The 71,012-nt window shown below is 45.6% G+C and overlaps 3 protein-coding genes across 4 annotated transcripts; 2 read left to right on the forward strand and 1 right to left on the reverse strand.

The window, feature by feature from the left end:
* Positions 1-1,132: 1,132 nt before the first annotated feature.
* Positions 1,133-10,343, forward strand: slc6a3 (solute carrier family 6 member 3). The gene is made up of 16 exons (XM_029838910.1): positions 1,133-1,424; positions 1,940-2,038; positions 2,291-2,501; positions 2,750-2,881; positions 4,111-4,327; positions 4,727-4,865; positions 5,006-5,140; positions 5,806-5,909; positions 6,312-6,436; positions 6,717-6,829; positions 6,953-7,081; positions 7,190-7,289; positions 8,620-8,720; positions 8,801-8,968; positions 9,059-9,130; positions 9,219-10,343. Exons 2-16 carry the CDS (start codon positions 1,982-1,984, stop codon positions 9,240-9,242), a joined length of 1,827 nt encoding a protein of 608 aa, XP_029694770.1. The 5' UTR covers positions 1,133-1,424; positions 1,940-1,981; the 3' UTR covers positions 9,243-10,343.
* A 2,274-nt stretch (positions 10,344-12,617) lies between these two features.
* On the forward strand, positions 12,618-28,081 carry LOC101078760 (doublecortin domain-containing protein 2). The gene is made up of 9 exons (XM_011605470.2): positions 12,618-13,185; positions 13,694-13,742; positions 15,335-15,411; positions 15,681-15,815; positions 15,924-16,073; positions 16,778-16,832; positions 16,914-17,100; positions 25,697-25,767; positions 26,618-28,081. The coding sequence occupies exons 1-9, from the start codon at positions 12,899-12,901 to the stop codon at positions 27,593-27,595; spliced, it is 1,989 nt and encodes a 662-aa protein (XP_011603772.2). The 5' UTR covers positions 12,618-12,898; the 3' UTR covers positions 27,596-28,081.
* Positions 28,082-29,263: 1,182 nt separating this feature from the next.
* Positions 29,264-34,684, reverse strand: nrsn1 (neurensin 1). 2 transcript variants are annotated; one of them, XM_003965990.2, is made up of 6 exons: positions 34,557-34,684; positions 32,365-32,471; positions 32,178-32,270; positions 31,965-32,083; positions 31,692-31,879; positions 29,264-30,914 (listed from the first exon to the last, which is right to left on the reverse strand). In XM_003965990.2, exons 2-6 carry the CDS (start codon positions 32,452-32,454, stop codon positions 30,811-30,813), a joined length of 594 nt encoding a protein of 197 aa, XP_003966039.1. In that variant the 5' UTR covers positions 32,455-32,471; positions 34,557-34,684; the 3' UTR covers positions 29,264-30,810. The 2 variants fall into 2 exon arrangements, with proteins under 2 accessions (XP_003966039.1, XP_029695235.1); XM_029839375.1 differs by having other exon boundaries at positions 32,365-32,474; positions 34,557-34,655.
* Between the last annotated feature and the right edge of the window lie 36,328 nt (positions 34,685-71,012).

Raw genomic sequence — 71,012 nt, forward strand, 5'->3', positions numbered from 1 at the left:
TAAAAGCATCAATGGCATTTGAGCTTCTATTCAAGTGTTTCCCAGTAAAGCTAAAGGTGTGTTTTAGGTGACCAGTTACTCCATTAGAACCATGAGCACCACCTGATGGGTGAAGACCAAAAAGGGCTGCTGGATAGAAGCGTAGAGAGGTGAACCTCTGAAGACCAACAGGCTAATGTCTAGTAAATAAGCTAACCTCATTTACCTTTGTGGAGCACATCCAGACCTCATCCTCCACCAGGTCCTTCCCCACCCCCTCCTCCTCTGCACCCGTTTCCCTTCTCCCCACTTCCTCCTCCTCCTCCTCCGGCCCCCTTCCTCTTCACCTGGTCTCAGCTGTGGCGTTCGTGAAAACGGGGCCCTCCATTATGCTCACCTCATCATTGTCAGGGCCCCATCACCGACCCAGCACCGACATCCAATGACCTAACAATTTCTGATAAGAAGCCAGAAGGCCTGACGGACGATTACGGCGCCACAGCGCCGGCGATGCTGCAGATTAGTGTCCGATTGATTGCTTCGACGTGGCTGCGCGGGACGTAAATCTGTCCGGGTTGTGGCCTTCCATTGCCCTGCTCCTGTTAGGGTAATTTCAAACGGGCTGATTGTGTTTAGTGTCAGATGTTACAGGTAATATGATTTTTCTGCCTGCATTGACAGGACGGGTGGGTGAACAGGGTGGGGGTGGGGGGGTCTGTTCAATGGTGAAGCAATAAAGAGGAAACTGACGGTTTGCTGGGAGTTTTTAAGTGTCCGTTTGACAAGTGGGGCTTTAGCAATATTCAAATGATGGTGGGACCATTACAAAGATGCATTTTGGTTCAACGACATGTGAGGAACTTCCGAAGGTGCTGCTTTGTTTGTGATCCAGTAAACAGTGATGGTAAAAATGGATTTCCAAAAACAAAATCTGTTTTTTTGGCCACTTCCAGAGCCTTCGCACAGCTTCAACCTTTTCCCAGTGTCACCAGCAAGGATGGATTTGAAGCCCCTCTGCTCAGGCGGGAGGGAGAGGAAGCCCGGGTGAGGAGGGAGGGGGAGGAGGAGGAGGAGAGAAGAGAGTCATGGGGGGGCTGGGGGGGTGTACTTGATTGTTTCTCATACAAGAGTGGTATCGCAGACGGATCTCCATAGCAGACCACAGGGTACTCTGGGCTCAGTGTGTCCATCACTGTGGCCAAAGAGGGTGGGAGGGCAAGAGACCCCAGCTGCAGCCTCTGGCACCTTCATCCCTTCACTCTCTGACTACATCTTCTGTCGTTTCTATATTTTTTTCACCGTCACCGGGAAAAACTTGTGAGGGACCAGCGGACAGCACTATGCTCGGCACCTGCTCGCTCTGCACCGAAGAACATCGACCAAACTGGGATTAAATCGTCCGAAGGGGCAGCCGGGGGAGTTTGCACCTGTCGTCCTTATCAAAGGTGAGTGCTTTTCTTCCTCTCTTTTCATCACAGGTCACATTCAATGCTCGTCTTTGGCGATCAGACCCACAAAATAATTGATTTCTTAGCTTTGAGCAAATCCAATCTGCCCTTTTGAAATGTCCTCCACGATGATTGAACACCAGCAGATCAGGAAGACATTTCAAATTTCTGGATGTGGTGGGGAAAATAGAAATGTTTTTGGAATTGCCAAAATACAGGTAGAGTTAAATTTGTAACCATAATCCAACCGTAACCCGAAGTTTTTAAGAAGAAATCTTCAAATCTTATGGAATAGTGGCTAGATAGCCCCCGGGGGCCAAATCTGCATGTGTAAAATGGCGATCAACAAGTGTGAAATGAGGCATATCGGACGCCGGGAGTCTCGGGGACACCGTCCTTCTCCGCACTTGAAACCCGGATCACTTAAATGTCATTTGTGTTTGAAACCACCTTGATCTTCCGATAGCAGAATTTTCCTCCTTCCTTGCGTCTCACTGCCCTCTCTCCCTCAGCCTCGACCGTCCTGACACCCGGACATCGTCCCTGTCAGCCTCATGTCCTCAACTGTGGCCCCAGAAAAATCCACCTCTAACACCATGGGTCCCAAAGAGGTCAGTGTCAGTGTCTTTTCTATTTTTCCTGTGTAAATATGACCTATCACCTCAATTTTGGGTCATTCTGGCTTTTATTTCCTCCCTTTTTACTATATTTTCTAACTATTGTGTCCAACCCACAGAGAGAAAAAGCATTAACATGTGTAATAACTGAATAATAAATCATTAGTTACAGTATAGCTGTTTTCCGTCCATGTGTGCATTACAATCTATCATTCATTGACCTCCTGGACCTCTCGCTCTCTTTAGGTGGAGCTGATTCTGGTGAAAGAGCAGAACGGGGTCCAGTTCACGTCCAGCGCCCTGGTGGCTCCGCCTCCGCCTCAGACCAACACGAGTGGCGAGGAGGACAGGGAGACCTGGGGGAAGAAGATCGACTTCCTGCTGTCCGTGATCGGCTTCGCTGTCGACCTGGCCAACGTCTGGAGGTTCCCCTACCTGTGCTACAAGAATGGAGGAGGTGAGGAGGGGGACTTCTGAAGGGTGGAGGGAGATGAAAATGAAGGATGAATAAATGTATTGGATCAAAATGGTGGAGGGGTGGGGGGGTGGGGGGTCCAGCTCCAACAATTACTGCTAATTGCAGCTGTTTAACATAAAACATTTAAAAGCTTTCAAAGATAATGAAGCCATACCCCAGCCTGAGCAGCCACGTTCACGGAAAGGCTCAATTTACCCACAATGCCGCTCTTCCTCTTGTGTGTACAGGTGCGTTCCTGGTGCCCTACCTCTTCTTCATGGTGATAGCGGGCATGCCTCTCTTCTACATGGAGCTGGCTCTGGGACAGTACAACAGGGAAGGGGCCGCGGGGGTCTGGAAGATCTGTCCCATATTCAAAGGTCAGCTCGCCCATAAATGTGCGCAACAGACCTGTCGCAGCGTGCCCACCCGTCCTCGGGCCTTCCTCCCTTAACATCCGCTTGTCCACCCGCCCCCCCCACACGTTGCGCTCTCCTCCCAGGCAGGGAGGGTCGCCAGGCGTCTGCCTGCACTCAGATGGAAGGCAAATGAAAATTGGGCTTTTAGGTTGCGATCGTCCGAATCCTCCAGTCAAACGTCAGTTTTCAACACATTGATGAGCGGAGCAGACACAGTCAGTGGGTGAAGATATAATTATACCTCGGCTCGGCTCTTTTCCCAGCTCCAGTGTGAGCACCAGCATCTTCTTCAGCTTATATGATGACATATCTGCAGACACATCAGGCTCTAAAGGTGAAGATGCTCCACCATCTGTTGTTCTACCTCATGTCCTTGTTGAAGGTGGCCCGGAGTGTGCATGCATGCGCGCGTGCGTGCGTGCGTGCACTCACTCATGCGTGTGTCTCCTGCACGCGGCCGTGCACGCCTGTCCGAGACCACACAGAGTAGGTTGACGCTCTAATCACACGCTTGGCGTGCTCTTTCTGGTGCAGGGGATAACAGTAATTATTCAAACACACACATACACGAGTCCTTATTGACAGTAATTATTCTGATCAGCGAGCTGGTTTCCTGTCGGGATCAATGCGTTTGGAGGGAGAGAGGTGGAACAACAGCCTGCACAGGGAGGATGGAGAGATAAGGCGGCAGCATGCGGCGCTAATAAGAGGCGCCGACGCCTGGACAAATATCACATCCACATCACAAAGGAATCGATAAGGTGCGGTCCTGCGTCTTAGCAAAGGTTGACAATTAAATTCTGCTTTAGAAGTGAAGATTAAGGCCTTATGGTGGGTTCTTTGAAAGTTTCTGAGAGACCGCAGTGAGTGTATCACAACTCCAAACTATTTCCTGTCAGATAGCTGGACTACTAACGGTGTTCTGACTTCGAGACAAAGCCGCACTCCTTAAGTTCCATTTCCACTGCTAATGTTGTCTGATTTGCACTCGGAAGGGTGGATAACACAGTTCAAAACATATTGTATAAGTCCAGATTCCCTCCAGGTCAAGAATCTTATGCAGAGTTTCCAAAAGTCCATGAAGGCTCAACAAAATTGGAGAGTTATCCCTTAAAGTCCAGAGTGAGCACAGGGGACATCTCGGAACGCCGTCCGCTCCGCCTTTAACTGCTTCTCTGAACGTCTGACAGGTGTGGGCTTTACAGTGATCCTCATTTCCCTCTACGTGGGCTTCTACTACAACGTCATCATCTCCTGGGCCCTGTTCTACCTCTTCTCCTCCTTCACCGGAGAGCTGCCGTGGGTCCACTGCAACAACACATGGAACAGTCCCAACTGCTCTGCCTGGGCTGACAACAGCTCCGTCAGTGACATTTATAAAGCCACCCCTGCCCAGGAGTACTTTGAGTAAGTAGACCTTCAGGGTTTATGAACATTTGTCCGATGACTGCCAGGAAGTAGAAATAGAAAAAGTCACGCCATGCTCTGGGATGATAAATGGTCTTCTCATATCGTATATTTACCTCTAAATGGCTGCTGCGTCTGGCTACATTTAGCCTGTAAAGTCGTCCAGGTGTCTCTTGTAAAGTGAGGGGGTTTGTTCTCTGGTGACAGTTGAGGCATTTCAGGTGTTCTGGATGAAAAGAACCACCTGGAGACAATTTGACCACATCAGAGACGTTCTATTACATAAAAAGAACCGTTCAACTTCTCTCTTGGCCTATTTCTGGAAGCCGAGTTGCTCAGTCTGAAGTGTGTTGTTCTTTGAGAGGACAGAACCCACACTCACGGTTCTGTTCTTCTCAGACGAGGGGTCCTGCACATTCAGGACAGCGGTGGCATCGGTGATCTCGGTAGGCCGCGCTGGCAGCTGACTTCCTGTCTCGGCGTGGTGATCGTTCTGCTCTACTTCAGCCTCTGGAAGGGAGTCAAGACATCTGGAAAGGTACGAGTGACGCGGCGGCGACGTGATCGGCCGACACTCATAGGCGTGAGGCGTTTAAGTGCAGCTTGGATGTAGGCAGCCTCGCGTGCAGGCACGCCTAATTCGAGCATGACTGCGTGAACCCCATGCCATCGTTTCAGGTTGTGTGGATCACAGCTACCATGCCCTACGTGGTCCTGACTGTGCTGCTGGTCCGCGGAGTCACTCTGCCCGGAGCCAGGGATGGCATTAAGGCTTACCTCTCCGTGGACTTCCTGAGACTCTGCGAGGCAAAGGTGAGTGAGGAGGGGGGCAATAAGGATAGCGATGGTGATGTGGCAGAAATAAAAGAAGAGCAACTAACAGTGGGCCTTCATCCTTTCCAGATCTGCTAAATCGCAGATCCGATTTAGCAGCGCCTTTAACACTTTGATACCTTTCCTCCACCCCTGACACCCTTCTTTTTTTTTTTTTTTTACAAGTATTGTGACCACAACTACAGCCCGAGAGTGTGTATTTGCTGATAAATGTAGTGTAACTAGGATACAAAACGCAGTTTTGGGAGACAAACATGGCACCCTGACGCATGTTTATAGTCTTGAGTCTCATCAGTTAAAGTGGAAGTATTTGAGTATTTGAGTTTTCTTTCTTTTTTTTTTTTTAGATCGAACCACTTGTAGCGGTACAATATTTATCTGAATAGTGTTCAAGCTGCTGCAGCAGTTATGGCGAGTTGAAGCAGCGGCAGCAGCCAGGAGACACAGGAGATGCAATTGCAGAATTAGATTAGATAGATGCATGGAGCCGTAATTTGCAAAATTACCCCCCGTATTCACTGGCCTCTTTCATCTACTGCCGTTGAATGAGTTTCCTGCAATTATCCCTAATAATGGCTTTTTTCCCCTCTCCTGTGCCTTTTGTTTGCCGCTTCACACAAGTATGGCTGCTCTGTCGCTCGCAGGTTTGGATCGAGGCGGCGACGCAGATCTGTTTCTCCCTGGGAGTCGGGTTCGGCGTGCTGATCGCATTTTCCAGCTACAACAAATTCTCCAACAACTGTTACAGGTAAAACTGAAGGCGAAGGACGAAGGGAAGTTGATTCAGCGCACACACACACACACACACACACACACACACTCACACACACACTCACACACACACTCACACATAACCTTTGAAGCTCCCTGAAACCCGTTACGCCGATGACACCCTGCTGTGCCACAGGCAGCTGTAGCACCAATCAAAACTGTCGCGCTCTTTGAAAATCATCAGCGTCCCACAGGCGTCTTTTATCTCCTGCTTTGGTTTTAAATGTTTCTGAGGAGCAAAAGGCGCCGCTGGGAGGATTTCGCCAAGAAGGAAAAAAAATTATTTGTCCTTTGAAGACCTGGGAGAGCTTCTGCTTTGGAGAGTTAAACTCTCACTTTCTCATTGCGAACATTTTGTGTTTTTTTTTTCTTGACCCAGAGATGCCATCATCACCAGCTCCATCAACTCCTTGACGAGCTTTTTCTCTGGCTTCGTGGTCTTCTCCTTCCTGGGGTATATGTCCCACAAGCACAACGTGGCTTTGGACAAAGTCGTCAGAGATGGTAAAGTGTAACTGATCCACACTTTGTACACCCTTTCTTCCTTTTTACGTTTAGAATGGAACAAAACTAGCAGCCTGTTCTTCTTGAACACATTTCTGATGTCCAGATTTTTTCATGTTGACCATTAGCACCTTCTAATACTGTTCGTTCTGCACATTTCAATGATTTGCTGAAATGAGAGCGAAGGCGGTTTTTTTTATCATTGCCTAATGAAGGCTGGCTGTTATTCCATGATCATTATGAAAATGTTTCTGCTTCTCTATGTTTAATCCTCATCCAGGTGCTGGATTGGTGTTTGTTATTTACCCAGAAGCCATTGCAACTCTTCCGGGTTCATCCGTGTGGGCGGTTATCTTCTTCATTATGTTGTTTACGTTGGGCATTGACAGTGCTGTGAGGCTATACACACACAAAGGCACACAAATGCACACACACATCCTTGTAGTCCTATATTTGTGAGAACTTCCAAAACCATAACCAGCCCCTTACCATTCCAATTCTGTCTCCTTCCTGTAGATGGGTGGGATGGAATCGGTGATCACGGGGCTCATCGATGAGTTCAAATTCCTCCATAAGCACAGAGAGCAGTTCACCCTCTTCATCGTCGTTTCCACCTTCCTCATATCGCTCTTTTGTGTAACAAATGTAAGTTCCATCCCAGACCCAGACTCTTAGCTGCATCGCTAACCGGACCATCACCTTCTTTAGCTTCTGTTTTTGCTGATTATTCTTTATTTTCCTGTGCTTCCTTAGGGGGGGATGTACGTGTTCATTCTGCTGGATCACTTTGCTGCAGGAACATCAATTCTCTTTGGAGTGCTTATTGAAGCCATCGGCATCGCTTGGTTCTATGGTGAGAGAACTAAAACGAGCGATTCAAGTTTTCATGGTCAGCAAAGCTGATATTATATTAGCTCCATGATGAGACATCTGTTGGTATAGATCTGCTGTGCCTCAACAAGTCACAGGTCTATTACACCGGGAGACGCAGCCGCTGGTGGGTCTGCAGCCACTAATGGTTTTGGCCTCTTCAGTTTTGTTGCATGTGTCTTCTGGGGACGGGAAAGTATGGCAGAGCCTGCCGGAGTCGACCCCGGCTTTGACCGCTGCGTGTGTCACCTCTGTGTTCGCTCAGCGGTGGTGTGACAGCCGCACGCAGAAAATTGCAGCTGAGGAACAGGCAATTCCCGTTTGACATGAACAGGATCAGCTGTCTAATAGCTGGGTTGTGGATTGTTGTGGGTGGCAAGTGAGGAGGGGCCCTCAAAGTCAATTTATCTCCAGATGTCTAAGTTCTACTCGCGTTCGGTTTAAAAAGAAAAAGAAAAACTGGCAGCACCTTGATGCTGAAGCTCTATGTAGAAGAAAAAAGCTCTGTTGATTTGTGATGTTTAATTTGTGAAATATGACCAGGTGAGCCCCCAGTGGCCAGGTTTTGGTTTACATTAGCAGGCAGACATAATTCAAGTGCAAACGTGTAGTCCAGACCCTGTTTTTTGGGGACTACAGTCAGAATCATTTCCCCTTATTTATTTGTCACATGATGACACATATTTTAGGAACAGAATGAACTACCACAAATAAGCTAGCAGATATTGCAAGCTTCATATTATTATTATTATCTACACTGTGTTTATTTCCTTTATTGTATAGTTCAAATTACCACCAGCTGCTTTTGTCATAGCTTGTGTGGAGTAAAAATATATATATATATATATATATTTTTTTTTTTTTCAAAAACACATAGATAAGTACGGTTGTTTAAAAACAAGGTTAAGGAGAGTCAAATGGCTACCATGAATGTTTTGATTTTCTGCTGAGCCTGATTATGGACAGATCGGCAAAGCGTTAAATACGAAGCAAGCCTCGGGCGTTGGGGTCAGCGTATTACCCCATTTTGGTGGGTCCTGACCTTGGCAAGTCGAATAAATCAAGCCTACGGCGTCTTTGGGCCTTTCCTCTCAGAACTCCCTCACAGAGACCCTCTGACCCCCGATCACTGTGGTTTTCCCCATAGCTGTCCACAGCATAAGTACATTTAGCTTCCCCGAATACCTGCTTGTCCGTCTGGGTAAATTCCTTTGCGCAGAGATGCCTCCCAGGCAAGGAGCTGTTGAGGTGGGTTGAATAAGGGGTGTCATTTTTGCAACTCAGTTTCAGGATTATGTTTCCCACTGTTTCAGGGGTGGACCGATTCAGCGATGACATCGAGGAGATGATTGGCCAGCGGCCAGGGACATACTGGAGGCTGTGCTGGAAGTTTGTCAGCCCCTGCTTCCTCCTGGTGAGCCCGAAATTGGAGAGAAAGGTTCTCGTAGTTGTTAGCATGAAGCCGATTCAGTGACCTGGAATTCTCTCTTGCAGTTTATGGTGGTGGTGAGTTTCGCCACCTTCAACCCCCCCGTCTACGGTTCCTACGTATTCCCTCCATGGGCAAACATGGTGGGGTGGTGTCTGGCAATGTCCTCCATGTCCATGGTACCCCTCTACGCCATCTACAAGATGTGCATCCTGCCCGGAAAGTTCTGCAACGTAAGCTCCGGCGCTGCCGTGGTTTTTCCCCATCCTGTTCTTACGAAATGTTGTCCGATAAATGCAAGTTCACCTTTTGTCCTGTAACAGAGACTGGCCTATGCCATCACCCCGGAGACAGAGCATCATTTGGTGGACAACGGGGAGGTTCGGCAGTTAACAGTAAGGGATGACATCACATAGCATAGCTTAATAATTATGGATAATTGATTTAGCCACTAAATCATCGGCAAATTTCACCCCCCCACAGCTGCATCACTGGTTGGTGGTCTAAAAACCACGAACGAGTGAGAGAACGAGGAGAAGGACTGAGTGCAAGAGGCATGAGGTGGACGAGTGGACGTACAGCGAATGTCTGACTAGCGAGGAAGAGGAGAGGGTTGATGACGGTGTTAACGAAGGGAGTCGTTTTTGTTCCAAAGCGCCGACGTGAACCGGTTGAAATCGTGTCGTCCTTGAATTCCCGCAGTGGATGTGTTGAAATCGATGTGATCGGGATTCGGTCAAATGTGTTCAGCCTTCTTCTTCCACGTAATATAGGAGGTGCTCCATTTCCAGTATGATCAACCTCTTTATGTATCTTTTCTCATTCTAAGTTGCAAAGGAAGGAATGCTGGTAGAGCAAAACAAGCAGAAGTTGATGTTTCTATGAATGTTTTGAGTAAAAAAAAAAACTCCTTCCTCATCATCGGTCGCGTAATGAGCATTTTCCTTGTTTAGGTTGATTTGTTTTTTCTTAAAGACTGTTATAAAACACATGATTCTAGCTGGGAAACACTGTGACTCTTATGGTCACATCAATATTAGCATCACTGGCTGTCTCCAAACACGCCGCCTATTGCCTACGTTGAACACTAACTAGGGTGTGTGTGAATTTGTAGGGGTATCTGAATGTGAAGTGAAGATCGCTGTTCCCTATTAAGTGCAGTCAATGTATCCCAGAATGCATTATTAAAAAAGGAGTGGACAACAGATGCTCCCTAACCAATTGAGGGAGTAGGGAGTAGGGAACAATTGTGTGATTTTGGACACAGCTACTGACTTGTCTTAGTTAAGGGGCTCCACCCCTCCTCCAGCACACACACTCACTCCCATTTTCCAGAAAGCTTTAAACTTTGCGTTTACATATTCAGTGTCCTAAGACTGTTTTAAAAGCTGCCGTTCAACCATAAATTAGTGATGTAAAATATGAAGTAATTCAGTTATCGGTGTGTAAATGTGCCGTATCGTTGCGTATTAAAGGTGCCCTGTGTCATGGCCTCGTGGTGCATGTGCCAAACCAGTGAGCTCATCCCATCCTCCATCATGCTTGTGCTGCTGTGCCGTGCCTCGTGGTGTCTCCGCCTGTATGACTTTATTTTGTACCGTCGAAATAAAACTGTCCAACTTTAACACAAAGTCCATACATCTGCTTTAGTCCACTCAGATCTGCACACATGCTGCTGAGGAACACTGGCCTTTTCCAAACACTTTATTCCTTTTGTAAATAAAGACGCAGAAGAGGAAGAGCGTAGAAAACCTGAAGGAAGGTGGAGGGTGGCGGCGTGAGCCTGAATCCCTGCTGGTCATTACGATTACAGCTCGGTTGCTGAGACATTACACTGCGTCTCTGGGACACCGATGACCGTCTGGAAAAACCCGCAGATATATCGACGTCTCTGCATATCGATCATCAATGTCAACTGACTAATTTCCATCATTATTGGCCTTTTGCTGAAGGATAAATTTGTCTTTATTTGGTGCAGGAGGCTAAAGATGTGGTGGGTTATTTACTGGGTGATTAATGAGCAAGAAAATGGCTGCAGATTGCGCGTTAGCATTAAGCTAACGAGACAGTAAATAAATCAGGCACTGCTGTTAGGCTTCAGATGTGTCTTGGCTGATTCCCCTGCCTGGCCACAAAGATAAAAAATTAAACTGCAAAGCTATTCTGACGACAGCGGCAGTTTTAAAAAGGGGCCACCATCAAATCACAACAGCAATTATGTGTCATTTCACAAGTAGCCACCAGAGAGGAAGCAGAGGTGTTCAGATGTGCGCTGCACTTTCTGCTGCAGGGCTGCAGGGTGGGGTTCCCCTGTATGATTCTGGCTAATAGTTCATTCTGGAATTTTTTTAATTTTTTTTTTACATTCAGTGGGCTCAGAAAATTGCTGTATCATTCTGCCACATGAGGTGATTGTGGCTGATTCATGGCACAACCATAGGTCTCAGCATGTCGCTACGCCGGCGCATTCAATGCGCCATCAATAAAATGCACCTGTGTTCGTTGTTCACGCCGTCTGCCATCTGCACAGAGAAAACTGGGCTTCATCCAAGAAGAGAGCACCTCTTCAAACTGCCAGACACCATGGGATGTGAGCATTGGCCCTCTCGAGTGAGGTACAACGACAAACTGGCTCATGATATAGAAATCAACATGTAGTGGACAGTTCTGGTGGATATTCCTGCAGTCAGCATGACGAATGACTGAACATTAGAAAATGGTCTTAGAAAGTCTTAGATCTGTGAATTCAGCTCATGCAAAACGGGAGCAGAAGCAAGAAGTAAGAGTCGCCTTTTTATTTTTGTTCAGTGAAAATTTGTCCTATTTCTGAGATTTTTTTCGTTCCAGAATCTTATTAAATGTATTTTCATGACTTGACAAGTCAAACAAGCCCCGCACCGCCCTCTGCTGGTAGAAAAGGGTCCCTACGTATGATGTCGTTTATACGTTAATGAAACACTAAAATCCACTTTAAAAGTCCAGGTCCCCAATTAATGAACAAATAAATAAACAAATAAATAAATCGGCTACAGCATAACCCCCCCCTCCCCCCCACACACACACAGACTTCATGAAGAATGTAAATGCAAAATGGAACCAAATTGAAACTTGCGTTCATCTTGCACATAACTCTTCTGTTTATTTTCCTTTTATTTAATTTTTTTTTTTTTTTTAATTCGCCATCAGCAGCAGAATGAACCGCACCTGATTACCTATTAGGCCAGTTGTGGCTCACCGCGGGGGGGGGATTCTGATTGCTCCCGCTGATGAAAGTTGAGGGCAGGTCGGTAATGAGGGGCTTTGAAGGGTCATGATTAGGGCTCCGTCGTTGCGTCTTGCTGCAATCTACCAAAGAGGGGACACATTTAAAACATCAGAACGCACAGATTGAATCACCTGCAGCAGGCGTAGGATATAACCTAAAAGCCTCCTTCTTCTGTCTTCCAGGCGCAGCAAAGGGAATCCTGTCCCTGAACACCAGTCAGCAAAAGGACCCGTGTAGCCGTTGTGGTGCAACGCAAATACAGAACATGAAACAAACATGTTTTGGTGCCACTTTCGAGGTTCCAATGGCGACGTTTCCAATTGGTCCCTAGATGCCCAATTAACGCCCTCACGTGGCAGTTTTCCACCTTTACGCATCGCTGGCGGATCTATATTTCTGTAATCTCTCCACGTCACCCCGCATCACGTTTAACCTCATTGTTATGCACTGACAGAGGTCCCTTTTCATTGTTTCGGATTTTTTTAAAAACCCAACTACCTCTTAATTAGTGGAGAGGGTCCTGGTGAGAGAGCAGCGGGGCGTTCCCATGACTACATCCCAACAGGGGAGTTCCCATGATGCCCAGCCTACATCCTGGAGCAGGCACATGAAACCCAGTTGCCTTTTGGCTACACTCTGAGTGCGGAGCTCTGTTCCGATGACAAGGTTTCTGGAGGAGTCACAGCTCTGTTGCTTTTAGATTCTTTAATCCGCTGTTTCCAAACGGCGAAGCTTTGCGCGCAACGTTAACTCACGAATTCATTAACCCCCAAACGGGGTCAGTTTTAATGCCTTTATAATGGCCTTTAAATCTTTGTTTCGCAACCGCGATCTATCCGCAGCCTGTCTTTTATAGCGAAGAGCGCGCTGCGCTGTCAGGCTACTTTTACGCGCGAACATGAGTTCGGAGAAGCCGAACTTTCTGTCGCAGCCCGTCGTGAAAAACATTTTCATGTTCCGCAACGGCGATCCATACTATGAGGCTCGGCGGATCGTGATTAACCAGCGGAGGGTGTCCAACTTTGACACGCTGCTGAGGGATGTGACCGGCGGGATACAGGCGCCGTTTGGAGCCGTGAGGTCCATCTACACGCCGAGAGGGGGACACAAGGTGAACTCCATAGAGAACCTGAAGAGCGGAGAGCAGTACGTGGCTGCAGGAAGGGAGAAGTTCAAGAAACTAGAGTAAGACCAAAGCATTTGATGCTATCCAGATTCTATTTATGCGTAAATGCGGGGTGAGTGGCCGAATTCATTCACATCCTGATGAGCAAAAGCGCACGCATGAAAGCAGCCGTGATCTTAGTTCATGGAGCAGTTGCGGGGACGTGTTAAGTCCGAAGAGCGTGAATTAGAGCAGCAGTTGAAGTGTGTGCCATCCCCCGACCTAAAAATAAGTGGATCTGTTCTGCAGGGATAATGAGCTTTGCACCATCCACTCTGGAACCGTGAAGCTGCTGAGTCAAAAGTGCCCTGAAGTTTGCAGCGCTGGTGACATTTGTGAACCCGCCACCGTGCTGACCGTGCACATTTACCCTCATTAGAATAAACCCTGTTTAAAGTTTCTCCTCCCTCTGAGGGCTTCTGTCACATTAGTATCTGAAAGATTCCCCAAATCGCAAAAAAAAAATCTGTACGCGCGTGTGATTGGTGCCACTGGATGTGTTCAAAGGAGCTTGTTTTTCCCCTGCAGTTACCTCGAGATCGGCTCCAGGAGGAAGAGGATGCTGCTTCCAGCTCAGGTGAGGAGCAGAATACACACACACACACACACACACACACACACACACACACACACACACACACACACACACACACACACACACACACACACACAAACAAATCCCAAATGTAAATCCCAGTTTAGAAGTTGCATTTGTGGAAGTTATGCCTTTGGAACGTCCGGCTGATTTACCAGCAAAGCACTGAAACGTGCCATCAGTCAGGATTCCCCTTCAGTGCTAAATTTACCTTCTCGACACCTGAAACAGCCCACAGAATTCACGATACACGAGGATTTGGGAGATGGCGTCAGCGTTACGTTGAGTCTCCCTCGCCGGTCCTCACATTGGAGCACAATTTGCTGGACTCTGTGGATTATTAGCTCAGGGGCTGAAATCATCCCTCAGGTTGATGCTTCTTTAATCTGTCAGCTTCTTTCGACCTTTCCTTGACCTTGTTCTTCGCACGGTCACCTATGAACCCTAACCTGGAGGGCTCCTTCTCCCCTGCTTGTTCTTGCTCTCCTCCTGATTGTTGTGATTAATGATGGTAACTCTTGGATCTAAAATTGTTTTCTCGGCCTCATTGATTGTGGTTCTGTTAAGGGCTCATTATTGAAAGGTTAGCGGCTCAGCCGTAGCCCAGGCGGAGGGCATGTGGTTGATTTTCAGCTTATTCTGGAAATAAGAGTCCTTCAGAGAAGCTTGTTGGCTTTTATTTCTCCAGAATGTCTGATGGATCATTAAGGATCCACTTCAGGGGGACCTCAGACCAGCTGCTTTTACTAAAGCACACCTGCAGATGGACTCAGATTCTGTTGACGAGCGCCGAAGCGCTCTAGTTTAGCAGGGACTTTTCTTCACTTGACAGGGACTTTTAGAAAACCTTGGCATGTTTCCACCAAAATCACCCCGAGAGAAGCCAAACTTTCCCTGAGAAAAGTACCTGCTGGGGGTTTTGGATCCTTCCAACTCCCTCCCGTTATTTAAGGAGCGGGGCTGTGTGCTGAGAGCTGATTGGTGGAACCTTGGTGGCAGCGATACTCCAGTATTCTCTTAGATAATGTTTCAGAATGGCATCATGATTCTGCTGCTCCTGACCGTTAGCAGAGCTGTCTTGGTAGATGGTGCAGGTGTAATATTCCATGGAGGTATCCATCATGGAGGTGATGCTGGCGCGCTCCTGTTCTCCACACAGCTGTTGTCAGAGGTGCTCGCAGACACTAGAAGACTTCTAATATCTCTCTCGTCCTCGTCGCTCATCATTCAGATCAGTCACAGCAGGTTCCCAGACCTTATTGAAGCGCTCCCTCACAACCTCCAAGGATTACTCCAATCTTATTGTTTAGCTGTCACAGGGATGAGCAACCGAGTCTTTAAGCCTGCGTTATAACCCCCCCCCCATCTTTGCCTCAAGGGTTTAATGTATTTGACGGCGCACTGTTTGTTTTGCCGCCTGTATAATTGAGCGTGAAATGGGAAACGGAAGGTGCACCACCTTCAAAAAGTGTTTCCCTTTGTCTCGTTTTCTTTACAGTTTTTGACAAAGTTGAGGTTTAGCTCAAATGTTTTATCACACGGAAACAAAAAAAAAAGTTCACCTTTCTGTCCAGGTCAAGCCGCCGCCACAGAATAGGATCATCGCGTCGGCCCGATTCCTCAAGCCCATCAAGGAGCCGTGTGCGATTTTGTAAGTTTGGATCCAGCGGCAACGTATACTAGATATTAAACATGATCCCCCAACAAATGATAAATGTATAAGCACTTAAAAAGCAGGAGGCTGGAAATTACAGTGTCTTAATCAATTGTCACCCGAGTGAATCATGTCAAGACCTGGGATGGTTCTTAAAAAGAAGGCATGGCCTTAAAATAGCTAGCGGTAGCACTAGCGGCTAAGCACATGGAGCAGATGCAGAGTTTAGCAGACTGTTTCTCTTGTTCTCTGCCCTCTGCACACAGCGTGGTGGCCAACGGTGATGTCTTGAACCCTGCCGTGAGGCTCCTGATCCACCAGAGGATGCTGGGCCAGTTTGACAGGATCCTGGAGATGATCACTGAGAAGATGGGCTTGAGAGTCTTGGGGGGCGTCCGAAGGTAAAAGCCACTTAACCCGGTCAGCCTTAAAACCAGCCATAGATTAAGTTTAGCCATCAGGGTGAGTATTTAAACTCAACAACACTAAGCACGTGTGATGTGCTGCAGTCTCTACACGTACGAGGGGACACCGGTGAATGACGGGAACCAGCTGGAGAGTGGGCAGCTTTACGTGGCCGTGGGGAGGGAGCGGTTTAGGAGGATGCCCTACATCGACCTGCTCTTCCCCAAACCCAGAGGGATGAGGAGGGTTAATGGGTAAGCACCACGCCACAGCAAATATCCTCAGCCACACCGACGGAAAGCCCGGTGGGGATCCATAAGATCCCTCAGGCAAACTGCTCATTCAGAACATCCAAAACAGAAATGCAGCTCATCAATTAACGTGTTGATGAGACATTGATTATTGAGATTATATCTAGCAGGATCATGCTCATGTTTCCTGAATTTAGGAGCTCTAAATCAGGTGCTGAATTGACCAATTTGGAAAGTGTAATGATCCCCTGCCATTTAATGCACTTATTGATGAAAATCAAAATATGTTCGACTGATTTATTGATCATGGCAGCGAATCGCGCAACAGCGACATCAGGTGGTGTTTCAACGTAAATACGCCACAGATGCAACTTGGAACGCGTCTTGTCTTTTTGTTTTTAAAAAACTGATTTGCTGATTTCACAGTGAAGTAGTGGCACATAAAAAAGAGCACTGTAATGTTTGTTATTCGACATATTCTAGGAGGGGAGCCTCTCTTGGTGACAAATGCGTGGTTGTTTACAAAGCTGATTTTGACGAGTGACAAAAAAACAGTACTAACCATTCTCCTGGACTGCCTAATCCAATGTGTATCTTTTAAAATTAACCCAATTAAATACCATGAAGCACAATAAACACATGATCCCTGTTGTTTGCAGGCATTACAGATGTGTATGTTAAATCAGAGATGTCTTCTCCCTTTACAGAATGAAAGCGTACTCCCTGCCCCCTCTCTATAGATTCACCAAACAGAATGAAAACGTAAGAACGATGCAGCTTCTCGGGAGATCTAAGCTGCAGAAGCATCGCAGATCAATTAACAAGCCCATTTCCCCATTTCAGAGTAAATCTGTGGTCAACAGCACTGACAGGGCAGATAGCGGAGACTCCAAGACTTCTCCTCCGCGCCACAGCAGCAGCAAGAAGGAGCACCTGTCCTCCATCGTCCGGGAGATCTCCCAGGCCAGGCTCATCTCGCTGAGGAAGAAGAGGAGCGGCCAAAGCATGACCCTCGGCATCTCTGACAATGGTAACCTTTGTGCCGGCTCGTCCCTTCGGGCCACGCGTGTTATGGCTGCAGATCCAGCGTTTCTTTATCTGAGATCCCCCACTCGCTGCCGTGTGTTAAGGCGCTTCGGCGTCTGCGGAGACTAAAGTGTTAATTGGGCACAATTTTCAGTTTCACAGGAATTTTTCTGGCAGCTAAGAAATGGGAAAAAAGGTGGTGGTGGGGGTGGAAGACCGCTGATGTTTCTGTTTCTCCAAAGATACGCCCTTTGTTAAGGTTTTTTTTTTCCCAAGAGGTTATCATTACCTTTAACTATCTTTATATTTAAAACGAACATTGCTGATACGCGAATCAGACGCTGTTGACATCCATATACATGATGTCATGCAGTGGCCTGTAAAACCTTACATAACGTGCTGCGCCCCGATGTTCCACACGGGGGCGCTGTTGCTCTGCAGTTGGAACACGTCAGAGCCGCGGAAGTAGGTCCTGCATGATGACATTCACTAATATTACAAGAAACACCATTACGTCATCTTTGGGCTTTGGTGAGGGCTGTGTGCCGATGTCCTGCAGAAACCCGACTTCCCGGCCACCAGCCGTGCACGTTGAGATGCTTATTTGTGCTGGGACGCCAACAGATGCTCTCCTTGAACGGTGTAAATGCTGCAGGTGAGAGTGTGAAAAAGACACTGTCGCGCCGTCGTTTGTTTTTCTGGGCCCCTGCTCACGACCCCACTGACACGTGCTGCGGCACCAACTGCATTACGTCATCCAGCGGACCGGTGATGGATGTCGCCTGCTTCCTTTTCTGGCAGGAGGGCTGACAGCCGGAGCCCAGAGGAGCGTGGAGAATTGTGCCTGTGATTCAGGGGGAGCTGGCATTTCGCATCAAAAAAAAACAAAACAGCAACGCGTGTGCCTGCGTGCACGTTTGAAACCTGTAATTTCACCCCCAGAATCCTCTGCGTGTCATGCGGTATCACAGACAGAAAACATGCCGCATTATTGGTCCCCTTGGCTGACATTGACCAAAGATTGAATTAAGAGACGGACAGCTCGGAAAACAAGATCAGGCATCAGACCCGATGCTTTGAATGGCTCAGGGAGCATATTGGATTCGCATCCAGCCCTCAGTGTTTCACCTACAAAAATCCCTTTTATGCCCAATTCCGCCATGCTTTCTGGGATTACCGTTACCCACAGTCGACCGGATTATCCCATCTGATCGGAATCCTGTATTTGCTTGTCTCCCTCTGTGTGGCAGCTCACGGAGGTGTTTTGTTTTTGTCTTGACTGAATATTCGGATATCTTTCTGAGGCCAATCACGATCGAGAGCCGATCCTATGATCCCCAGCGTTCTGGAACATCGGGACGAGACCAGGGGTTGGTAGGTGGGCGCCATCATCAGGTTTGACGGGGATGTGGGGCCATGACGGCAGACTCACGGGCAGAACAAATTCCGCTCAGATGATTTATTGATCACCGGGAACTTGCGAGCGATGAGTTCAGGTGTGTGTCAAACCACAGTGGGAGTCCGATTATCATGCTTCTGGAATGTTTGGTCCTCCGTCTTATTGGGGAATCTTTCCCCCTTGGGTCTAATTTTCTCCCAGATTTGTTCCGTCCTTGCCCTTCAACCCTCTGCAGTGTATGTAATCGCTGTGCTCTCCTGTCATCTGTTGCTGATGGCCAAAGACTTCCAATTCCAAAGACAAAATCCGGCACGGCAGTGCACACACGTCCCTGACTTCGATCCAAGCTGATCCCAGCTGACACTTTTAACAATTCACCTTCTTAATCTCATCAGTTGTTAAAAACAAAGGGATCAGGGTTCATGAACAATACTCTATCTGGCCACAAGGGGGCGTTTGCGTTTTGTTTTCCATAATATAATAAATATCCTCCTAGAATCACCAAAAATATGTATCAATGACATTCCTGAGCAGCAAAAGTGGCAGGAAAAACTTGCTTTTAGCAGAAAGAAACATTAAACAGGACCAGGCTCATATGTTGGGGTGATAGAGGAGGAAAAGGTGAGACAGCAGAAGATTAGGAGGAGGATGAGGATGGACAGGTCCATGGGGTCAGAGGTCAGCAGGTCTATGCAGCTCGGAGTTTTAGAGGCTGTTGCCACAGTTGCGGCACCATGAACCGTCTCCCAGCTGCCAGGAGCCAGACTGAGAGGAACCCCCCTTCCTCCCAGCAGGTCCTGTCCACCTTATTCAGGTTCCTGCTTCATTACATCACGGCGGCGAGTGACAGCAGAGGTCACGAAACGAATCCAAACGCCAGGGAACGTCTGACCGAAGCAGCTGTCTGTGGCGCCTGATTGGTCCAATTTGTCCAGCGTGAACAACAAACTCTCACAACTGTCGGCGCTGACCTCAAAATAGAAACGGGACATTCGTCATCCAGTGTTGTTGTTTTTTTTTAAATTCATGAATGTTCCGGCTAATGGCTCCCCCGTGTATTAATGAAGTAAAAAGAAATGGGGAAGGAGAGGAAAAGAGAGGCGAAGAGGGAAGAATGTGTGGCGACAGGTGATGGAACACAGGGGCAGATAAAAGAGGAGGTTAAAGAAAAGGGGAATAAAAGGTTGAGACGGGGAAGGCAGGGGGACATTATGAGGAATGAGAGGAGGAGAGGAGATGGAGTACAGGTGGAATCAAGTCGCCGGCGTGATGAATAGCCCGAGATGGAGGAGCGCGAGCGGTGGGTGGAATCTGAAAAGGAGGGGTGGGAGAAAGCTATTGAAGGGCAGAGGGGAGGGCGGGGTCCCGATAATTGTCTTTCATTTGGATAATCACTCCATTTGAGAGTCATCAAAGCAGGATTTCACTCGCTCCGGCCCCTCGCTTCCCTGACAAATCAACAAAAAAAGCGGAGGAAAGCGCAGGCCTCCTGATTGGAGAACGGTTCCCTTCCAGGCATTAATGGGGGAACGTTATTGTGTTGATACGTGATTGGGTTTGTCTCTTCACGGCGAACTTCGCTCCCCGGGCTGATGTCACCGCCAGCGTGACGCTTCCTCATTGTCGTGGAGCTGAAAACAGCATCAGGAAAACATCCTGCGAGCATAAAGGAGCCGTTCTGGTCTGAAAAAGCCGGTTCCTGACGAATCAGCGGGCCGCGGCTGCCGGCGTTGCCAGAGCAGAAACCTCAAGGACGTCCACTTCACAAAGAGCCACATGGGGCTTTTCAGCCTGGACTCCAGAGTATTAATGATGCCAATAGGCGGCTTGCTTTTCCCCTTAGAATTCTTTATTTTCTTCGGATTGATGCCTCCGCGTTGTGTCCTTCCTCCTTTTATTGGGATTTTGTTTATCTAAAGGGGGAATGAAAACGTTAAAAATATATCAAATGGAAATGATCCACGGAGGGGTCAGGATCTCTTCAGAGCACTGCCGGGGTACTGATGAGCAAGGTACCGACGCTCCAAATCCTCAAACGGGGCCCTGTGATGAGTGTGGCTCCAGCCCCCCCCCCACTCTGACAGGGATAAAGCGGTCCAGTATCCAAGTAAACTGGAAACAAAACAAAACCCGCTCCCTCTTTCTTTGCTCCCTCTCTTTCTTTTCTCCCTCTCTCCCTCTCTTTTCTCCCTTTCTTTCCTCCCTCTCTCCCTCTTTCTTTCCTCCCTCACTTTCTTTCCTCCCTCTCTCCCTCCCTTTCCTCCCTTTCTCCCTCTCTTTCTTTCCTCCCTCTCTCCCTCTTTCTTTCCTCCCTCTCCCTCTCTTTCATCCCTCTCTCCCTCTCTTTCCTCCCTCTCTCCCTCTCTTCTCTCCCTCCCTCTCTTTCCTCCCTCTCTCCCTCTCTTTTCTCCCTCTTTCTTTCCTCCCTCTATTTCTTTCCTCCCTCTCTTTCTCTCTCTCTCCCTCTCTTTCCTCCCTCTCTCCCTCTCTTTCTTCCCTCCCTCTCTTTCCTCCCTCTCTTTATTCCCTCTTTCTTTCCTCCCTCTCTTTCTCTCTCTCTCCCTCTCTCCCTCTCTTTCTCCCCTCTCTCCCTCTCTTTCTCCCTCTCTCCCTCTCTTCCTCCCTCTCTCCCTCTCTTTCTCCCTCCCATTCTTTCCTCCCTCTCTTTCCTCCCTCTCTTTCTCCCTCGCTCTCTGCGGTGTCATAAAAAGTGACGCTGCCTCAGGGAATTAGCCCTGTTAGCATATGTATCTCTAATTCCTGTCAGAGTGAAAGAGGGTTCAAACCCGCGTCAGGAGGCAGGTGACGCGCACACAAAGGTGCCGTGCGTCTTCAACCGAGCGCCTGTGTCAAAGAAAAAAGCGCAGCTCGGCAGCGGAGGGAAGCGTGAGCGACGGCGGCGTTGTCGCCTCCTCAGAAGGTGCAAGTTTTTTTTTAGTCCCACTCAGAGGTTTGCGCGCCTCTAAATGTGCGTCTTTGCAACGCTCCCATCCTTCCCGATTCTCTCCTTTCATCCCGGCGTTTCCTCCGTGCGACCCTTTTGATGCGGGATTATGGGATTAAAGAGCAGGATAGCTCGACTAATCTGTCACATTAATCTGTTAACAAGTGTTCCCGCTGTGACATACAACGGCGCCGGCTGTGACAGGTAGAGTACAGGGTGGCGGCTGACGCCTTCACCCACGACTTCCCTTCATTCCTGTCACCGCCGCAGTAATCTGGCCCAAATGATGCGCATCTGAGACGGTTGTGATCCAAGGGACGTCAGCATCTGCAGGATTTGCAAAACTGAAAACGGCGCTGACGTTCCCGAGCGCACGCCGGACGTTTCTAAAGTTCACAGCACGCCTTCGAGAAGGCGCTTTCCCTCCCAGTCGCGCTTCCCTCGGACAGCAAATCCTCCCGCAGCTGTGATTTAACTGAATCCCCGACCCCTTCTAAAGATTAGCCCCTGCCTGATTGCGCCATTGTTGGGCAGAGCCTCATCTGATTTAATGTGAAAGCCTTTTATTTTGAGCTCAAATGAACGTTTACGGGTCTGCAGCATTTTGGAGACACGATTTTAAAACACCACGCTGAGGATTTTATCAAAGATTTTAAGGTATTTCTTTTGAAACCACGAGAATCTCGTTGTCTGGGAGCTTTCAGGGGCGTCCTGAAGCTTTAGCAGGGCTCCTGTTTGCAGCTGTGGAACTTGGATGCCAAAAAGATGTAGAAATAAACAAATAAAAGCGTAAAACGACCTGCAGCACAACAGAATCTGTCCACTGATCACCAGGAAGAATAGACGCTTAGAAGGAGCCTTGAGCAGACTTTTGTGTAAGTCCTTGGACAGATTGGTGACTTCCAGGGATTTGTCCTCCCTATTGGGGCAGAAAATGCTTCTATGTGGTGTTGCTAACGCTAGTCTCAACATGTTTCATCCACTGAAACCTGGTCGCAAGCACAGAAATGCAGACTGGTCCTAAAAAAACACCTTAAATTTAGTCCAGAATCAGCAATAAATGACCCTGGATGTTGTCCAGTTATGCACATGGAGATACTGCTTAAGTTTCCGATGACAGTAGAACAACAAGGTAGCCTGGTGGCTCAGTTGTTAGCGTTAGCTTCTTTGAGGCGTTTGGTAACCTTGAGGGTGCCTGAGGTCCGATTTCATTGCTTTCCCGATCAGTAAAAGTATCATTTCTGATGAACAAGCACAACGTCAGGTCATCAGCTTTTACACACAGCAGCTGCATCATTTTTCTGCGTGCGAAATCGCTATAAACCCGGTACCAACCCGTCCTTTTACAGGGCGGCTGGCCACGCCGCTTGTTAAATAACTTAACGAGGCCTCGGTTCCAGTCACCTAGTGGCGGCATTTCATAATTATCGCTCCGAGTTAGTTGTTTTACACCCTGCTGTAACTCATCCGTATGCTGAGTGGGTTAAATCAGATGTGTGTAAATTAGCCGCACACTGAGCTGCGTGCTGGTGATATACAGCGCGTGTTTGTCCGGAGTGATTTAAGTACATTAAGGACTTGAGTGTGTATTTAACACCGCGCAGCTAATCTGCTGAGAGCGGGTTCGGCTCTTTTGTGGACTGGTTTATGAGCGCAAACACGCTGAGGAAGGTTTGTCTTTATTTAGAGCTCCAACATCTGGATGGTTCCGTGTTTATATTCATGCTCATTCGAGCCATTCCTGAAGGAGACATCAATCAATCCCATGATTTCCTGATGGTTGTGGATGTGAGCTGCAGATATGAGCTGGTCAATGTGAGCTTGAATGTGATGGTTAGCCCTAGCAGTGATGTGTTGGATAAATATGAACGAGTCCTCCACCAGCGTGTAGGTGTGCGGCGGCGTGGCTGCGGAAATGTCCAACATCCTCTCACAGTTGTCTGCAACATTCTTGGAAGACATAATTGCATCACTTCTCTTCAGAGAACGCTTTTAACCGAGTTATGAGGCTGCAGGACGCAGGTTCCAGGCCCAGCTCTCCATCGCCGCATCGTATCGTATCAGCTCCACCTCCCCCCCCCCTCACTTTTCCACAGTAGCCGGTCGTGTCAGAGGAAAAGACTCATTTGTGCGCGCTTCCCCCACTGAAGCGAAGCTCATCGCTATGGCGATTGGCTTTAACGCCTTGCATCAGGCAGCGAGGAGCCGCGGATATTGAATTGAATAGTGCACTTGTTGCAAAGGCGCCTGGTTGTCTGGGGGTGGGCGGTGGTGGCGGTCATCTGGTCTCTGAGCTCTCCTCACCTTCTGTTGTTTTTCATTACGTTCACCTAGAACAACAATCATTCGTATCTTTAGCCTCCACAAATATGGCGGCAAGACACACTTCTATGAGTCATTATCCACACTTACACTTGCATCCTTGTTTTAGCTCCTACTGATGGATGACACACAGCATTGCATCGGAAGTCTGTGTGTGTGTGTGTGTGTGTGTGTGTGTGTGTGTGTGTGTGTGTGTTTGATTAGGAGCGAAGACGCACTCGGAAACTTGCAGAAAGCCACCCGCTCATTTGCAGCACGGGAACACAAATCTACTGGATTTAATGAAGAAGGGGAGATTTGAAATATTGTGTTTAATTTGATTTAGCGCGTTGGCGAGCCAATGCCTCATCCTTAAATCACGTTAAGTTGTTTAGAATCGCTGCGGCTCATCCTCCGCTCACTGCTTACGCGCAGCCGCTCGGCCCCGGCTGTTAATGAATGCTGGTGATTTCCATAAAATATTCTTAAAGAGGTCCGTTACGATTACCATAACGTTTCATCTCCCACCATAGCTAAACTTCAATCAGTTTTGCATTTGAAATGCATTAAATGTCTCCATAAACTCTTCTAATCTCCACCAGAGTCATTTTTCTTCTCTAACTGGTATGCGGTGTAGAGAAACTAATATTAAAGACATTAATTACACTTTTTGTTCTCTTTTACCCGCACCTTTCTTTTTGGTCGCTCATTTCTGATTGGAATTTTCAGTCACATTCATTTTTTTAAACCGCCCCCCCCCCCCCCCCCCCACACACACACAAAACAAGTGTGTAATTATGTTGTTTATCAGAGCGTATAGTTGTGTTCCTCTCATGATGTTTTGGGTTAATTACTCCGGGGCTTTTTGATGCGCACGTTCGCGCGAAAAGCAAAACTCTCCTATTAATTTTGCACTTCAACAAACCTGCCTCTCTGAGTTGATTGCTTCAGTCGGAAATGAACCCTTCGCGGGGTCTTCATCACGGCGCTGGTATTTAGACAAAGAATGACGACAGGTGGTGATCCGGGGGTTAAAATGACGGGAGGCCTGCAGCTGCATGGTGGGGAGGTTAGGCCAGGGTGTCAAAGGAAGGACTGTGGCTGCTTGTGTCCAATCTAAAGTCAGATTTAAGGCTTTTCACTCAAACTGAAGGCCGTGATCATCTTCTCTTTGAGGGACTATTTCTTTAACTTGGCGCGGAGGGATGAAATTTCACCCTTTTGGATTAACAGAGCACTTCATGGCAGTGAAAGCAAACCTTTTGACCCACCCCAGAAGTTGTTTACGCGTTCTCCGTTTTGTGCCGATCTCCACCACCAGGTGTCACTCTTGAGACGTGTTTATTCCAGCCCAGAGAGGGAAGAAGAAAAAAAAAATTAAAAACAGCTGGAGTGTGAAGGAGGTGTCATTTCAACAAGTCACTTGCTGGAGGATGAATAAACGTCCTCTTATTTATAGGAAAGGCTTCCAAGATGATGTCATGGACACATTTATGATCAAGATTTTGTGAGAGTGTGAAGAAATAAAGGAAATTAAAACTTGGATGAATGTGTGAATGTGTTCAAATAAGCTGAACCAGCTCCTGGAATACATTATACTCTTTTTCATATGGCATTTCTTATAAATATGGGGTCATATTGAGTGCTTCTGGACACCACCCGCCCTAGTTTTGTCTGATTTAGGCTGCCGTACTAAACCTGTGCGAGATGCCGCGATCATATTCACACCACAATGACACCCATCACTCACCTTCATGTTATGTTGCCTTTAACAAGCCCATTCAAGGGAAACCTTCACGTAAAAATGAAACACGTCAGGTTCTGAATTATCGCACTCAGACAGGTGTTAAAAAAAGAAATCACAAAGCTGCCGAGAGGTTTATCTGTACAATCTGGTATTTGCTGTCTATGTTGTGCTACTTTAAAAATCTAAAATGTGCTTTCCTCTATCTGAAGCTGATCTGGATGCGAAGGCTGATGTCAGAGACGGTCAGGACAATGGCCCTCCAGACCTGCCGGGGGAGGAGGTAAATATGCAGCACGTGATTAGGGGCAGAAATAACGACACGGTTGTGTTTATTCTGCCTGATGCAGAGCAGCGACTTGTTGTTGCAGATCCAGGCTCCAGGTTACCTTTGAGATCATGTCAACCTGTCAGTAATCATCGGATTCTTAGCTCTTTACTGTAAATGTGCCAAAAAAATATTTATATAAATCTGATCCTTAGTGCGGATATTGACACAATTTGGCCCTTAATAGCAGAAACGTCATAAAACACAATGTGTGATATATTGAAAGAATCTTTTAGGATATGCCTTTAAATTATAGATCATAGGGACACTCTGGCAATCATTAATGTGTCAAATTTCATTATCCCTGCAGATTTAAAGTGACTGATAAAAGTAATTTATCATATTAAAGAGGTTATGCTGTCGCTTGGGCTACCTCTTTCTAGTCATTTATGCAGTTCCTGTAAAATAATTATTTCTATGGAGTGTCTTAGAGTCTAATATAAAATAAATATTATGCAATGAAGGCAATTATAATAATTAATGATATACAGTCACTCTTCTGTGTGATTATTCCATAACAATTATTTACTTTCATCAAAAAGTCTAATTATGTGTGAATTAATACCTCTTATCTAATATATCTAATATGTAGGAGCCATTAGAAATACAAATGTTTTCCCTTCTTACTACAAATTACTACAACTATTTTAAAAAAGCACAAAACCCCCCACTTATTTATGTGCTTATGGCTTAATAATGTTTAAGGAAATTAAGATCACAGAGGGAACAATTAAATTAAGCTTAAATTAAACGCCCGCTTAAAGAGCTGAGTGTAAATTGGTTCTGTGTCATTTCTGTGTTAAAGAAGCCTGCGGATGAAGTGAAAGCAGAGGAGAGAGGTGAAAAGATGGTGAAGGAGGAGGAGGGGGATGCTACTGAAGCTGTGGCTGCTGCTGCAGCTGGAGAAGCTGCAGAAGAAGAAGAAGCTCCACCTGACAAAAAGATTTTGGAGGAAAAACAAGACAGGAACAGTGATGGAGAGATAGAGGAGAATAAGAAAAGTGGGCAAAAGGATGGAGAAGACGTAGGGGCACTGCCAGGACCTGAGCAGAGTGAGGAGAAGGAGGAGGAGCAGAGAGGAGAAGAAGTGAAGGAGGAGGCTGAAACTACTGCTGAAGACACCATAGAAGAAGAAGCTCTCTCTGACAAAAAAGAATCCGAGGGAAGCCAGGAGATTATTGGTGTAGGAAAGATAGAGAAGGGGAAAAGTGATGAGCAACAGGATGGAGAAGTTGTTGAAGCACCACCAGGGCCTGAGGAGAAAGAGGAGGAGGAGCAGAGAGGAGAGGAAGTGAAGGAGGAGGCTGATAGGGAGGAGCAAAAGTCTGCTAATAATGTTGGCGATGAGGCCCAGAGTAATAATGAGGATGAGGTCATTAGTAATGAACCTTCTAACCCTGATGGGATGAGCAAGCATGAGCAAAAGAAACAGGAAGTAGATGAGAAACAGGATCAAGAGAGCAGAGAGGAGGAGAAGAGCAGCGAGGAGCCGGTCGATGCAGCCAGAGCCGGGGAGCGTAAGAAAGAGGAGGACGTCAGCCCCGGCCCCAATGAGACAGAGGAGAGCGTTAGCAACAGTAACCAGGAACATGTGAGCGGAACAAAAGAGGGAGATAGCACCGAGTCGAGAGCAGAGGAGATAAATGGAGAGGTGGTTGACAATGTGGAGGGGGAGGAAGGCGAGGGGGGGAACTCAACCAATCCCATACAAACCACCCCGGATGGAAGTAATGTAGGGGATGAAAAGGAGGGAACGGTCTCAGAGCGAAACGAAAGTCAATAAAAACTAATGAAGGTCACTTGAAAAAATGCCACAAAAGCAGCGCACACCTTCAGGAATGACGCCGTCGGCGGCCTTGTACAACCAGAAGATAGTAAGAGCCAATGTCCAGCAAGCGCATAAAAGCTTCGAATGACAGAGTTCTAACCACAAAGACGCTGTCAGAATGTAACCAAACCACCTCAGCTGGACAACAAAGCACAGTCCACGCCGTCTCCGACAGACATAAGAGCTGCAGCACTTCCTGTGTTGGATCCTCTGTTTACCTGCCTGCATCACCTGCTGCAACGCATAATCACACTTTATTTTTAGTATTTACAGATGTGTGACATTGGTGACGTGTGAGTCTGAGTATGTGTAAATGTATTTCAGAGCTTTTATTAGAAATCATAATGCTTTATTTATGTCCCATGCCTATTTATTTATTGCTCGCTCTCTATCCTGATATATAAACCAGCAATCGTCCAATAAATCTCTTCATTCCTGTCAGTCAGTGTGAATGATCTGTCCTATACCTTTTCCAGTACTTTTAAGTGATTTTTATTGACGTCATTGGTCAAATATTCAACATGGAGGATATTGGCTTCATATATATGACATCACCAATATCTTTGTGTATAGCAAACATTTAGCAAACAGGGTGTATGTGGGCAATAGGTGATTGAACGTCATTAGCCCTGAATTAGGAGTGGATACATTACTGGACAAGGTCCATTGATAACGGGGATGGTCGCTACCTTTACTCCAGTAACGCCATCAATAATCAGCCCTTTGCATGTTTCCTGTTGGAACTGCAGGGGACTGCTGGGAGCTGTGGGCGGGTGTAGCAGACGACGTCGCTGCAGCTTTTCGTTCATTCACTCAGTGTGTGACTCACTGTCCCCGTGAGAGGAAAATGGTCGGGGGTGAGGCGGAGGGAGTGAGCAGAGAGCAGGAGACATGGAGGAAAGCAGAGCAGACGAGGGAGGGCGAGCAGGCGAGGGAGGGAGGGAGGGCGAGCAGGCGAGGGAGGGCGAGCAGATGAGGGTGGGCGAGCGGGCGAGGGAGGGCGAGCGGGCGAGGGAGGGAGGGAGGGCGAGGGAGGGTGGGCGAGCAGGCGAGGGAGGGCGAGCAGGCGAGGGAGGGAGGGCAGGAGGGCGAGCAGGCGAGGGAAGGCGGGCGAGGGAGGGTGAGCAGGCGAGGGAGGGCGGGCGAGGGAGGGCGAGCAGGCGAGGGAAGGCGGGCGAGGGAGGGCGAGCAGGCGAGGGAAGGAGGGAGGGCGAGCGAGCAGGCGAGGGAAGGCGGGCGAGCGCGCGTGAGTCATACGACCTTAGTGATCAAGGTGATGATCCTGCAGGTGCTATTTCTGGACTTACCATCAATTCTGTCATATCTCTTCCGTGTCTGTGCCTGTGTGCATGTGTGTGTGTGTGTGTGTGTCTGCGTGTGTGTGTGTGTGTGTGTGTGTGTGTGTATACATTCTGGCAGCCTTCCCCAGCTGAATAAACGGAATAAATGACTTTCCTCTACAACTTCAGTAAAATACATTGGAACGCAAAGTTCCGATATAAAAATGACTTATCGGAGCCGTAAACACTCACAAGTCATTTTACGGCCTGCAGGAAATCATCAGGTTGATGTTTTGTGTCCCCAGTTGTGTTGATGTTGAAGGACAAATACCACATTTCCATGTTTTGAGCTTTGGATTCTTTTGTTTTATTGTGTTCTTTGAAAAATAGACAACCTACTGTACATAGACATTTATTTATATATATAGAGATAGATTTTTTTTCTTTATCTGATTCATTTTGGTGGGAGAGTTCAGCAGAACATCAACATTTCTCTGGATTGTGAACATGAAGAGCATCAGCTGACGTCAACTTTGGTCTTCGTGAGGGTGAGAAGGAAAAAAAAATCACAAGTGATATTTTGCAGCTACTGATCGCAGCAATGCTTAAACCACAGGTTTAAGGTTGTTTAAGAGCCAGTTTGTTAGTTGTTTTGAGACAAATAGAAATTGAAGCTACCTAAAGTTGAATGTCCAGTGGGGGAATATGGAACAAAGGTTAAATGCCAGGAGCTTAGAGACACATGGCTGTGTAGGAGAGAACTTGGGAGGGCCTCAGCATCACTGACACACAGTGGTGGACGGGTGACTCATGGCACTTTAACTATCACCATAACTTAGATAGAAATATATTTACTCTTACGCTCCTCTATATGTGGCAAAAAAACAATAGATAAAAAAATCAAAGCTGCGCGATCACAATATGTCAAAAATCCTTTCTAAACTTAAAGACAACAACGCAATCAGAAGCAGCAGAACACAACTGAGCATTATGGGTAATAAACGTGAGCGCCAAGGACATGATGAATAAATCGCGATGTTAGGATGTTTTGCATGTGTGCAGACGGCGCCCGCTTTGTCCTTGAGTTATGCAACGCCGCCTGTCTCTGATGAAGCAGCTTTTTTTTTTTTTCCCTTTTCGCAGCACACAACACAGCACTGTTTTCTGCTAGTCGATGTGAGGAAAAAGCAAGCGGGTGAGGTGTCAAAGCTCCATTTTAACTCCTCCCTTTATTTCGAGATCGACACATTTGTATTTGTATGAGTGTGTGTTGTGTGTGTCTGTGTGGAATGTGCTCTCTGGTGATGCGTGGCAGATAGCTCGCGAGACTCCACTCGGCTCGTTTGATCGACAGCTCTCACTCTGAGTGTTGTGAGGAAGCTGTGCTGCATGTGTGAACACACTCACACATGCACACGCAGATAAACACTCAGCCTCTGGTGTCCTTACAGGGACTGGATGGGTAATGGTTGTTGTGTTCAGCAGTTCTTTTGATCATTTGTGTGGGAACAGCAGCAAAACACTGAAATCATTACAGCACAATACCCCCCCCCCCTCCCCACACCAAGTTGTATTCTCTTGACTTGTTGCTGTGGTTTGTTTTCCCTGACGTATTGTGTCAGGGTTGTGTAAAGCTGAATATCAAACAGCTGACTTGCATTGTGTATCGACACTATAAAGCCTCAAAACCAAGCCTTTCCGGTTTGAAAACACAGATGATAGATTTAAAAAAAATGATAGATTTAAAAAAAAAAAAACACCTCTACAGTCTACAGCTGGCCTTTCCGAGGAGAAAACACACACACACACATGTGCACACGTTAGCATTCGCGCAGCGTCTGCGTCAATCGATCGTCACGCACGTCGCGTCAGTCTTCATCTGGGTTTCTGTCAGGTCTCTGACTTGGTGTTTGTTGGCTGAATGTTGTGGACTCTGGAAAGCGTGGCTGGAACCTTTCCCTCCCCGGGGGTCGGTGCTCTCATGATGGGGGTACCTGTGTGAAAAGTACCACTGTGGTCACAGAAGCGTGAAATGGTAACTGAAATAAAGTTCCTGCATGGATAGTCGAGCCAAACGTACGACATTCTCTTGTTTTGTTGTGCTTATTTGCATGATATAGGACTGAGGTACTGGAATCCAGTCCTCGAGGGCCTACCAGTCAGAAAATGCTTCCTTTTCTGTCCCATCAGGTAGACGCCACATTCACCTGGGGTCCACATGCCTTAGAGAAAGCATTTTCTGCCTGGTAGGACAGAAAACCCATCACGACTTTGGCCCTTGAGGACTGGATTTGGGCACCCCTGATGTAGAATAAGCAAATGTGACCTATCATACTGAAGGGCCAAGCCAAAAGCTCCAAATAGCAAGCCTTTCCCCCCCAAATAAATGAATAAAATGACAATAAAATGACATCAGAATAGAAATCAGGGATCATCAACCCAGTGCTACAGGGTTGATGATAATCCAGCCAGGTTTATTGTCCTGCCCAGATTTTACAAAAGGAAACTGGAATCCCAGGTCAATGCAAATGTCGACCTGGTTGTACAGAAAATCCTGCTGGATTAAGGGCTTTACAGGACCATTGATCAAAATCTTCCCTGTCTTCCTTTTTGCTCACGCTCATTCAATCTACATCTAGTCGAAGTAGATCAGATTGCGAGACTCAGTAAACTCTGCCATTAAAAAAAGTACTCCCCCAAGTTTTAAGTTTCAGTAAATGGTGATGCACCATTCTTGTCTTTTATACCTTGACCTTTCATTAAACTCTCACCGACTGTTGCCTGCAGGTCGGCCAGCCTCTCCTTAAACTTCTGCTGCAGGTAGAGCTCTTCTTTGGAATAACTTTTAGCAAAAGCAGACAGCAGAAGACCCACGGCCATGGAAGTGCCTCCCACACAGAAGAGCACGGCACCGGTCAGTTTACAGACGTCCAGGGCACGGTTGAAGCTGACAGCACGACTGTTGAAGACGGTTGAATAAATATAGGCAAAGGTTACAGCATTATAAAACACCCCTTCTTTACCACTCTGCACTGTTCCTATACCTGTCAACAAACAGCAGATCCTCTCCACCAAAAGCTTCTATCCTGGTTGGAGTGGCATAGCCCACCAAAACAACAATGAGACCTGCAAGCAAAATCAGGGTGCCAAACACGAGACAGACCTGGAAAGAGGAATTAAATGTGAAAAGAATTAAAAATCAATGCTGGTGAGGTTATTTTAAACTGAGCAGGTAGAAGGTTGAAATTTCACCCCACCTTCCAGAGTAAAGAGCTCCACCTGCTAGGCGATCTCTGAATCTGAAAATCTTCATCGCGTTCCCAGATTGAAGCTGTGCACTCCTCATAAAACTGACAAGCAGAGAAAGACTCTGTTTCATTCCACATATTACACCACACAAGGCATTATTACACAAAGTCTATTAAACACATAACAACAAGCTACCTGGTGTAGATAGGAGCGGACTCCATACTGCTGGTAGCTTCCTTTGGCTTGAGTCTGCTCAGCATGCTCTGACCCACAGCAGGAAGTCATCCTTTACATTTGTCAACCTGCTTTGACACAAACACACATTGTCTCACCTCGTGTAGACCAGGTTAGTCCCAACACTCCAAACCTACAATAAGCAACCCTAAATCCTTAACCAACACATTTATTCTTACAAAGTGCTGAAGCGCCAGAAACAAATGGGGTTAAAGCATGGTAAAGGGTAATACGTTGGATAGTTGGGAGTGGCGGAACCAAAGTTCAGTCATGTAGTTTCGGCAGGAACGTACAAAGAAACGGAAGCAAGTAGACTGGCAGCAAACGAAACGCTCATGATTGTTGTCGAGTTTGGTGTAAAAACGGCGATTATTGCCCAGTTTGCCTTCTAACTTGTAAAATTCGGTTTCATATACATATACAGTTCGTATTTGCTATTAACTTTTACCCAGGAGCTCTACAAATTAACACCGTAACGCCCGCGATAAGCTGTAAGTTTCCCATTTCCGCCTCACGTTTGGTGAATCGCGAATAACTTTTACACAATGATCACTTTCGACTGGGGTTGTGGGAACGGTTGCACTGTAACTAAAAACAGGAATGTGCTAAAATTCAAGATGAAATGCTTTATTGAAATGCAGAATTACAGTCATTTGTTTAATAAGTGCAACAAAATGAGACCATGCAAACTTGCTTCAAGAAAACGCCCCCGGAACTCTCTTCTCATGCTTATTCCAGTTCATTATGTCTCCATAATGTACCATTTGTACGTACACAAACACCAACAATTACCCTCGGGCTGCATGGATGTTGTGTAACATGGAGGGTTAATTGGAGAGGGTGATGTCCTTTTCTGCTCACTGTATGTTATGTCGGCTAAACTAGCCTGCTTTTGTGGTCAGTGTGGGTTTTTATGTGGAAACTATTGCAGGACTCATTTCTGAGCTGTGCTGTCATAAGCATTCTAAAAAGGAAACTGAGAAATGAACATGAAATAATTTGCCAGGTGGTCCCATTTATGCTTAATAAAGTGATAATACCGTGTCATGGTTCCAAAGCTGCAGAAATCCGTTTCTCACCAAACGTTTATATTATATTAATATTCCAACATAGTTCTCCATTGTGTATATCCTGTTTACATTATTGGTGACTGATTTCAACCTCCACAGTCCTGGCCTCATCATGTATACATTGCACAACATGAAAAAAGATTTAGCACTATGATTATTCATATATGAGATTTCCAGGAGCTTTTGTTTTTGGGATGTGCGGTTAAACATGTTTTTAGATTTCAGTTCACAACAGCTTGTCAGATGACAACATTATCTTCAGTTGTTGCCCAGCATGCTGAGCCTAAAGCAACCATCATGAATGGCCGCGAACTGATTTTCAGATCATTTTATTGACTGAATATGAAAGAATGAATAGGCCACCTTGGATAAAGCAGTGAATGTCAGCTTGCAGGCGAGGCTGAAAAGGTCACTTCCATTTCACAAGTGTCCTTTGACATTGTCCCTTGCTAGCAACACATTGTCAAGGGAAAAACGCGCAATTCACGCTAATTTGGAGTAATGCAATCATAATAAAGCACAAGAGTCGTCAGTGAATGGTGAACGGTACATGGAAGCGAGAGCTGTCCGCGGTGCTGAACGCCATGGAGATTGGAGCCCCGCAGGAACACGCACAGACGTAATGCGTGACGCCAGTCTGGAAAACAGAGCTCGTCCCCCTGTCCTCCCCCTCTCCTCGGGAGACGCAAATAGACACGTAACCGATTCAATTAAACTTTCAAGGACGCAAAGGTTTTTGAATAAAAATCAGTTCTCGCGTCGTTTAACGCACCTGGAAAAAAAAAAGCCCCCCCCCCCCCCCACCAAAACCAGAACCAGCTTGAAACGGAACTGTAGTTTCACTTATTTAAGTGTGATTTAAGGAGGTCCTGAGCGTGTTTACATGGAGAGGGCAGCGACGGGGCTGAAAGCTGACAACACAGATGAGCGACATATTTGCCCCGCAAGAGGACGTGCGGGGAAACAGCAGAAGGAAGCAGAACAGCAAAAATAAATAGATATGAAAGATTAAAATATTTATGGTCGGAAGTAACAAAAATAGACACAACCGTGGAAAACGATTGAAATCATTAAATTCGTTACCTGTCATTACCAGCTCGGAGAGTGATCATTCGCTGCTGTTCCCTCAGCCCGGTCCCATCACTCTACAGACTCTCGCTCTCTCTCTCTCTTCCTCTCTGCCCCCCCCCCCCCCCCAATTCAGATCTCCGCGCAGTTTACTGCGCATGCGCCAGGCAGGACGCTAACAAAACCGATCTAATTTATAATCCTTGATGAAAATCGACACGGATGCGCATCTGCATAGAGACATGTGGTTTGGAGCTGACGTCAGGCATGTTGGGGAAGCAACCGCGCGCACATGGACGGAATAACGGGACCAAATCCGTTTGAGTGGATGACTGGAAAGCAATTAGGAGCGGCAATTAGAAGATGGTGTACTCCGAACTGTCCATTGTTTCAAAATATGCAGTAGATATATGGACTAGAAATATTCTTAATCTTTATGAATAAACAATAATAAACGAAAAAGGTGCCAGAATGTACCATAGCAATTCTGAGTATAACATTCCTGGTTTTGTTTAAGAATCTTTGTACAGGACATGTGGATAATATATACATAAGGGTTGTCCTCTTGTCTAAACTTTAGACAAACATTCATTTTTGTGTTCACCATGTGCATAAAAGGTGAGAAACCATCCAATGATTGTTATGCTAAGCAGGCGCCCACAGACATTTCCCCTTCCTGGTCTCTAAGGCCTCCAAACCAGCCACAACCTGTCACTCCACAGATGAGAATTAAAAGTAAGGGCCAGATTATGGGTTGACCTCCGCCACATTTTACCCCCCCCCCCCCCCCCCCCCCCCATAAAAATACATTTAAAATGCATTTTAATACCTACGTTTTCAGTTTCTGTATCTCACTCCTTTGCTGTCTTTCCTTTTTGTGTTTTTCAACATTTTATTTGCTTTAATTAGGTTTTGTTGAATTATTTTGTGCAGCAGTCACAAACTCTCCCCTCAGCTTGTCTCATCTCTGCTCATCAGTTTATCAAACATGTTGAGCTGAAAGTGGCTCCTCTTGCAGATTCGCGCAAAGCTGGGTGTTTAAATCCTCCCACACGCTGCTGAAAGTTCATTATTAGTTTTCCAACTTTAGCATCGACTGTGGAGGAATCCACCATGAGCAGTTTAGAGTTTCTAACACAGGGACAGAAAGACACATGCAGATGGCAAAAACCTGCATCGGGGTCACAAATTTAAAGCTACACGCTCACATATAGGAACTATTTTTAGCGCTTTCAGTGACGTAAAGCTTTGAAGTCTGCCACCAGCTAGAGTGTGCGTTCCCATGGAGAGCAGGATGATGGCCTAAGGAGGGCCATATCACCATGCAGCTACAATCTGCAGTCTTCATGAGACAGAAACCATGTCTGGGCATCATCTGCCCTGAGTTAAATTACCAGTGATGACAGTGAGCATGATGTCATGTTGGTGAGCGGAAGTAGACCCAGGTTTTTACTAAAAGTGACAGTGATATTGGGCTTCAAGCAGTTTCAAATGGTACAAGGAACATTTTGAGACTGACTGGAACCAATAGTAAGGTAGAACTATACTTCTGCATATCCAATCAAACGCACCCACTGGGATTCACTGTTGCAATGCACCCAGTGCTTTGAATTTTGGTAAGAGACAGAAGAGATGCATTGAAATGAGCCACTACAACGAAGTGGAAAAGGATAACCGGCATCACTGAGACTGAACACGAAGGAGATGGTGAGCAAAGAGACACCCGTACCAGATGACAAAACCAGTTAACACTGACGAGCCGCTGGCAGGCGTCTGGCACTTCCAGAGTCATCAGTATATTTGTGATGGTTTAGGACAATGGAGCAGATGTTACCTTGAAAGACCCCAGGGACGGTTCTGGAAGGAGAAGCTGTTACGGCTCAGACGACAGACTGTTTGATTTGTAAATCTCAAAAGCAACTGTTCCTGCTTGAATGTAACGGAGAAACAAAGATGAGGTTTGCGTCTAATATGTTATTGTTGGAGCTTAACCAATTACAGAATTAAAGACAGATTTATCTGCAGCAACATGTATTTAAGCATTTAATTTAGTTCTCTTGCCTTATTTCTAGTTGTGGCACATATACTTCATGCCTGTGAGCCACATTCAGATGATGTCATGTTCTGTCAGAACCCTGTGACCCACCCAGATGAATTGTCCGGTGTTGAATCACTGCATTTGGTTTTTCCTGTTTAGCCGCTTCAGTGACTTCTTGTAACGTTTGCAGACTAGAGTGAAAATAATGTGGAGCTGGCATGCGCTTAAACTGCCTTCAGCCTTTATTTTTTATCATGGAGGTTGAAGCTTTTTATTCCCTGCATACGTGAAGATTCAGTTATTGCCGTGCGGCGAAATAATCTGTGCTAGCACATCATAAAGTGACATGTGCACGTGCTATCTCATTGTAGCAGCATAGTAATGCCCATTTGTTCGGGAGAAAATGTTCTGTCATTTTCCGTCTCCCTCCTGTTACTCCGCACGCAGGCTGAGCATCTCCAAGTGGAGAGAGAGAGAGAGAGAGGCGGTTTCTATGGCGACGTGGAAAGGTCACCTTCAGGAAGTTGTCTGGGAGCGTGTGCAGAATGCCAGCTGGATAATCAGGCTCGCTGTAATGACTGATAACAGACCGCAGCTCATTAGAGGCAGAGTGAGGGAGACAGGCGGGAGGCATCCAGCGAGATTATTAGTCATAGGGCAGAGGAAAAAATAGAGCGTTTACACTAATGGTATGTCGCACTTACAACGTATTCGGAATTCTGTCCAAGAAATGTGTTGAGTTCACAGGTTGTTCTTCGTTTCTAATCTCACATGTATCGTATTTAATGCAGAACGCCACATTTGAGGCTAATGTCATTTATATTTATCAGTAATGGGGCAGCAGAAGAAGGGAGCAGATATGAGCGAGCCCTGTTCTGATACAGGTAAACGATGACACTCCGAGCTCCAAATGTAAGCATATGTTCATTTAACAGCATGGTAAACTATGAATAAGGACGTCCTGCCTGGCTCCTAGGACATTGTGTGCCACATTAGTGGTAAAACACCAGGGTCAGGTTGATGGGAGGACTCGGCGCTCTTGTAAAAGACACAGTGCCATCACAACAACTACAGAGGTAAAAATACAACTTTGGCTCAGCTTAGGTTCTGCAGTAAGTCTAACCCTCAATTTTTTTTCAAGATGCATCTGAAAAAGACAATAATTATAACTGGCCTCAATTTAGCATATTTTGAACATTATATAAACCAAACCATTTTATAATCTACTTGCACCCAATTAGCCTGGGGACACTGAATCTTAAAATATAAACATATATATAAATGTGCAGTGATTACTTAAGATCAGAAAGAACAGAAGCCAGTCATGTTCTGCACCAGCAAACAAATATATTGTAGCTCCCAACCAGCAAGGGTGACACCTACTGGTCACGGAGGGCTCTGCAGCACCACGGAAAGCTCAGAGAATATCATTTATTTTACTCTCTGCTCACACATGCTTAAGATGTGCTCACACAGTTATTCAGGTGCTTTCTTTCACCCTGTATGTCACTTCAAATCCACAAGGAATCTTTTACAACTTTGTTTCTACAATATTTCAGAAATTACTGCCATCAGTTAAAAACATATAGAGAAAACCCGAGAGGTTCTGAAATTTGCTAAATTGATACCGAGCTGATTAAAATGGACACGTGCTGTCGTCTCATGCGTCAGCTGTTGTCCTACTCTAGAGCTCATAGTTCCACTGAGACCGTCCCATCTCGCCATGTTTTATGATAGATGAGAGGGAGACACCTGATCTCAGGAAGCATAGCCTTGGTGTTATCGTCCATTCTTCATGCTATTGATTCCCCCGTCATCCTGCCACACAGCAGTTTGAAGCCTGGACTTGGACCATGCTGTATTTCATAGACGTTGACCGGGGCTTGGGGGTTGGGGGGGACACGACAAAGAAAGTGCCGCTCAGATGGAAGCAATCCTTCACGGACACTGGCTGTCGAAGGTGTAACCACCGAGACGTTAAACCGGGACGCCGTTTGTGCAACTTCGAACAGCAGAGAAAGTTCAGAGGCGGGAAAAAGAACAATGTGTGATGTGGAAATTTGCGCAACAAACACACTGACGGATGCTGACATGTAAAAAAAATATAAAAATCAACTCCTCCGGTCACACACAGTCATGAATCACACGCACACACAAAAAATGTAAATGTGAATTTAATTGCAACACCCAACACCCCTAAACATTAGAACAAATATCCATCTATTACAGCTGTGGCTAAAGGCTATCTGTTTTACTCACCCTCAACAAATCTACTTATGGAAATACATTGCTCATGTTTCCAGTAATCATTTATTAACGAGCTGGGAGGCTTGAGGGGGAACGCAGAGAATCGGGTTAGGACTGTAAAGCCACAGCTGCAGGTTTCCAAATGAATAAGAGATTAAAAATATTCCTGGTTTGAGGTCCGCGAATGAATAACCAGTGATTTGTGACTCTTGTGTCTGCAGGCCTCCCTCCGCTCTGACACAGTTTCTCGGGGCGTTCCTGCACCGATCCTCAGCTACCCCCATATTTTAATTGTATGGTTTCAAACGTTTCCGCTGAGTGGTCATCAGTCACCCGTCTGTGGGTTTTGATGTACGAGTCTGAGCCGTAATAATCGTCTCTGCCTTCCTCTCTACGCACGGCATCACTTATGAGGGACACACTTAACTGCAATTAATCATGTTGGATCACCCCGCCTACAATCTTTCTCTCTCTCTCACACACACACACACACACACACACACACACACACACACACACACACACACACACACACACACACACACACACACTATTGTAGTTTTAAAACAGTGTAGCCTGTTTCTGACAGCTTGGTCTGGTATCCACTACTCAAGAACAGATGGTTTTATTACTTGGATAGATTACCAGTCAGGCTCTAATATCATGATGTTAAATGAAGGGATCTGTGTTAAATAGCAAGTTTCAGAACCTTTCAGGTTCAGCAAATCCAGCAAACATGGGATTAAAAATGTTGCTATTGTGAGATAAAACTGTAAACACTCTTTGTTCGAGTCTGGGAGTTTAATTGCATCAACCCTGAAGTTGTTTTTTTATTCAGGATAAAATGAGGTTCAGGCCCAGATAGGTTGGACTAAATCAGCATCTCTCTCATGTTCTACTGTGTCCAATAGTTCCATCTAGTTCACTGTCCTTTCCTTCATCTATATTATCATTCATTCTCACTAAGATGGTTTATTGGCATTTGTCTCAGACTCACTTATTTTTCTTTGGGTGACCTCATCCAGTGGGGGGTCGTCGGTGTCTGTCTGGCAACCAAAGTTGATGATATTGTTTCTTTCCCTCATAAAACTCTGTTTAAATTATGAGAATCTGAGATTAGATTGTACTTTTCAAACTCTGAACAAAAGAGACGTTGACGGCCTGACTGTGAGGTGCACTCGTGCGCACTTGTGCATGTGCAAGGACAGACTGTCTGTCAAGCAATTGTTACCAAGCAGAGACACCCGACCATGTTTCCCTTCTAGCCTCTCCAATTACTGAAGCGAGCCTGGCCAGAAGCCCCCACTTTCCCTCTCCCTGGGTGGAATGACTGAGCTACATCCCCTCTCTCTCTCTTTTCACAGACACACACACACAGACACACACACACATGCACTTTCCCCCCCGTCCTCTCGTCTCGTGGTGCACCTGCCTCCCTGCTCTCCAGGCCAGCTCAACTCCTATCAAAGGAGCTGAGCTCTTTTCTTCCAGAAAGCTAATCCAACACCTGTCTCCAGGCTTTATACTGGGAATAGAGCACTGTGTACTGTGTGAGCATGAATGTAATATGCGCGCGAGCGTGTGTGTATGGCAGAGAGTGGAAGGAGAAGTATATGGGTTTCCAAGAGAGCGAGTTTTTCTGTGAGATCAAGAAAGAAAGGAAATATTGTGTGTGGCTCTTTTGTGAAAGGATTTGAGAGTGGACATATGGGGAGTACAAGGCCGACTGTATTCTTTTCAGTGGTAATGGACTATCAAAGGGCATTATGGGAAGGGATGCGGTTTTTATTTGGCAGGGGGTCAGATTAGCAGGAGCGCAGAGAGCGGAGGAGCTTTCATGGTTTCGTGAGTGATAGCCAGTGGAGCAGCTGAGTCTGTGCCCAGAGCAGAGTCCACACATGTCCCAGACGCGCACCGCCGCAAATATTGCGATTGAAAAGGCGTTTGCATCTACAGACAGCGTCCTACATCTTAAGCACCTTGAACAGGCAATTCAGCAGTGTCTTAGACCAAACCAGCCCCTGCAGAGGTGTTTTCAGCCGCCACGGCGTGATCCCGCAAATACAACCTGTTGCCAGACCTGCTGGTCATCAGCCGTCAATCAGGACCCCAAAAATGATGCGTTTCAGTGCATCTGATGTTTCTGATCACAGGCGGAGGCTTTGAGATCCAGAGGGAGGGAAAGATGTTCGATCTTTAGATCAAGAGTCAGTGCAAGGTGCTCGACCCTGGCAACAAAACAGGGACAGCTTTGGATCTCGTTCATATTCCTGTACGACAGAAAGTATTATTGAATGATGAATGCACATTTAAAAATCTTTAAAGATGGTTGGTTTGCAGCAGGAACTGCTTTTGGGTGTGTTGTGGCTTTTTATGAGACACACAGTGAGAACATTACACTACCACCGAAGGGAAGAAAAACAAAAATCTGTTTATTTTTATTTGAGCCTTGTTAGTTCTCATACTTTACAGGAGCGAATCAAGGGGCGAGAAATCGGCATAACAATAGGCCAGGCTGTGCAGAGCGCCTGTCCCCTTTTCTTGTCATGTTGCTGTATAAACACGGGAAACCATGGAAATATTTTTGCCATTTTTTACAGACTTTAATTTAACAGGATGACTCGCATCAGGCGCTCTGAAGATTCGCCTCCAGCAGCAGGGGTCTCTCAAATTGGAAATTGGAGGTAAAATAAATCTAAGATTGCTTCCCTCCCTGTAGAGTCCCGAAAAATGGCTGCAGGGGAGATATTAGAGAGAGGGCTGAAAAGCAGAGTTAGATGGATAGAAGGTAGCAGTGAGGAAGTGGAGAGAGAGAGAGAATTGTAGAGAGAAGGAGAGAGTGAGATGGAGTTAATGGAGCTTTATTCACTTTAGGCATTGGGGCTTGAAATAGCCATTTTACCAGAAAAGGGTTCCGAAACCTCTGGTGAGTGTGTGTTTGTGTGGGTGAGCACGCGTGTCCGTGCTTGCAGATGTGACGCGGATCTCACAGCATGCGCGCGGACGCACACTTTGTCATGTTTTCTTCAGGGGGGGAGCGGTGATTGGACTCATCTGTCATGCGGGCCGGCGTCTCATGAATGTGTCACTGTAAAAGAAACAAGGTTTATCCAGAGCCGACTCACCAACGTGGAGGTTCTGGATTGGTCCAACGCGCCACTGAACAGGGAACCGAATCAAGTCCCAGAGATAATCGGATGCACGCCACGCAGAATCTACAGCTTAACTCGGCAGTGAAGCTAAACCGACTTGATGCTCTCCGCGAGAACTTTCTGCAGTTTTTTTTATCCTATATTTATCTACACGTCTTTGTTTCTGTGCGCTTCCGGCTACTGCCTACTCGTGTCGCATGGCTGATCATCGGCAATATTTAAATGCGATGAAATCTGCCATAATAAAGGCAACTCTGATGCAAGATGTTCCAGCTGAAGTTGCAGAAAAAGCAGCAGAATTGAACCCAAGGGAACACTGTGTTCAGTGAACGCTCCATCTTCCTAACACAATTAACAGAATACAACATTAGGCTGCAGCAACAACAAGTGTCTTCTAGTCTTTTTCCAAAAAATGAATTAAAATTTTGGACTCTGGTGAGATTTGCACACCTTCTTCGGTGTTTTCTCCCTTTACATTCCCATCTCAGGTCGTAAAAAAAACAATTGCTGAGGTAAATATTAGACATTTTAATCCGCCGAAGTCCTTCACAAAGGTGCTGAATTTCAGTCATGTCTGATCAGCAGGAAATGGGTCACGCACAACGAGCTAATCCAGATGTGTTGGTCCTGCTGAGGCGAAACCGCCCCGATGACACCAAAGCCCATGACCTGGGCCTCTGGCTCTAAACATGTATATTTACCAATTGTGGCTTTGTATCTGGTTAGCACCAACCCTTTAGCAGCGTTACCTCCGGCCCTGTTTTAGATATTTCCGCGTGCACGCTCGCGTTAATCCCATCCTCTGTGAGCTGACCACACTTGTACTCTCCTCCACCTCCTCGGTGCACACATACACTCATTTTACAGTCTCACAACGTTTGTCCTTTGCTTCAACGCACGCGCAACCATGCACACACACTCTACCGGGTGCCTTCGGGGTAAATTATACTCACTTTTCCATTGCAATGAGATTATAACTGTGTCATCCTATACTGGCAACGCAGGGCTAGTGGAACTGGAAGCATGAGGAAAAAAGGACAAGTGAGACACACCCACACACACACACACACACACACACACACACACACACACACACACACAAGCAATGCTGTTAAACTTATATCAGCAGAGGCTCACTGGATTAACATATCTGGGTGAGATAAAGAAGCAGACGATGGTTGCTTAACTTTGGCTTAATATCCCCCGTCTGTCTCCCTCTATCTCCCATTCCTGCTGTCTGTCTTTGTCATTCTGTCTTTCTGGATGGCTGAATAGGTTCTTATTGTCGCACAAGCTCATTTAGTCTCATTTCACAACTAATTGTCTCAGCCGCCGCCCGCCTCTCTGTCGCTGTTTTAGACTGCTCCCCAATTTTCCCTCCCGTGCGCAGCCCCGCCTGTGATTGGCAGATGATAAAATCAATGAGCGCCGATGTACGACAATAAAATTCTTATCATATTGCATCCACCGGGGAGCTGGGGGATTATCTGTTTGTGCATTAAACTGCTCTGCCTCTCACCGCTCACACACACACCGACACTGCAAATCAAGGACATCCGTCATAAAGTACATTTACCAAATCCAAGAGGTAACACACACACATACACACACGAGGCCTAACAGAGGACCCACATGCAACAAAAACACAAATGCATAAGCAGGGAAGCAACACCAACACACACATGCACAGGCACAGGGATAAGCGGTCTATACCCCAAGCTCAAGAAATGTCACGGTTATGTATATGAGATAGGAGAGCGTGACATTTCATTCCCATTTTTGGAATTTTTGGATTATCCAGATAAGGCGGAGATGGAAAAATGTTGCATGGTGTCTACACAGCATATCAGCACGGTTTAAATAGGATCCTCCTCAGTAGCCAAGCTGCCATGCATGTGGAAAATACCAATTGCTTTTCTTCCACGGATGGAGCAGTCCAACCTGTGCTCGTACTTCAGCAAATCACACGCGAAAGGGCTCGTTGACAACAAACTGTTTACCATCCAATAATTGCATTAGTCCACATTATACAAGGTTAATCACATTCCATCCCTGTATCACGACACGTCAGGTGCTTCCATCTTCAGACATCCTCACTTCCACCACCTGCTTGCAACATTTCTTCTTTTTCCAGCGAGGCATTAAAACATTTAATAGTAATCAAGGGTGAATCGGTGGGCCGATTCGATTCCTTAGAAATACATACCGCAGGCTCCAATTTCTGCCGCGCTTGTGAAACATGCGCCTTTATAACGTTCAGCCCATTCAGACATCAGTTCAATCACTTTACATCCATCATGGCCTAATAAAAGTCAGCGGAGAGTTAACCTCGCCTGATTGCCTGATTTCAGGAGACCTGGCTCCGTGTCGGAGGTAGACATTACCCGTCGCCGATGGTAATGAAATCCACCCACCGTTTCACCTCCTGCCCAAACCGAGTGTGAATGGTGATCCGTCGACCTGAATGTTCCATCTGAATCAATGGGAGTTCAGAATGTCAGGGCCATATGCGGGCGTCGAGGAAGCAACTGCACTGGGGGGAGAATCTGCACGTCTCCATTTTAGAGTAACTTAGTGTTTGCATTTGTCAGGGCCTAATGGCGCTATCAGGCGACATCATTGGCATTTGTGCGCCCGTGGCCTTTCGCACGTGTGCGCTTTCACCTTCATGCGGACGCAGGCAGGCTGGAAGGGCCGAGCTCTGGATCCGTGATCATTTATCCACTTTCTCGTCACCTGTCAGTGTAATTGAGATTTGCTTGCCACTGACCACTCACGCTGTCTGCTCAGGTCCTCCCCGCCCGGGGCAAAACAGTGGTTGTGGATGGAGCCGGATCCAGTCGTTCAAATGTGGCGGTTCTATTAGCATGTTCTGTACATGCGGACACGGACGCTCGCAGCCGCACTTTTAATGACGCGCTCTGACATTAGATGGCTGCAGAGAGAAGAGTAACAACACACGCATGCATAAAAGCATGATTACATCAACAAAAATATACACATCAATACCCGGATATCCTCGTGCACGCACGCCGAGAAACAGTAATGACTGGTAATTTAATAATTCTGCAGGAAAGCGGCACCGTGACACAAACACACACTGACAGGTTTTATGCAAATGCAGAAGGGATGCTTCCACCCACCGTCTCTCTCTTTTACACACACACAGACACACATGCACACACACACACACGCATACATACATAAGACTTCCATGGCCACAATGGGAAGTTACTGTTGACAATTTGCAACACTCTTTCACCCATGATGTGATTCCCAGGTGTATTTAAATTGAAATCCCTGCATGAATGATGTGTTTTGGTGCTCACAACCACATCTGATTCATCTGTAATGTGAGACTGAACACTGAGCAAAGCTCTCCACTTATTCTGACCCAGAGGACCATCTCTTAGTCCCCGTCTCTTATGTATTTGGGTTTTCAAAGCACCGCCTTTTCTTATCCTCCCCCCCCCCTCTTGCTTCCTTCCTCCATTATGCCTCCGTTGCTCCTCTAATTTACCTCAATGACGGATCCCCCACCTGCATCAGATAATAAGATACTTCCACCGGCCTGAGAGACTCATTCTCTGAGAATCCATCACTCCCCGAGTCACATTACTGCCCTTTGCAAGCGCCGGGATGTTTTTCTCTTTAATTGTAGCGGTATACATACCTCACCTCCCACTAATAACAAATGGTCTTGTCCTCCATTATGGCCATTAGGGAACTCATACTGGGAGTTGCAGGCTGCCCACAGTGAAGAGACCATTTTATACATCAGGTAACGTAGCCAAAGACTGGAAGAATGTAAAGAAACACATGTTGATTATCCTGAATAGCAGGACGCTGCAGAGGCGCTTCATTTTTCCTCAGACCTCCTATTTTGCTTTGTGCACTGCAGACAAAACATGCGTTATCAAAAAATGCCAACCTGGATGAGACAAGAGGAATGGAACATAAGCATATCCTTGTTTTCACTGAAGACCGTGACTCATTCCTGCCAGCAGATGGCAGTATGTTCCCATCATATCTCATCCTCCATGATTTACAGTGCAAATACTCTAAATTAGCAGCACAGCGGGGCTCGGATGAGGCAGAGGTTGGATGAGTGAATGTTTTTTTAGTAACTGTTCACATTTTGAACACTGTGGCCAAACATTGAAATGATCAGTTACTGAAAATGTGAAAAGCCTCCAGCAGAGTACATGTGTACAGCACATCTGTACTTTCTGATCAAATTTACATGACTTCATTTTTCAGCTCTTTTCCTTTGCTGTTTTTGTTTTGTGCATATACAGCTGTTTGGAATCCATGAATGACATTATTGTGATTAGAATAGTGTTCGCCCCATGAGGTCATCTGGTGACATTTTCCTTCCCTGACTCATAATTCTGTTATAGGTAATCTGTTCAGCACTATTATGTCTTAAATTTTCATTTTTACCTTGGATAGTAATCTCTGGGTTTGGTATTGACACTATATTAACACCAATTTATTAAAATAGATCAACATAAGTACCTAAATGAGTTCCATAAATGCAGCGGGAGCAACAGAATCATCACTAATGTGACCCTATAGCGTCAAATCTAAGCCAATATTCTCTAGCATTTCATTTCCAACAGCCAATATTTCCAAAATGTTTGCATACGCTCAACGACACCGTGCTATTGCGCCCTTGTCCCTCTCTCTTTAACAACTGCCCCACTTTCGATATAGATTGATTTCATGTGTTACGCCGAGACGTTTCATCTCTCTTCAGCCGTCCGCTGTCATGTCTGCCGCCCCGTGTCCCTGATACCAACACAGCAATTTACAGACGGCCCGAGACGCGGAACAGACGAGGAAATCATTACGGTTAGATTCATAAATATCAGCCGCTCTGTTTCTTTTAATGGTCAGGAGTCAGAAGTTTAAGGTGTGGGAGTCCTGGAGCTAAAAGACTCAAGGATAGATCAATGTCAGGCGTCGGGGGGAATGAAAGCCAGTCTGCTGGAAAAAAGGGGAAAGAAGGAAGGAGCTTCAGGCACTGAAAAGTCATATCATAGAGTCGTCAGGGTGGGCTGTGGTGGTTTCAAATCATGAATTCTTTAATGTACTAAGTCCAAATGGTCCCCCGTGTCCCCGCAGTGCCTTGCCTGGCAGTCGGAAAATAATTGAGGACTTGAGTGAGAGCATAGGGAGGGGTGAGGGAGGGAGGGAGGGAGAAAGGGAGGGAGGGAGTTAGGATGCAGGACAGGGGAGACGGGGGGGACAGAATGAGGGGATGAATAACTGACAGCGAGTGAGAGAGGTTCAAGTCTTTACAAAAATTACCTTACCTCTACACTTACGGGGCCTTCTTGTTACCGAGGGCCCGTCATTTGTTCTCCACTCCTGGCCGGGTATCACTCAGCCTGATGATGAAGCTCTGCAGGAAGGTGGGAGGTAATCTCGCACCGTTCCAGGGAATGGACCACAGAGGAATACCCTCTTTCATCAGAGGTCATTAATCGCAGCGTCCAATCACCTCGCTCGTAGATCAATAATGCCGCCTGATGCTGAAAATGAAGCTATGAAAAGTGATGTTGAAGTGTAAAACATGTGGCGTAGGTTCCTTCTCAGCAAGTTTACAGAGGCTGTGTCAGGGAGTCGGGGCCGCGTGGCCCTCGCGGCGTCTCCAACGAGCTGATGTCGAAGTTTTTGCCTGCTCGCCCTGTTGTCCGAGACTCACACGTGCGAGTCAATTCAATCTGGAACGTAAATACAAGTACATGTTTGACTTTTCTTTCACAATCAGCTGTTTTTAAGGATCCGATTTATGAGAATGTAGCTGAGAAGAGCTTAACTGCATTTATTTAATAAAGAAAAGTCCAGCACCGGTGCTGCCGAGTGAGCAGGGTTCCAAACCCAAGGTTAAAAACATTGCTCTGGGCAGCAATTCTTCATCAGACGTGTTTGGGAACCTCGATAATTGCCTTTCCCTGGTTTTTTCAGCTCGCTGAGTACTGGTCGCTAACTTTTCGTAGCTGGTTGGCTGTTCATTAGAAGTCCTCATTCAGCAGTTAGAAGAGAGATGAGTTTTCAGCCAGCCCATTAAAGGCCAAATGTCAGCAATTTAACCATGCAAGGCTCATAAAAGAAGTCATGCATGCTATTGATGTTCGGTACCTTCCCGTTACTCATAACGAGCTGCCGGCACAGAACTGAAGCACGTACGGTGGAAATCTCCGACTTTAAATAGATAATGTCTATTATATTATAACGGTCTGTCTGCAAGAAATATGTGAACACTTGTTTGCCACTTTGCCCCTCATCTGATTGGATTTTGTTCTTTTTGTATTATTATATCTGTTTACTTGACAGTCCACCACTGCGTTACCATGCTAACGCACGCTTCCCATGCTGATGGGATCATCATCGGGTGTTGCACGTATCCAGTCACATAACAAAGGTCTTGCACCAATTAAAATGTTCATCAAAGTTTTATTTTTTTTTCCTGATGTTGCTGTGGAAACACCAAAGTTATTACATTCAGATTTATCAAATATCCAACTAGCGGTAACGCTAACATCACAGATCATTCTTTGGAGACCTCAGTTGAGCCTTCATAATAGCAGTCATAATAGCAGGCATTAGCAACTGTTTTTATTTTTTTTTAAATGAGAAAGCAATCTAAATGAAAGTCGTAGAGTGGCATGGAGACATTTTCCTGTCTAAACAAAACAAGCTTTCCTTCTGGTTTCAAGCTTTTCGGTGCATCTGCGCCACGACAATATCAACCCAAATATACTTACTCCATTTGCTCAGCACGAGGGGACAAATAACCCCCATCAGCAGGCCTCTCAACACACCCGTGAGGCGGGGAAGAAAGAGAGCGATTGGGTTATTCCAAAGATGAATGTGCCTCGCAGCTTTTGGGCACACAACACAAAACCAGCGAAAGGGAACATCGGCATCATTTGATGAGGCATTCCAAATGTCTCGAGGGGACTGAATTGCCAAGGGGTAAATGACAAATATATGTTGTTGGTGCTGCGGAGTGATTCCGCTGGCTGCCCTAAGGTGTTCTGTGGCTGCCAGCTCTATTCCATTTGTCCTTGAAGATGTTGGCTGAAAATGTTGTCATCTGCTCGCTTTTGTGCCGCTCGTGCACGCTTGTGTGTCCATGCACCTCTGTGTTTTTGTCCAAAGAAAGTTACATCTTTTCTTCATTGCAGACTGGTTAGAATCCCTCCTCTAACACCATCCTTATCTTCCTCTACAGCATCTCTAAAGCTTCAGCTGCTCTGTCAGTCTGCAGTTTTACACCGATTCTGCAGAGATGCACGGCCATAAAGGCCGGACGGTGACCTCGGGAAGACCCGGAAGTTCAACTCTCAGTTTGTGAAGTTCTGTTAAGTGCCGCAGAAAAGTCACCACCAAGCAGTTTCAGCGTCTAAGTACTGCTATAAACGGCATCTTCAGTATGATGCAAAACAGTTGGATGTTCCCATTTGAAGTTCTTCAAAAAACCGCACACTCACAATGCATAGAAATGAGCGATTCCACGTGGGGAGTCTTCACATATGCCAGTCTTTCTTTTTATTCTACCTATATGACTGAATTATTGATATTGGTTCCAGAGAAATTCTCCTTCTTCTTCTTCTTCTCTCCACACTGTGCGGATTATCTCTGCGCCCGCCTAAAGACAAAACAATGTAAAAACCTCCATCAGAGGAGAAGGAGATGGAGTTTGAATATTTACAGTCGGTTAATGACGTTTCCATTCGGCGGGCTTGTCAGAAATAACAAAGCCTCACGTTTACCCTCTGCATCTGCTCAAGCCCTCCTCCCTTCTTCCCTCCCTCCCTCCCTCCCGGCGCCCCCGAGTGGCTCAGAAATCCGACTTTATAGCAGAGAGGTGTCAGAATTTTAAACAGGCCCTGTCTTTATCCCCTGCTTCCCCGAGCTCTTTCCCTTTAATTCCTGAAAGACTAGGCCGCAGTCGCCTTTTAACCCTCACCTGCTCCTCTGCTAGAATAATGTTGGCTTCCCTCTCAAATCAATGAGGGAGGGGGTGAGGAGAGATGATGCGGGGGGTTACCAGGGAGAGTGGTGCAGACAGAGGAGATAGAATTAAGATGGGTGGGAGGTGTGTGTGTGTGTGTGTGTGTGTGAGTGTGTGTGTGTTTGTGTGGATGTGTGTGTAGGGAGAGTGTCTGAGAGAGCAAGTTTTTTTTATATGGGGGGGGAAAAAAGGGAAAAATGGAAAATGCTGGCAGAAGTAGAGACAGGAAGCATGGACAGACAGTAAAGGCTGTTACATTCTTTTCCAGTGGGACGCTGACTAGCCATTTATCATGTCTGCTGAAAAGAAAAGAAGAGGGAGAGGCGATGGATTTTCTCCCCCCCCCCCCCCCCCCACCTCTTGTTCAGCAAACTTGATGACAAAGCACTATGCACACATAAGGTAACTTTCTCATTGTGAAATAGGAACAATGCTGCACAAAGCCAATGTGGAATTTAGCTGTTTTACATCTTTTACCCCACAACATTAAACACACACGGCTGTATGGAAGTGGAATTTGAGCTTTTAAAAATTTAAATCAAGGGAACTTTGCCCTAATTTGCACTCAACGTCACATCAAGAGTATATATTATTTCTACTATATACACCTATGTGGAACCGTGGAGGGGATCTGACTCTTTATTCTGGGCTTTGTGGCCAGCAGAAGTAACAAATTGGCACAAGTTTTCAAATGAATTGTCTATAAATGATATTCTGCTGTATGAGTAATTGCCCACAATTCACTTTGAGTCAATCTCATGTGTGAAGTCGACGCTGTTAATTAGGCCTGTTTTTATGTTCAGGGAGCCAGCTGAGGCTTCCTCTTTCTCTCTCCTGCCGCCGCTCTCTCTCTCTCCGCAGCATTTGTACTTAATTACTGAGGGACTGCTGTCTGCACCAGTGAGGCATAACAAAGAGATGTAATGCCATTAATAAGCAGGAGGGGGAAAAAGGCGAGAAATATAATCATTTTCCTCATTCCAGTGTCTTAAGAGAGTAATGTGGATGAGAAATGCTGAAACTGTGTGAGTGGGCAGCTTTATTTAGTGTTTAGGATGATGGAAAGGTGTGAAACATCCTTGTGACAACATCTCTCCCTCAAATATATGTATTTAATGCGACTCCATTCGTGGCGCTGAGCGAAATCAACATGAAATTTGCACAAATGCGCAAAGAAAACGAGGCGTCGTGCTTCAGAGAGACAATATTGAGCACTGATTAAGTCGCTCAGCTCTCAGATATTAAGTGGGATTAGCGGGGAAGGTAGAGTTTTAATTATAATGATGTCAATTGAATGAGCAAAGTAGAGAGAGTGACACTCGGTGCGCGGTGACACCTATCGGGTGTTGAAAATTGGATTTGCACCACAGCGGTGGGTTTCATCTGTTGTTCAAAGAGCAGCGAGCGGCGTATTAGGGTTCGTGTCAAACATGTGTTCGATGTGTCCGCACCACCAAGTATGCATACTTGGGGTGGGGGGTGTGACAGGGGTGGGGGAGATATGTTTGAGTCAAGCAGGGATGGTGTGATGGTGATTTGAGGATGATTTTATCCTATTATATTTAATTTTCTTGTTACAGTTGGTGAAAGCTACAGTATCAATGTAACATTTAGGCTGTTTTCAGTTTGTACAGAATATATATTTGGGGGGGTGGGGGGCTCATGTTACTTTTGCTATATAACAAGTTGATTTCCAACTGCACTGATGATTTCTAACTAAATCTACAACAGCAGACCCCTGGATCAGAACCACACCGTTATATTTTATCCTTAAGCTGTCCAACACAAAATGGGGAAACGAGTCTTGGTTTGTTCTGACTCTAGAATCTGCCCAACACAGTTCCTTCACACTTTAACTGCATGGCACATGAATATTCAGCATCTGAAAATGCACTAATGGCAAATGATGACATTCAGCTTTGCTTATTGAACTCTCCAATCTGGATACCCCCCCTCCCCCCCACATGCAACCTGTGGTCAACTCCAGGGTCTGGGCCACAAGGGACCGCCGCTAAATGTAACTAAAACACGCTTGCACAGACACGCCGCTCCATCCACGGCGGAGACTGAGAGGAAGGTTTACAGGCTCCGACAGCTTTAATCACATTTGACCACGAACATCCACAAAACATGCAACATGGAAATCACCCATTGATTATTGGTTTCTGTCTGACTTTTTTTTAATAAGTGGGGAATTGGATCAGTCGCTACTTTGCTAAGCTCTGCAAGACTGGAGGTTATGAAAGAGACTTAACTCAATCCAGCTGTAACCGCCTGAGCAGCGAGAGCAGGGACAATCATGGACGGGGACCTGTAGGTTTGGCTCTCCCGGGTCCCAGAGGTCCATTGCAAGAGCCTGATTTTGTTTATTACAATAACTTTATTGATTTCCAAGAGATCCTACTTGTCTTTATTGCACCAGGGAAGCTGTGATGTGATTTGATTCATTTAGGGACCCAGATTGAGGCGGACACATGTCATTATTAGACATTACGGTGTGCGGTTTACGCTGAAATTGGCAGCTTATATTTTAGCCTGTGTTATTAACTTGTATGAAGAAAGGACATTTGGGTGGACAGTTTCATGGCTTCCCTTTCTTAGCTGCTTTTCTCCAGTCAAAGCCATATTTTCCTAAGTGTATGTTCCCTCAGGTAAAATGTAAATGCAGGGAATATGACTGCTATATGTGGTGTAACCAAAGACTCCGGCTTCAGTTTATCTGGAGTTTATTACTGTGAAAGACGGTGAGCAGGTGGCGAGGCTGTTCACGAGACCCCCACTGATCTCCCAGCGTTGGAGTTTTTCCAATTTGAGAAGGTCATATTGGCGCTGTGCGGTGGGGTCCTTGTAAACAGTGCACCCCGAGACCTTAATTCCACAATTAGCATTCACCGTTCACGTCGGCATTAGATGATTTCATTCCTCCGCTTTGCTGCCTTTGCTGCTGTCGCAGAAGTTTAAAGTCGGGGCGAGCTGAGGTGTGTTACAGTGTAAATATTCATGAATCTGGTTAATCTTCTTACATACTCATTAAAATCAATTTATATGTGACGGCTGTTTTGGTTTTTTTTTGTAAATGTGAGACATTGTGTGTAGTGAGCGAGCAAGTTCAATCCCGTCAAAGAGCAAAGTAGAGTTTACAAAACCCCAAATCACTTTTAGTCATTTGTGTTAATGCGGTTTAATACGCGGGTTGCTCCTTTATGGTTCAGAGATGTACAGAGATGTATTATTTCCAGAGCCACACCTCTACTGGTGGTACGTGGTAATATCACATCCGTCAAGTGGTTGTGAACATGCAGCAACACTTTCCATCTCGGCAGCTTGTAGCGTATCCTTAAATTACACACGCTCCCCCTGTTTTTAACCCTGTGCCAATATCCTGCGGGTGACAACGTTATTTGGAACTGAGGCCATGTTGGCTGGTCCTCAAAACTTCCCAGAGCTATTTGGGGGTTAAAACTTTGATATTTAGAGGTTAAAACGGGGTTCAGGGGAAGTATATGGGTAGGGTTCAGAGCTTGGGAATTTGTTATGGCAATGGGGGTCCTCACAAAGATAGCATGGCCCGCATGTGTGTATGCGCATGTGTAACAATCATAGACACATTTTGAGACAAATGGCTACAGCAGTGAGTCACATGACCAGCGTATAGCGCCACATGGCCGTCCAAGTCCTTTGCAGACAAGCTGGATTTGCAGATCTCTTTTGGATTTGCCAGGTGGAAGAATCCAACTCGGGCTGTTAATGAGAATATATTTAGGGTTGTGGTTTTTAAATGAGAGGACACCTTGAGGTATTGTTAATCCTCCTCTTTTATTTTGAGTTTAGGTACTAGGAAGATGTTGCCGTCGGACACCTGAGAAAGCCTGATCAGCTCGGTGTAGTCGGCCCTGTGCAGCGCCCCCCACTGGCCACCGCCTGCCAATGTTTATGTTATTAGCATAATTTTGAAACATATCATTTTTCATTAAGTAGGCATTAGCAACGCTGACCTTTTGCTCCACACTACTAACGGGCATTTTGATTATCTAGATTACATGATGATTACAGCATGAATAAATGGCTCTGTAAGAGTATTAAATCATATGCATGTAATAAGTCCATGATATTCATGTATTATCCCTCTAACATCATTACCAGGCATGAAGTTCTTCCAGATTTAATGCAGGGCTGTGATGTTGTTCCAACATAGTAAATGTCACAACACAAATATTGCTGCCATTTACGTATATGCACACTTTATCTCATTAGAGCCATACTGGCAACTTGTATAATAAGTTAGACCTGATTCAGGCTTTTTTATTAGGCTTTGTTTTTCTCTGTTTTGAAGCTAACGTGGAGATTTTACTGACACCCACGACTCTAGCTTTTATTGCAGGGCTCCCGTAATGTAGCAATAGATTAGAGATTAAAAGATTTCCTTCTAAATTAGCTTTTTTAACACGTCAAGGCTATTCCTTGTGTCTTTTTAAACATCATTGGAAAGCTGCCTGCTGTAGGCAGTGTTATCGCACTCATGTGTGATCACTTCCTTTGTATCAACAATGAAAGAAAAAGAGGAGCTCCTGCCTAAATATTAGAGCTCAACGGTTGGTGGTCCTCCCCAACGATGTGATTTGTTCTGTTGCATCACGTGAGCCTCTCTGATAATTCCTGAAAATGGCCTCCTAAAGGGTTACGGTTACGGTAGTTTTTCACTTATTTGATGTCCTTTACATGTGTTTTACTGCTCTTGCAGTAACGTTGATTTCCATCTTATATCTTTGGTGCTGTTAGAATACGAGTTTTTTCTTCTTTTTTTTTTCTCAAACTTTAGCACAAAAATCTGCACTTCAACACCAAACTTTACACTTTCATGTCTATCTATGCTGCTCTCTCCTTACATATCATTATGCTTAATGGGTAAGTGTCCAGATATTTTAAAGGTAGGCCTCTTAACTACATCATTGCTCATTTAAGTGTTAAAATCAATCAAAAATAAATGTATCCTCAGCTTTTTCTTGGATCTTTATAGCCGAATGGGGGGGCATTATGAAGCTAAGAATATTAGAAATATAAAAAATGTTGCTGGTAATGACAGCTATTGCATACACAAATATTATTCATGCTATGTTTTGTTTAATGGTACATTAATGCAAAAAGAAACCAATTTCTCTGCAGATTTAATACAGATGAAACTTCTAAACAACCACTCAGGCTTGTAGCCTATGGCCCTGTAAAGAGCCTCTGCGTGTAGCGAGGAGTGACGGTAAAAGGCATCCTTAGGAGGGTATCTTAAGGTCATCAACATCCCTCGCAGCTCACTGGAGCCATAAGTTGATAAATTCAGAGGGGCATTTGCCCTTCAAGCCGCACAATTTGCTAGGGGCCCTGCCTCTGTTAGGCCTGTCCTAATCTAATGCCAACTGTCTCTCTGTGAAGAAAAATGGAAAAATTGTTTGTGAAAAATGAGCGTCAAAACCCTTCTCCTCCGCCCCCGAGCCCCTAATCAGAAATACAGTCAGCAGGAGCATTTATTGGCCCTGCGAGGATTTCTTATGTTTGAGCCTCTGAGGAGAAGTAAATGCAGGCAATTATAGATGAAGTGATTTAACATGCCAGCGTCCCTTTTCTACATAAGTGGCTCATTGTACAGAGGAGTCTAAGGGCCCCGGCGCAAGCTAAGCACCCTATAGCATGGTCGCCGTTATTACGGTGCCTTAGCAATCATTTTTGACAATGTCTTTAAATGGAATATGACAAACCATAAAGCATATTCCTGGGTTGTAGAAAAGGGGGCAGCGGAGGAGCTGAGCGTATGAACAGCTTCCCTGTCGTCTGAAGCAAAGCCCTCGAATCTGCTAATATTTGCCCGCAGACTCCATCTGTCCTCATCTGTGTTTGCTCGAAATGTGTTCTTAAAAAGAATCTAATTAATACTGTTTAGCCAAATGAGTCGGGGGCGGCATATTCCAGTTTGTCTTCTGTCCTGCTGTCACGTCGTTTTCCCGTTTCTGGTCGAGGCGATTCCTTTATCTTAACGTTTGATTGCTTATTCTGTGTGTGCATATGTGAATATTAACTGTGCACTTTTCTCTCTCTCTCTCTCTCTCGTTCTCTCTCTCTCTCTTTTGTCCAAATGTTAAACTCTCACAGCATGGCAGTAGCTTTGCCTCATGTCAGGTTTGGACATGCTTCACACAAACACACACTCACACAGGAAATAAACCACACACACACACACACACACACACACACACACTATAACCTAACACCCCCATAAGCGCCTCTTTTGCATGCCGCTGCCATAACTAACTGGATTAGTCAGCCACAATCGATTTGGCTCATGCTATCAAAACCAAACAGCCAATCTCCCCTCGCCCATCCTTCTTATAGCGCCACGCTCTTCCTACCCTGCTCTTTCATGCCTGTTTTCCTTTCCTTTCCATTCCCTCGCTCCATCTGTCCTCACCCTCCTCTCCCTTCATCCCTGCATCCACTGCCCCGCACGTCTTCTTTCAAGAGCCCGTCGTCCACTCGCTTTCCTCCATCCGATCTCGCTGCGTTCCAACTGTAAGCTTCAAGCAGTGCTGTTTTTTCTTAATCTCCCTTTCGTCTTCGCATTCCTCTCATCGATTCAATCCCTCCAGAAGCGATGGATCCAAGGCTCTCTTTTGTCGCCTTCGCCCTGTATCATCCTCTTTTTCCGGACTCTACAGGCCAGACGATGGCTGAAATGGCATCATTGATATTTCATGTGCAGGAAAGTTTTCCACCAGAACTGCAGTGGTGCACAGGACTCTGCTTCAGGACGTTCCAGGAGGGAACATTCCAAGAGGTCACCTTTTATGTGTTAATACCTAAAAACACTGCAGCATCATCAGCAAAACTCAAGGATTTTCAAGTGAGAGACCAAACGATGTCAAGCTTTAACAAATGTATATTCAAGCGTTTAAATGACACAATCATCTGATTCGGCCATGTTTGCCGTACCACAACGACTCCAGTCTATCGTTTCATCGCCCTCCCTACGTCGATGACATTTCATTAAAAACTCTGCCTCCTGTCATTCTCTCCCGCTCCTGCCCTTCACTCCGACTCCTCTTCCTGCTCTTCATCCCTCCGTGCCAGTGCGCCACCATGACTTCCCTCCGTGCCACACATTCATCCATCCGTTTTTTCACTTCGGCAGCCAAATCGCTCTCTAACAGATGCCACGCTCATTCATTCCATCTCCCAAGTGTGCGAGTGTGTGTCTGTTGTGTCTGTGTAATTATGTGCGTGTGTGTGTGTGTGTGACGGAGTGTGTGGGCATGTGTGCAAGTGTGCGCCCCAGCGGAAAAGGCCTGGCCAAGGCTAATTGCTGCCTCCTACCTGGTGGTGACAGGCCTAATCAAGGATGATGAGCCGTCTCTCTCTCTCTCTCTCTTTTGCTCCCTCCCTCCCTGCTTTTGGCAGAAAAACAGATAGACAGCCTCCAGTCCCCCATTATGGGTTGTTTTTGGAAAGGAGAGGAGATTGGGAAGATGATGGCAAGAGGGGGGCAGTGCGGAGGGAGGGAAGCAAGGAAGGACAGCGCTTTTCATTTCAGCTCTCTCCCCTTAAGAGGACGGCGCAAGAGCAAAAATTGGCCGCATGCTGGAGGGCTGCAGAGGTACACAGGTTGCAGCACAACGTCCTTTTCAGACCTCCTCTCACTGAGTGAAGGGACCACCGTGATTGCATGAATGAATAAACAAATGAATCTATTTGTTTCAGGGTGTCCGGGGGGGGGGTAAAGTGGTGGTTGGTGGGATTTTTGTGGCAGCTGGACTGAAGGGCACTGCTTTCCAACAAATGCCTCCCCCACTGTGAAACGGCTTCTACGTTGTTCGACTCTTTTCTTTACCAGGCCGCTGCGTTCATGCAGCTCTTTCCTCGATAGGAGGGTTGATAATGTGTGTGAAGTGCAGAGCTCCCAAAGGCGACAGGAAGAGTGCGCCTAGACCTGCCACGTAAATTACTCAAATCTGGATGAATCAACTGCATTTTGCGGGTGATTCAACAGAGAGGAGGCTCCTGCCTCATCCTGGTCGATTTTTTATTTTTTTATTTTTTAGGAAAATGTGGATTCAGAAAGGTCATTTTCCTCCAGTGGAGACATTCATCTGCATGTTAATGAAGGAAAACCTCCTTCATGTGGACTCATTGATTGTGGCTGGGAAAAACTACAGAGGAAATGAGTCCAGATGATTAATTAGACACAGTGAGGAAGGATACGTTTTCTTGGACTTTCGGTTGCACATTCAAACAGGTTTTTCTAGCTTATCAGGAGTTGAAGTTTTGAAATAACGCTTTCCTCTCCAAACAGATATGTTAGAGGAAGATATTTGGACCTTTAACACAATAGCCATCGAGCCAGCAGACCTTTGAGAAGTAGAGGTCTGCTGGAAAAGCGGGTTTCATCATGATGGATTTAGCTGGAAACCCTTCATCCAATATCTGATTTCCCTTTCTTTCTCTCTGCTTATCTCAAGATTTCGCCTCCTCACATTGTTTATCCTTCTCTCCTACCTTCTTGCTGCTCCTTCGCTGCGTCTTACCACCTCCACATTGCTCCTCCCTTGCCTCCATCTGCCGTCGTATCTCTGCCTCCTGCAGCTCCTGGAACACATGCACGCGGATGGCTTCTCTGAGTACTGGCCACCCCTGCAGATTGAGTCCTTATCGGGCCTTTTTCTATCAGACAGCCTGAGAATGAACAGAACTCTGGAGGAAATATTTCATATTTACTCTGGATTCATGAATGGATCGGTCTCGTGTTCAGGTGGGGTATGAGTGAAACATTCCTCACGTTCTGCACAGTAAAGAGCTCAGTAGCGGGTTCATCCCCCTGTAAAACTTTAGCTAATCAAGTCCATCATTTCTTCCTTGTATTCCAGACAAAAGAGTGCAGTTCAGACAAGTGTCAGGATTATGTGTCTTTGTAAATGATTATATCATCGCACACAATGTCCGCTCTCCTTTTCTCTCTTTTTGCTGCTGTATTTAATATTATAATTAATTACTCTCCAGTGGAAGTTAATCATTTTTAGACCCAGTCTGGCACAAAAAGAAGTAATGTTTATGACCTAATCAAATATATGACCATGGTTATAATAAAGCTCATAATTTCCCCAGTGTATGCCATTACAGAGGCGTAAACTTTGAATCATAATTTCTGCGTTGTGCATAAATTATGCGACTTTGGTCTGGAAGACGGAACGTTGATTATCGGGTAATTTGAGGGGAGACTGGATGAGAATACCGAAAATATGACTTAATCTGTAAAAGACAACAGAGCGAAGGCATTAGGTAAAACGGTAATTGCCTCAGTTTGTGCTAAATTAACAGTGTGAATTATTAACACATGCTGAGGTCTCACCACGGTGGCAGAGGACAGGACGTGAAACCTTTTTCCAGCATAATGGGAGCAGCAAAGGTTTTATACTATATTATGTGCTTTTAGCAGACGGCGACTAGCTAATAATCAGCTTTTTGCATTTTGTTGGAATGGTTGGAGCACAAAAACAACTCCACAGTATTGATATTTTCAGGAGTGTTCCAAGTAAGAGCTAGCTAAATAGTTTCAAGCCTTTACCGGTCTCACTCTAGCGCCAATAGAAGCAGGAAATATGCAGACAAGGGCAAGAACTTGGAAAACCCGGGCATGCCTTTGATTATCCTTGACGCTTCCATCACCAGCATAATCTTTGCAGCTTTCAACAGAAATGGAGTGACAATATGAGCCATGGGGATGGACCCTGGTCTATTTTCTCTTTCCATTACTGTAAATCAGCTGGTATTGGGGAAGCATATATAGCGGTGTTCTGCAACCCTCCTAGGAGAAACACATCTGCTTCTTTTTTGGCTGAAGGTGCTTTTTCCTCACACGTAAACACAATCACAAGTATGTTGGAAGGAAATAAGCGAAAAGGTAAAGTGGTCCGAATAGGAATTTAAAGTGCACTCCACTCTCATCCATTTCACCAAACTAGTTTTGATGTGTGTAAAGTTGATGGTTGAAGACATTGACCACAATGAAGCGAGCCTTCATAAGATTGCCAGGCCTCCTCAAATATTACATTATGGAACACTCCAGTGATAATAAAACTGTCCTTTTTGCTCTCATAGCAATAACAGAGTCTAAACTGCGGTGCGCGTGAAGAACCACAGCAGCATCAGGTCCATCAAAGCTAATTGATTCCTCTATGTCTTCATTTCCAACGTTGGGCCGGTGAGAATAATAGAGGGGTCGATTTATGAATGCGCAGTGAAAGGAGATGTGTGTGTGTGTGTGTCGCGGGTTCAGAAAAATTTCATTTGCAGTGAAAGCACCAGCAGCGTGGAGATAAAAGCAAAGGAGAGGTTTGTGCTTGAATGGATTATGGTTATAGCATGTGTGAATGTGTGGAACTGTAGATTTTCCACACGCAGAGGTCAAATCCCTGCCCTTAGGCGATTATGTTGATTTACGGGGCTGTTTACCATCCCTGGCATACTCCTTTTACCACTAAAACACTGATTTTTGCACATATTTTAGGTTAATGTGAAAGAGAAGTGCTTTGCATCAGACCGGGATCTTGTAGCATCAAGATTTAGAGGGAAAATATGTCAAATGTGAATAAAGGCTGATCAAATAAAAGTGTTTCCTGCATGTAAATATTTCTGTTCCATGCAGAAACCCTCAAATCTCAGCTGACAGGCCCCAAATATCCACTAATACAATACTTACTGACAAAGAAATTGAGGCTTCAGCATGTATTGATTTTATTTATTTTTATATAAAACCACTATTTAACAGCTGTAATGGTTGATTTAAAAAAAAAAAATAACAGAGGACATCAATAGAATATTTAATTGAACATAATTACTAAAGTAAAAAGTGACTTTCATTTCTTCTGGGTCCCCAACTGACAGCTGTATTTTAGAGCACCCCCCCCCCCCCCCAGCTCCACCGCTGATGCCCTGCCTCCGGCTGTGCCTCGTATGAAGAAGACCAATAAAGCCTAAAGTACAGACGACCGGGCTTCTTTTTTTTTTTTCCCAACTCAGCGTATTGCCGTCTGAATCCTACACCTGCTTTCATGTCCTTCTGTCCTCTCTGTCGGGCTCAGCCCGTCTGTGTAGTGTCCGGCTGCGGGGTGTGATAACTCGGCCTAAGCCCAGTCAAACCAGCTTAATTCTCCCTGTGTCAGTGTAAAGCTTCAGAATCATCCATTTTGTGGTTAAAGAAAAAAAATCTGTTCATTGGCTTCCAGCTGCGATGTGGGATATCATCTAAAGGAAAAGATTCTCCCTCGCTTCCTTTCCTCCACTTTCATTATAAATATGCCGTGCTGCTGGTCTTGTTCTTTGCTTTGGCTTATTTCTTTGCAGAAGTTCTTTTTCCCCCCCTTCTTTTAAATCTGTATTTCCAAACTTTTTTTTCCAAATTCTTTTATTTGTCTCCTCTTTCTGTTTAGTGTCAACTTGCAGCCGCTGAATAAGGGATAAAGCTGGGCGAATCCTCGCTGACCATCAAACAGCAGTCAAATGAATCCCTCAGCATTTGATTCATTCATGTCAAAAGGCCAATGAAATGAATTTCTTTGACACCAAATCCCTCCGTGCGGGAAAATTGGAACAGAACTTATTTAATTTCAAGCGGAGAATTTCTATCACACAGGAACACCCCCGTCCACGTTATTGTTCCCTTTGCCAAATCTGCTTCCCTTTGTAGAATCAGAGCATCTGTTCCTTATTTGATAGGGCCTGAATCTTATTGCTACTCACTGACCTTTGACCCCTTTACCATTATAATGGGAGGAAGTGTGAGGTTCTGGACAGTTTGAGGCACAGCTATGGCTTCTAACACAGTGCTAAATGCTGAGGATGTGCTTGTTCATTAGCCTCGGTCGCTTATTCAACACAGGGTCTTTTCAATATTCCATAGCAGAAAAACAGCCTCTCCTGAATATGTAAGCACAGTATCCTCTTCACGCTACAAGAATTGGGAATAACTTCATTTGAAGCAAATTATTTAACACCTCCTTCAGTTAATAAGTGTCGGATCTAGTCGCTTCTCCACCGTAGGAACCAATCTTTTACCCGCGGTTTTGGAAATGACGCGTTTCCACTGAAATTACCCTGGAGAAGTGGCCCTTGTCACATTTTCCTTGGAAGAGTCTTAGGACTTTCCAAATGTCCTGGAATTCTTGAGGGGTGGGTCTGTTTGCCAAAGAACACCGTGGTGGAATACACTTTACACACCACTTAAAATACTTCTTAATCGAGCAAGATTATAACATTTAAAAGACCCTTTTCTACTCCCTAATACTTCATTAAACTGATTTAGCTGAGATTTCTGGAACTTTTAAGTGCCATGGAAACACAAACCAGGAAAGTTTTAGAGTAAAAGTTTCTGCAAATGTTGCGTGTCAATAAACGTCAAATGATAGTTTGCTGTCATGAGATGAGACGTCAGTGTCCGACCTCCTAATTCTCTGTTCCAACCATAAAAGCATCTGTATCTGCTGGTTTATCTGTATTTATCATGGATCACATGCAGAGATGTGTTTGACTTCTCCAGGGTTCAAAAATATCTTTGGGGGTGGGGGAAGAGACACAGTATGGATTGACCCATAAGTAGGCCTTCAGACATCTGTTCAAAGAAAGCAGAGAGCTGTGTTGGTGTGGGAAGGAGTCCAGCAATCAATAAGCCAACAATGGACATACAGCAAACCGTATATGAACATGTATCAACCCATCCAGTAAATTACCTGAGGAATTATTAAGTCTGGAAAACAGAATGGAAGACAATCTGCCCTGTTGGCTGCTGTTCCAACACAAATACAAAAAACTACGATTTCATTATCGGCGGAGATGCCACCCCCCCCCCCCCAACCTCTTTGCAGCTGATGAAAGACAATGAAACTCGGAGGATAACTAGTAACGAAAAAGACAAACAACATAGATTAAAACCGCTGCAAGCACTGGAGCGAAGCCAAATGTCAGGACCTCCACCCCTGACATTGATGAATACATATTTGGCTACGGGTCAGAATGCCTTAACTTCACTTTTTGCCGCAACATCCCATCTGCAGCAAACACCCAGCAGCAGGCGCGAAACATTCCTGTCAAATATGGAAGCGGGTAGAATTGAAATATCAAGTGCTTCTTATGGGACACTGTGTTCATTAGTGGCGTAATTGAATTATTTGAGACCGCATTGTTGTTCAATAATTAGCTTATTAGCATGGAAACCACAACACTGGAAGGCCAAGCAATCAGACCAACAATTAGCCATCAGCGCAAAGACGCTCCGATTGGGGCTACGCGCTAATGGCAGCTCGTGTCACTGCTGGTCAACTCATTTCCATTACAATCAATTAGTGAATGGCACTGATTTGATCTAACGACAAAGGATTCATTAAACGGGGGAGCAGATAACAAAAGCCCCGGTTGAAGTTTGTCCAAATGGCAGAGATGGAAGAAGCTGTTTACCGCAGACTTCGCTCCACCGAACACTTGGAGTTATAACTCAGTAAAACATGGTAGAGCTGTAAAACGTCGGCTGGGCTCTAACCTGCTTTCTTACTGTGTTTATGGCTCCGGTGTTCAATTTTTGCAAAGGCCTTCCAAAGAGGGAGCCTAATCACAGACACTGACATGAGTTTTGTTACCTTCTTTGTCATTTTTTCTTGTAAATCAAAGCGTAAGCCGCCTTTGCTGTAATCCTGCAGCCTGATGGGCACTGGGATGGCAGTTACAGCTCATTACCGTAAAGCCTGATTATGAAAATCGGTGATATCTTGTGAAAATGATCATTTCGTATGTATATGTCTCGCTCCTGAGGCCCAGGTGCTCTCTGCCTTCTCTACAGTTTTCTATCCAAGCACAAGAAAGAGATTTGTCACCAATGAGAACTCTCAGTGCCAGTGGATCGTAATTATGATATTCTGAGAAACATATAAAATTCTAAGCAGCCAGTTTTCCTCCTAACATGCATCAGCACCGACCGCTTCAATAACATTAGCACAGACAGAGCGTAGCTCAATTTTACATTTTCTTTGTATACACCTTTTCCTCCTGACAAGCAGCAACAACTCTTACTGTAACAGCTAATTCATCATAAAAGCTTATTTATCTTTGTAAAATCTCCTCTGTCTATGTTTGACTTGAGGTGAAACCTAAAATGCAAAAGAGATCCATCTAGTGGGCATATTGTCTGAACTCATTGTCAATATTTCCACAAGTTATTTCCTGCTGATAGGCTGTAAAGAGCCACAGGTGCTTTGCTTGGACATGTAAAAGTTTACTTGTAAAAATGTAAATGGGACACAACAATCCTCCATGCTGGACCAAGCACAGGTCTGATTAGAGGTTCTATAGCCTTAAATGTGTGCAACGATACAGAATGCCACTACTATTCTTCTGAGGAGGGGCGCTACCTCCTCTGTCTCCATTGTAAGGACACAAAGGTGTCCCAGTGCTAGATGGGAAACGTCCCTCCGGCTGTCCTGGGTCTGCTTTGCTCATCTCGTCTCAGCTGGACATGTCAGGCAGGCGTCCCAACCAAGTCTCAGAGCCTCCTTTCCTGGTTCCTTTAGACGTGGAGGACACCGGCTCTGCTCTGAGTGCCTCTTGGACATCAGAGCTCGTTATCCTCTCTGCAAGGATGAGCCCAGACACCCTTCAGAGGAAAACTGCTCGTGCTTGTGATCTTATTGTAGAAGTGGAACGGCTCTCTCATGTGGACTGAGTTCAGTCATTCCTACCTGATGTTTTTACCCACGACGGCAGCAGTTTGTATCCTTCAGGAGTATGGGAATAACGACAGGAAGATCCTGCACACCAGACATTACCACCACTCCCAAGGCCTTTACGCAATATCGTCAACAAGCCGCAAAGCTATTAAACACACCATTTGTTGGTCATTTCAAACGCCTGGAGAGCTGCATCACACGGACCACGGTGCACAAGGAAAATATCATCCAACGGCTCATTCTGACCAGAAATGCCAGGGTGAAATTTACTTGCAACTCCTCGGTGGACGCTTTGACCTTCATTCATCCAGCAGCGGCGTTCTCCTGAGATCACAATCCGTCCTCTGACTGGCAGCGCCGTGGTCAGCGGCCCTGGTTTGCTTTTCATAAACTGGTGACTTCATAAAGAATCGCCTTTACCCTCCGCTGATGGATAATGAGCCGATGAAAGACAGGCCTTTGGGATGCGAGGGTGTCCCCTTAAATAAGAGCAGGAATAAATCTGGAAACGCATGTAGGCAGTCCACAGCAAAAGCAGGAGGTGAGCGGGGGCACTCTGCGGAGTCATCCAGGGGCCAGTGGAGGGATTGATTGTCTGTCGGGGGGGGGATTATATATTCCTGTGTTCTGCCTCCCACAGTTCTATTGGGTTTGTTCTGCCGTGCCGAGATTATAGAGCCTGGATGCATTATGTACAGTGGTTCCCATTTCTCTACGTTAAGACATACAGAACCCAGAGGACACCTCAGCAGAAGACGAGTGTGTGTTCGTTGCAAACACACACACACACACTCGCTCACACACCATATCATAAGCACACATATTGACATGTTTGGTAGACGTTAAGCTATGTACACAAAGAGAAACACACACACACACTTTCACACGGTCTGTAAGCAGCTTAAGAAAAGGTGTATTGATGAAAGATCCTCACGCGCACGCGCACACACACGCACATGCATATCAACAATAGCCAGACAGTGTTCAAAAATGCTTATACTTAGATGCGATTTCACAGATGAAATGGCAGATATACAGCACTGGCTGAAACCAATTTGGGAATTTGTTCCCAGATAGGATGTTTTAGGAACGCTTGGGTCTGAGGAGGCCTCGATGGCCGTCTGTCCGGGGGAATATGTTGGAGAATTTGTGCAAAATTTGCTGTGAAGGAAATATTAATAATATGAAGTCATCAGACATTTTCACAGATTTAAAGCACTCCAACATAATTTAAAAGAAAACTCCAGAGAAGGAAGAGAAACTTCCTTCTTAAGAAAAGAAACTCACTTCCACCCAAAAAGCTGGAAAACACACCCAGTTAAACACTGGTGCGTTCAGGTTTTCATCATTAATGAATAAAGATATCATTTGCCCTCCCAGTAGTAACCTGAAATATGCTAAAGTAGGAGTAGAACACTGCCAAATGTCCTTCTGGGATTCTCAAAAGCTCCCCACCCAACGACTCGGGACTTCCAAATGAGCAGATCTTCATCATGCTGGCCACAACCCAGACGGCAATGCCCTCCTACAATAATTGCTCTGTCACATCACGTACTCTGTCCCCAATGTGCTCTGTTTTCCCCATCTTAAATGCTAATATCTTTCAAACAAGTTGGCAATAACCTCCTGTGATTCTCATTAGGGTCAAAACAGGCCAGAATAACGTTAGAAAAGAGAGCAATTCAAACACCTCGGCTATAGATCGGAGCCTCAAAGGGAGCGGCCCTTGATAAGAACACAGCCAAAGTAAGAGCCCAATTTATTAAAATCATTTGTATATTATGTCTCAAAGGCTTGTTTGCATAATTCAGCATCTCCTCCCATTAGCGAGAATTATTATCCTCTGTATTTTTTTTACACCTCTGGGTTTTAGTCAGAGCACAGAACATAAATCTCTGATAAGTTTGACATCGGAACCTCCTCAGCAAAGGGCCTTCTAGCACAGCAGCAGTGCGCTGAGCCTGTGTGCTTAGGTCATTGTTTATGGCTCATTTTGGGGGGTTTTCTGTGTATGAATGATCGGATGTGGCTGAAATAGCGAGAAGGCATCAAGAGCAAAACGGGTTTTAGAACCTGTTGCAACACTTTACAGCATTTCATTTCAGATTTAGCAGCATGGTGCCATTTTTTTTCACAAAAAATATGTAATTTTAGCAGATCAGAGGAAAGCGCAAAGACATTTTTATGCAAAAAGAAACTTAATTAGTAAATTATGATTAAATGAACGTGCAGTCACTTAACTGTTATTGTGGCGGTGAGCGTAGTTTCATTCTACCCTCCATTTTTAAGATTTGCTCCTGCTGTCACACTGACCTAAGTGTTATTAATAGCACTTAACTATTAATACTGCCTAAAAGTACCACACGGACTCGACTTTTATCCCCACTTGTTGTCAGTCAGCATATAAAAGAGCTAAAGTTCCCCAGTGACTTTATATTGCAAAGAAGGAAGTAGTGGGAGGGCAGCTTCCGACATTTTTCATTCAGGTTTGATCATTCCTGTAATTGTCTGCCTACAGTGACTTACAACGGCGGCCTCAGAACGAACGACCTTGGCAACTTAATAGACAGGTAATGAGATCATCTCCTCTGCCTCACTCATTAGCTATGACATCATGGTGGCACCCAGGCCAGACAATGGGACCGACTGACACGGCTCCAGACTGCTGCTGTTCGCCTAACGGCCTGTGGGGGGCAGACAAGACCTTCGGTAGCTGAACTGACGTTTGGAGCGTTTCAGCACTTCTGTGTTGAAAGAATTAATGAAAGCTGTTTCTGTTTTTCAGTTGGTGTTAAAAAAAAGAATTTATCTCACTCTTCTCTCTTTTGACTTCACAAGTAAACACGGAAATGAAATTGCACAAATTTACACTCCCATTAGTGTATAATTAAAGCACTGTTTTTAAGCGTATTACAGGGTGGGGCTTAACTTACTACTCAGTAAGCCTAACATGCTAATCTGCAGCGGACATGGAAACATAAAATGCTGAAATGAATCAAACTACTTTTGTATTTAGACTTTATACTTTCTTGTTTAATTAAGTGTCACACCTGACAGTGCCTCGGTTTCGTTCATTTTCTTCTCTTCTCATTCACCCGCTAATTAATTTTTACATAATGCCAATTTACTACTGCATAGTCTTTTACACTTTGCACTAAGCTTGTATGCATGTGTTAATGTGTAGTCTGCGATACTACGCTGCGCTAACCCCCTGTTATGTAATTATCAATCTGTGTTTTCTTGCAAACAAACAGATCCTTTCATCAGGTTAAAAGTGTAAACTAACACCCTGAGATCAGACTGGCAGCCATAAACCCTGAAATAAAGGTAGTTTCAGATTCAGTGGTAAAAGAGCAGCATTTCTGTACATCACCATCCAATCTTTCACGTTATTGGCAGAGGCTACGCACCACGCTAGCTGCCACCTGCTCTGAGAAGTTTAACATTCACACACAAGGAGCGAACAGGGGCTCCAACAACATCACAGTGAAGCCCAAACATGTTCCCTCTAAGATTAGAGACCAGTCACAGTTCATTCAGACATGAAATACAACTTTCCATACTCAAACACAGGAAAGAGATGTAGCATGTTCCACAGTTAGCCTGGTTTGTTGAAGGCTAAAGACAGCCGCGAGCAGGCCGGGCAGGGCTCACCGACGTCGAGGGGAGATGGTGAAATGCACAGGCATCATGAAGCAGGAGCCAGTGCTGAAATGTGCACGTGTTGTTGTGTGCGTAGGTGTGTGTTTGCATACACGAGCATGTGCGCCCACAACAGTGTGAGCAAGCGAAAGCATTTTGCTATCCCTATGTCTGTGTCTTCCGGCGATAAATCGGTTGGGGGTTTCAGACCAGACTCATGCTGGGTCCTTTCAAGCACTCACATGGCTGTTCAGCGTTTGCCTCCTCTCCTCTCCTCTCCTCTCCTCTCCTCTCCTCTCCTCTCCTCTCCTCTCCTCTCCTCTCCCCTCCCCTCCCCTCCCCTCCCCTCCCCTCCCCTCCCCTCCCCTCCTCTCCTCTCCTCTCCTCTCCTCTCCTCTCCTCTCCTCTCCTCTCCCTCCCCTCCCCTCCCCTCCCCTCCCCTCCTCTCCTCTCCTCTCCTCTCCTCTCCTCTCCTCTCCTCTCCTCTCCTCTCCTCTCGTCCCTGTGTCTCTCTCTCCCTCTCATTCTCTCTCTCTGTCCCCCCCTCTCTCTCTCCATCTCCCTCTCTGCTCTCCATCACACTGTTTTCACCACATCCTTCCTTTTCATGTGGATGGTGAATGCTCATGAATTTATGGATTTCTGCACAGGGGGGGCCTCTCTTCTGAGGGAGACCAAAAATGATTTCACAGCCTGCTGTGTGGAATACGAGCTTGCAAAGGAACAGGGTGGGAGCTCAAAGCACTCGACAACTGTTTTGTTCTGGTCCATTCTCTGCCACAGAGGGAGCGGTCCACCTGAAACAGAGCATAAAGTGACCTCATGTATGCCATATTTGTGAACAAAATAACAACAGCCCTGCTTTCTTTTGTGGATTTCTTCTGCTCTACATTAGCAATTGTTATTAAACCACTGCAGAGGACGACAAATGCTGCAACAACCTGCAGCGAATTCTTTATGGTTTCATGAGAGCTGTTCCCCACAGATTAATTTAATTAACTTAAAATATTGAGTTATGTCAATGAGTAGCCTTCGGCCAGGTGTGTGGCTCTGCCTGCCTTGAAGCAAAACTTAAGAAAACACTTTTAACCACAACAGCCTGTCAGTGCTTCATCATCTGTAGCTCTTCAGCAGCGGCGATGCTTCCTCTAAGTTGCATCCTTCTCTCTCTCTCTCTCACATGTTCCGATTAATGTCAAATGTATTTCAGGAGTTTTGCAGCTGTTGCTTGTGTAGTGGAACCTATATGTGGTAGAAAAACTGGCTGTAGCTTGAGAAAGGAGGCTTTGGGCTACAGTTCCAATCAGCTGTCATTCACAGCGACATTGATTAAACCAGTAACAGTTTATCTGTCAGACCAGCCCTCCAGCAACATCTTCCACAACAACCTCCACCATTTATTTATGTGTACTGCGCAACTGAAGGGGGTTGACACAGACAGTTTAGCTCCCTGTTTTCTAAATAATAAAAAAAAATTGACAGAGAAAGTAGCGAATGAAAAAGAAAGTCCACCTGCATTTTTGTTGTGGATTCATGCCATCGCGTAAAGATGTAGATGTATTATGTTGCTGTTGCGCTGTTGTTGATGCATCGATGGCAACGCTACTGCCAGGGTTGCTGCAGCTGCTCTTGCTGCTTCGTTGCTCCTGTTGCTGCTTTTTATACTACTGTTGTTGCTCCTACAAAACACAAGAAAAGAAAAGATTGCAGCAAACAGGATTTTAGTGAGCAGTGAACTGGAGACGGTCTGATGGACAGGGACACACGGATGTTTACAGCTTAGAGACATTTTGTCTAAACAGCTCAGCAGGTGAAAAAAAGAGATACTATGTGGCTAATTTGTTATAAGACTACAGGAATATAATCCCTGGAGAAATTCACCCTGGAGCTAAAAAAAAAAAAAACCTCATAAAATGATCTGGTTCTGTAGCAGCAGATATGAAATTCATCATTTATGTAAGCAGATGAATCAAGAGCGATAATGTTTGATTAACAACGTATCGGGAGCACGTGGAAGGTTTCCACCAGAAATCCAGAGTGAATTAACAAACTGTAATATCTTCTAATTTATTTACGTATTTGGAACCCGTACATGTGACACATACGTGCACACGTCTTCCTTCTCCTTTACCGTCATGCGGTTTTCATTACATCACATCTTACTGCATTGTAATACGCTGGCTCAGTCCTCTGGACAGTGATTTAATGTGCATCATGTTATGGATTACAATATTTAATGCTCCGCAGGGGTTCGTAGCAGGTGTGTTGTGCCTTGACGCAGTGTAAAACAATATCAGGCAGAAGAAGGTTAATGCAATAAACTGCTGGAAAGTTCAATTTAACAGGGAGGAATCCCATTTTAATTACAGTGCCTGTAAGACAGGAATAGAAATGTATCGTCTCCTGAAATCAAAGGATTTTAGGATGTACAGTCATCTTTTAAAGCTCAGATCTTTTCACTCAGGTCTTAAACTGCCACTTGCTTGGTGAGATTCATGAGCGGGGATGGAGATTTATTTTATTGTCGGATACTATCTGTACTTTTTTTCTTGACTATTTTCAGCATCTCCCTGGTTGCCCCGGAGATTCCCCTCTCCTTCCGTCTGCAGTCATTTCCAC

The sequence above is a fragment of the Takifugu rubripes genome, chromosome 7 (genome assembly GCF_901000725.2).
Source record: "Takifugu rubripes chromosome 7, fTakRub1.2, whole genome shotgun sequence".
Lineage (NCBI taxonomy): Eukaryota > Metazoa > Chordata > Actinopteri > Tetraodontiformes > Tetraodontidae > Takifugu > Takifugu rubripes.

Coding starts and splice junctions, on each gene's coding strand:
- slc6a3 (XM_029838910.1), top strand. CDS start 1,982: ATGTCCTCAACTGTGGCCCCAGAAAAATCCACCTCTAACACCATGGGT. Junction 4,328..4,726: donor CCTGCCCAGGAGTACTTTGA/GTAAGTAGACCT, acceptor TGTTCTTCTCAG/ACGAGGGGTCCTGCACATTC. Junction 8,969..9,058: donor TGCCCGGAAAGTTCTGCAAC/GTAAGCTCCGGC, acceptor GTCCTGTAACAG/AGACTGGCCTATGCCATCAC.
- nrsn1 (XM_003965990.2), bottom strand. CDS start 32,454: ATGACTTCCTGCTGTGGGTCAGAGCATGCTGAGCAGACTCAAGCCAAA. Junction 31,880..31,964: donor GATCTGCTGTTTGTTGACAG/GTATAGGAACAG, acceptor CGTCTTCAACAG/TCGTGCTGTCAGCTTCAACC. Junction 30,915..31,691: donor CGACCTGCAGGCAACAGTCG/GTGAGAGTTTAA, acceptor CTTTTCACACAG/GTACCCCCATCATGAGAGCA.
- LOC101078760 (XM_011605470.2), top strand. CDS start 12,899: ATGAGTTCGGAGAAGCCGAACTTTCTGTCGCAGCCCGTCGTGAAAAAC. Junction 13,743..15,334: donor GGATGCTGCTTCCAGCTCAG/GTGAGGAGCAGA, acceptor CTTTCTGTCCAG/GTCAAGCCGCCGCCACAGAA. Junction 15,816..15,923: donor GTCTTGGGGGGCGTCCGAAG/GTAAAAGCCACT, acceptor GATGTGCTGCAG/TCTCTACACGTACGAGGGGA.